The sequence below is a fragment of the Mugil cephalus genome, chromosome 6, assembly GCF_022458985.1.
Source record: "Mugil cephalus isolate CIBA_MC_2020 chromosome 6, CIBA_Mcephalus_1.1, whole genome shotgun sequence".
Lineage (NCBI taxonomy): Eukaryota > Metazoa > Chordata > Actinopteri > Mugiliformes > Mugilidae > Mugil > Mugil cephalus.
The window spans coordinates 26254401-26305363 of NC_061775.1; the positions used below are offsets into that span (position 1 = coordinate 26254401).

General features: G+C 43.3%; 5 protein-coding genes and 1 non-coding gene across 9 annotated transcripts; 2 read left to right on the forward strand and 4 right to left on the reverse strand.

Moving 5' to 3' along the window:
• Positions 1–496: 496 nt before the first annotated feature.
• Positions 497–8826, reverse strand: LOC125008924 (interferon regulatory factor 4-like). 3 transcript variants are annotated; one of them, XM_047586334.1, is made up of 9 exons: positions 8375–8826; positions 7957–8196; positions 7059–7245; positions 6659–6735; positions 5598–5736; positions 5356–5457; positions 3997–4371; positions 2693–2796; positions 497–1928 (listed from the first exon to the last, which is right to left on the reverse strand). In XM_047586334.1, the coding sequence occupies exons 2-9, from the start codon at positions 8152–8154 to the stop codon at positions 1767–1769; spliced, it is 1344 nt and encodes a 447-aa protein (XP_047442290.1). In that variant the 5' UTR covers positions 8155–8196; positions 8375–8826; the 3' UTR covers positions 497–1766. The 3 variants fall into 3 exon arrangements, with proteins under 3 accessions (XP_047442290.1, XP_047442288.1, XP_047442289.1); XM_047586332.1 differs by having other exon boundaries at positions 3997–4374; positions 8375–8825; XM_047586333.1 differs by having other exon boundaries at positions 3997–4374; positions 7957–8225; positions 8375–8825.
• A 1254-nt stretch (positions 8827–10080) lies between these two features.
• On the reverse strand, positions 10081–18359 carry LOC125008822 (dual specificity protein phosphatase 22-B-like). 2 transcript variants are annotated; one of them, XM_047586142.1, is made up of 7 exons: positions 18105–18359; positions 17944–18001; positions 15816–15898; positions 13587–13636; positions 13264–13338; positions 12618–12789; positions 10081–10838 (listed from the first exon to the last, which is right to left on the reverse strand). In XM_047586142.1, exons 1-7 carry the CDS (start codon positions 18123–18125, stop codon positions 10680–10682), a joined length of 618 nt encoding a protein of 205 aa, XP_047442098.1. In that variant the 5' UTR covers positions 18126–18359; the 3' UTR covers positions 10081–10679. The 2 variants fall into 2 exon arrangements, with proteins under 2 accessions (XP_047442098.1, XP_047442099.1); XM_047586143.1 differs by having other exon boundaries at positions 17968–18001; positions 18105–18357.
• Positions 18360–21646: 3287 nt separating this feature from the next.
• Positions 21647–24685, forward strand: bphl (biphenyl hydrolase like). Its single transcript, XM_047587004.1, has 7 exons — positions 21647–21917; positions 22696–22799; positions 22883–23049; positions 23700–23853; positions 23963–24094; positions 24177–24300; positions 24380–24685. The coding sequence occupies exons 1-7, from the start codon at positions 21841–21843 to the stop codon at positions 24477–24479; spliced, it is 858 nt and encodes a 285-aa protein (XP_047442960.1). The 5' UTR covers positions 21647–21840; the 3' UTR covers positions 24480–24685.
• A 238-nt stretch (positions 24686–24923) lies between these two features.
• Positions 24924–25086, reverse strand: LOC125010039. The gene has a single exon (XR_007113012.1). It is a non-coding gene; the product is annotated as a U1 spliceosomal RNA (small nuclear RNA).
• A 418-nt stretch (positions 25087–25504) lies between these two features.
• Positions 25505–27915, forward strand: psmg4 (proteasome (prosome, macropain) assembly chaperone 4). Its single transcript, XM_047587005.1, has 3 exons — positions 25505–25793; positions 26107–26182; positions 27524–27915. Exons 1-3 carry the CDS (start codon positions 25617–25619, stop codon positions 27643–27645), a joined length of 375 nt encoding a protein of 124 aa, XP_047442961.1. The 5' UTR covers positions 25505–25616; the 3' UTR covers positions 27646–27915.
• LOC125009249 (solute carrier family 22 member 23) lies at positions 27741–50576 on the reverse strand. The gene is made up of 10 exons (XM_047587003.1): positions 49454–50576; positions 47168–47271; positions 45729–45883; positions 33984–34170; positions 33557–33684; positions 32631–32733; positions 32191–32417; positions 30963–30995; positions 30715–30838; positions 27741–29740 (listed from the first exon to the last, which is right to left on the reverse strand). Exons 1-10 carry the CDS (start codon positions 49892–49894, stop codon positions 29320–29322), a joined length of 1923 nt encoding a protein of 640 aa, XP_047442959.1. The 5' UTR covers positions 49895–50576; the 3' UTR covers positions 27741–29319.
• Positions 50577–50963: the final 387 nt, after the last annotated feature.

The following is a 50963-nucleotide window of genomic DNA, read 5'->3' on the forward strand; positions in this document are numbered from 1 at the left end:
TTTTCTGAACAAAACCAACCGATGACATCTTCTCCCTCGTCTTCTAAGTGATTCTGCGGCCGTGACGATAATGTTTTCGTGGGGTTTTTTTTTTGTTGTTTTCTTTTTCTTTTCTAATTGTTTTCCATGGAAGTGGAAACAGACTCTAATCTATGAGCAGAAGCCAGGAAGGCTTTTTCTCCAGCGCAGCGCGGAAAGCGTGGCCAACCTCTTCCTCTCTCTCTCTGTCTGTTTTTTCTCCTCCCCTCCTGATGTCATCACATTGTTTTTTATCATGTAGTGTTTGATTAACCAGCCTCTCATCCTGCATCTCAACCACACTTCCTGTTCAGACATGCACCCATAGTACTGACGTTACCCGCGCAGCTCACACACTTATGAACAGAGCCTGTCGTTCTTAGTTTATTTATACATTTATATGTACACATGCATATTTATATGTAACAGAAACATTCTTTTTTTAAAGAAAAGACATTGCTTTTCTTTTTTCCTTTTCTCAGATGTTATGTTTCCAGTTGAAATGTAAAATATGTTGCTATTTTTACTATTGATACAAAATGATTTCGTACAGAATTCAGTTGAAAAAGCTTATCTAAAAATCAACGCCCTGAGTTTCCCACACATGCACAGCCGGTCACGAGATTTCATTCATAATTTATGACATGGGGTTGATAGTGTATGTACAAGTAAAAAAAAAAAAAGAAACTACTAAAAGTTGTGGCATTTTTAGAAACATGCTTCACTCTCTTGTAGATGAGGAGGCTGATACCACGAGCATGCTAGCTCAGCTTAGCTTAGCTTAGCTTAGCTTGGCAAAAAGACTGGAGAGAGAGGGAAAGAGCTAACCTCTAAAATACATTCATTCATTCAAATTTCTGAACTGAGGTGTAAAACTTCTGCACGTTCACAAAGGCCGTGCTCTCTTGGACCTGGGTGCAGATGCAGGGTGGCCACATGTGACTCCAGGAAGTCAATTCTTATGTTTACACTTCAGGCTATGTGAGATACAGTATGCTAATAAGGGAGCTGCAGATGCATAGGTGCAGCTCAGCCTCAGAAGGCAAAATAAACTTTAACAGATCATTTTTTGTTATTATTGTTTAAACTCCTCCATTGTGAACTGATTATGCTCCTGCAGACCTGCTTTAATTTAGGCCGAAATGGAGCATTGATGGACAGAGGTTTAACATCTAAACATCTGAGTTAAATCTGTTGCGGCTCTGATTGGTCGCAGGATTATTGATGCGAAGGTATTTCTTTCTCTGTATCGGCTAAAAAGACACAATGAAATCCAAAACCAGACTTCTAGAATTCTAACAAGAAACTACACCATGCATGGTTGCAGCTAGGGCGACAGAATCCCTGCTTCCAGTCATTAACGCTGAGCTTTGCAAAGCAAACTTAACAAGCTCCTGCTCGCGACCTCGTATTAAACAGACAGATATGAGAGTGGCATCAATCATCTTCTCTAAAAGCACATTTCTCTCAAAACAACACGTATTTAATTAAGGCTGTTTTCTACAGTACAATCACCTCAGCTGTCAGTTTTGTTTGCATAGTAAGTATGAAAAAAATATTGTTTTATGCCCTACGATAGCCTAAACAAAACACTGAAGCCACGCACACACGCGTACACACGCACGCACTCAACAATGCTAAAAGTCCATTATTTTATGTATAACTCCATCCGACTGCGTCTCCTGGTCTCGGAGCTCCCGTCATCCTGCTGCGCAAAAGTTTTCAACAGTCTCTCGGAGCCACACGGTTCACTCCTGCAGGCTGCTGCTGTGGTGATGTGTGATGGCCCTCTGGTAGTCCTCCGGGGTGTTTATGTGGTCCGCGACGCCCGGGGGCTCGTAGCTTCGGAAGTAGTGGCCGCCCGTGGGCTGGGCGTAGTACAAGAGCTGCCTGGCGAACAGGGGCTCCACCTGTGACATGGGGGGGGGGGGGGGACCACAGCAGTCAGCGAGAGCCTTCGATCTGACTTTATTTTACACTGGAAGCAGTGACTAAGGCGCCACACAGGACAAATAGCATTTAAGTGTCTGAATTTGACCTAAACCATCCTAACTACTCACACATCTCTTGCCTCTGGCTTCTCTTAAATTTCCGACAGAGCTTCTTCTTCAGAACGCTGTTTTGTTGTTCCCCAGCTAACCCTAACCCTGGAAGCTGCCGTTCAGCTTTTCTTACTCCAATTTCGGAAACCGTTTTCAGAAATCAACCAGATGCCACGTGGTGTGGTTGAGCCTCAGGCTGCGTGGTTAAGTTTGGGTTCACATCTTCCCAAGCTGAAACCGTGTCAAAAAATCCTGAAGCTGATGAATTCAGCCTTTTCTAGTTCTTTATTTTTGTTTTTGCAGAAGTCAAAGACGCGTGCAGACATTCTGGAGCCAGGCTCGTGCTTAATCTCAGGTCGATATGCCTAGAAAACTAAATTTAGTTTTGAAACATTATGACTGTCACAAAGTTCCAACAGACTTTCAAATCTTGAGCTTTAACTTTCAAATCCTATTTCTCGCTTTTCAAACTATACTTTAAAGTTTCGACGCTTCACTCCCAGCCTTTCATATCTTAGTTTTGATTTTGAGAATTCAAGTGGAAGTAAAATGACACAATGAAAGTGACGTGAATGTGCGTGGGACCACAGTGAGGGTTGGATTAGTTCATGTAACATGAGGGGAGTAGTCACCTGGACAGTGAGGGTCCGTCTTTGCCTCTGCGGGTCCAGACACTCGTCTCCAAAACTCAGCAGGACCTTGAAGTGAGACGGCGGCCGACCGTAGTTCTGGATCTCTGAATATCAGGAAATAAAAAGATTGGTTTGATTTCAAGGTTTGGGTTGGAGAAATATACCAGGAGTGGCATAATTAGCGAATTCAGTAGAAGACTAAGAAGAAGAGGTTTGCTGGAAGTGGCATGACATTTGAGGGAAAACAGAATGGAAAGTCCTGGTGACATCATGTATGCAAATACAATTAGCTGTCAGGGTTTGTCACAGCTGGGGCAGTCAGCGCATGTGGGTGGGGATGATATGTCAGCGTTGAGATCATGTGACTGTCAGCACAGCAGGAAGTGCACTTTCTAGCTAGATATTGTTGTTTTATTTTATTTTAGTCATGTAGAGATAGTTCCTCGGATTTCGATGCAAAATTAAGACCATTGCATTCAGATTAAGTTCCAGTTTGGCTGCTTTGGGTTTATTTTGTTCAGTAGATAAAAGGGGAAAACTAATCTAATTTAAAAAGAGAACAAACACATAAAGATTCTGGAGCACCGTGGGCTTCAGAGCATCAGAACCGACTCATGTGGCCCAACCTTTATGTTTTAGGTTTGTTGCAACTTGCTCTGCTCCTGTTTTGTCTGTCATGTACTGGTGGTGAAGGGTCAGTACACTTTATTTATGCTTATTAACCTTTCTAGTTTGATATGACATGCACAGTTTGCTATGCATTTTTAATGTATCCATTTCTTTTCATCTGGGATTAGTCAGACCTAAGAACTATAAAAACTAGTTCGTTTTTGGAAAAAACTGATGTCCTCATGTGTGGACACCGGGATTATTTCACCCAATATTATAATAAAGTCACCAATACGTAACAAAATATAAAACTGTTCATTCTCATGTCTGAACATGGCTGTGCAAAGGCAGAAATTGCAAATAATGAAGTCCCAGCGTCCTCAGTCGAGTACTTGCTAATTAGCGAAGTCATAGGTCGATGCTAGGATAAAAATTTAAATGAAGCATAATAAACTGCCTCAAACCTAAAACCTAACATCCACATATGAGGACACACGGTCTCAGGAGGTTAAGATAAACACTTTATGGTCAAATACAGTGACATAATCCCTGTGTCCACATATGAGGACAACTCCTTCCTGTTCAAAGATGATGCTTATTTTTTTATACTTGCCATTTGAACATGTTCTGTTTAGTAATTTCGGAAACTGAACTCATGAAGGGGACGCGGCTCTGCCGCCTGATGTCTCACTCACCGCTGAGGTAGTCCTGCGTGTGGAGCAGTTTACAGGAGACATCTTTCTCCAGCTTGTTGGGTTTGTCCCCGTACGGCGACAGGCCTCCCTGCCAGTACACCCTGCTCTGGCACAGCCTCTGAGCGTAGAGTCCGTCCGTGCCCATCCACAGCAACACGCCCCGCTCCAGCGTGGACGGCGGACTCGGGGGACACTCGTCCGCCCTCCTCAGGGCCGAGAAGGTGTCCATGGGCAGGGGCACCACCTCGGGGCTCCCGGGGGACACGTAGTGCTTCTCTGGGGAGCACGGCGCGATGTGGCAGCCCTCTGGACTGGATGTGGTCACTTCCCTCACCAGAGCGCCCCGCACGTACACGGACACATGCAGGCGGTAGTCTGCTGGAGTGAGGACACGGACAAACACACTTTAATTAGCACTTTGAGGGATTTTTGTAGATGTCATGCCCACACATTTAGGAATTAATCATACTGGCAGAAGCTAATCTGAGTTTTAAGTTCACTAGACTATGAAATATCAAAGGGACATGTTGTTATTTCAGGCTGTTTTCAGTTCTCACTTCCACATCAAGTTTACCAGCAGCCAAGGTTTCCCTTATTACTCTATTTATATCTCGACCGATGGATTACGCAGAGAATGGAATCAGAACCCTTCTTCATGTGACAGATTATTTTGATGTCCGACATACAGCCTCCCCCCTCTCGCCAAACCCGTCCCCCTGTACTTCTCTAAGCGGTGGCAGTGACCTGTGGGGAACCAGAGCGGCTGAACAAGGTGTCGGTCTGTTCGTACCGGAACACTTTGCTTTTGAGGAAACAGGATTTGTGTCAAACTTTAGAGGCATCATCGGCGTCGTCGACAGCTATGAAATGTGTCGGAAAATATGCCGAGGAACAAAAACGTGCAGCTTCCCGAAAAGTAATTAATTAAGACTTAAATCTGGAGCTGACCAGGCTCCGTCTGGGGTTTTGTGATCGGCCTCTGAGTTCGATGAAGCTGTGCCAACTGATTTAAGGCCGCTAACAGGGAAGTCAGTAATCAAAACTAGGAGACTGATACACGGCAACCACATACTGCATGTAGCAATCATCCAGCAGACTCTCAGCAACAATGGAATGAAATGTTTGATACTTCAGCTGCTACATTTTCCTTTTTCTCTACAAATTTGGTGCTAGGGTGCAGTGTAGCCCCCTCATTCTTTGTGCAAGTGTCCCTCCCTCCTCCCTGCAGGTTTTGCATTGATTTTTAAAGACGTCTGCATGGTTTTAAAAGTTCATCTTGATAAATATCTGCTTATTTAACTGTGTGTGTCCTCTCGCCTAATGCTCAGGAGAGGACCCGGGGAAGGTGTGTGTGCATACCTGTGAACGGCTCAGGTGATCTGATGCTGGCGTCCAGCGTGAAAGGCGGCGGCTGGCTGTCGGCGGCGGCGTACGAGTAAATGGAGGCTCTGAGCTGGTAGCCTGCACACACACACACACACAGCACAGACACACAAGAGGTCAGCAAAGCACACGACAAAGTGTAGTTTCTGATACTGCTGCTGCTTTTTCTTTCTTTCTTTTTCTTTTTTTTACTAAATCACGACTAGTGCGCGGCGTACCGTTCTCCACGGACGGGGCCTGCCACGACAGGCTGCGGGGGGGACAGGGGCACTGAGTGAAGGCCAGCTCGGGCAGAGAGGCCTGCTCCGGGCAGTAATCCCTCCAGCTGCACTCTGCACTCTGCATGTACTGTGGCATCTGAAGACAGAGACACGAACAGTTAGCGCAACGCAGTGACATTCGTTGACTCATTTGAAGAACTGGGTCAATATATAACTGAGGGACTTTTGAAGCCCATGGGATATACCTTGCATACATTTTTATTAAACGTAAAAAATCCTTATGATCACATCTTTACAAAACCCATAAATATTTATTATGGAAACAATCAAAAAAATGACTGGATATCACTAAAATATCAACTAAATCACATGACCTGCTCCAAAGTTTGTTCTTCATCCTCTTTCTTAGTTATTTAATATAAAGTAGTGTGTCTGAGTCAACTGGATTTATCACATGTCATTTGTTGTTATCATGTTATTATTTATAAATAACTTTCAATTAGAGTTTACTCAGTTGTATATAGAATATGCAGAAGAATCTTTCCCTAAAAATGCCATGTGGTGATTGCTTCTAGGCGGCCATGTTGATTTTAGGCCTGAAAACAGTCAACATGTGATCAAATATGACACCTGTCAACTATGATATATTCAAAAAGTCCCACAATTATATATTGATATATATATATATATATATGGTAGCAGCATGCAGATCAAACATGTTGCCATAGAAATAAACCTCAGAAAGGCTTTTTTTGGTTTTAAAATAAATAAATAAAATTATAAAAAACTGGCTTAGAGATGCAGGATTAAATCCTGATCGCGGTGCTGACATGCAGCGTTCATGGCTGCTGAAACGTTATTTTAATAACTTTATACAGTCATTTCCATGTGACGTCAGTCTGGATGCATATCATCAGCCTGCATCCTTAGCTTAGCATTTACTGTTTGAAAGCTCATCCATGCATGCACAATGTGCACCCTGCACATCCAACCCTCCCCTCTCACGGATCACTCGTAAGCCCCCCCCCCCCTCATTTCCATGCGTATATGAAAATCACCTGGCTCTGCATGCCACTGTAGGGGGGATGCATCTGGTAGCTCACCGGACTCAGAGGACTGTCCTCCTGCCTGGGTCCTAAACGTGACAGACGGACAGATTTTAAAAACTTCAGTTTGAACATAAAGTGAGGCAGCCAGACCCAGAGAGGTGGTGTGGCAGCTTTGGCTCTTCTTCAAAGTTTATCACAGTTCAGTGACCTTTATCAGTCACACCGAACTCAGAGAATTTCCAGTTGTATCTGATAAAAGTAAATGTTACCATATCAAAGACTAATAGTCATCACTCTCTAAATATGCATTTCAAAAAAAAAAAAAAAAAAAAAAAGTCTGGCTAACCGTACATGTGTGACTCAAATGTCAAACGTTTCACACGAAAGGTTTTAAGTGGGGGGGACTGACTTTTCTTTGCACCCTCCGGGATGATGCGGTAGACTTTGTACGGGTCCGAGATGTCCAGCTGGCTCCTCTCCACCAGCTCCTCGAAGTCGTTGCTCTTGTTGAGGGCGCAGCGGAGGCGCGTCTTCCAGGTCGGCGGGTCCGGCTTGTCGACCCCCTCCCGAAACTTGCCCTTGAAGAGCGCCCATGCCTGCAGACAGGACGCCGGTAAAACGTCAGGAACCACGGCACGGTTAGAGCCGCCGGAGAGGACCAGGTAACCTGACCTACCCTCCGCCGTGTCTCAACAGAAATGCGTTTTCTGGATGGAAGGCGTACTCAGTAGAATGGACATGTGCCCTGATGATTAGTCAAACGAATCCATAAAAGTGATTTTTTATGGCTCAAGAGAAAGATATTTGCAGATTCCAGCCTTTCAGATCCTTAGATTTTCTTTTAATTACTATTATTTTGTTCTTCTGTGGTAGTAAACTATCCTCAAATTTTGACTTTTGGATGCGTTTCCGGAATTTACAAATAATTTTTCTGACATTTTATAATTCAGGTTTAATTATTAACTAACAAATATTCAAAAAAAATGAGAAGAAGAATAGAAGTAATCGTTAATCGTGTCCTAATATGTGGTTCCAGCGAATTTTACAGAAAAATAGTGCAAGGAGTTTCAGTATATGAACCGTTAAACACATGAAATAGTTACAGATGATTAAAATAATCAATAATGATGAACCTGATTCAGTTGTTAATTATTTTTATGTGAAGAAATGAGCTACATAAAATGATTATACATGTGTTTTCTTTTTTTTCTTCTTTTTTAGTGGCACTACTTTTACGCATGAGGGCAGCTCTTATTCTGAAAATTCTTGTGCTCCTTCTTTGGCTGTGTAGTACTGGGGTCTCTTACCTTGAAAAGCGCGGCATCCTCATCCCGGTTGTAGTCCTGTTTCCCGGCGTGTTTCCACGGTATCCTGAAGATGCTCTTCTCGTCGTTCTCCCAGACCAGGCCGGGGTATTTGCCGCAGTCCACCTGCTCGATCAGCCACTGGCGCAGCTTTCCGTTGCCGCTGCTCCCGGAGCCTCCGTAATCCACTTCGGGGTTCATCTCTGACCAAAAAGACGCACGCAGCAACTCCACCGTTAAGTCCTGTAACGTAATACCACACGCTGATATCTCTGTGTGTGGTGTGTGAAAGCGGTGTACGTTTAGAATGATATAGCAGTCCAAGTTATAAAAGTAAAACCCACTGAAAGTTTAAACCTACTGGTCTCCCACGCAGAGCCAACGCGGCTTTACTTTAACATGCGCCCTGAAGTTAACTTACCTGTGAAACTCGAAACCCGTCAAGTTTTGAAATCTGTCAGTGTCAGAAAGCCCTCATCATTCCGGCGCGCCCGCTTAAATCCTCCCAGCCTATAGCGAGTTGAAGGAGGGCGGAGACACAGGGCCGGGATGCTGAGGAGGACGCACCTGCTGCTGCTGCTGCATCTCCGCCTCTCTCCCGCGAAGCTTATCAGTGCGCACACAGCGGCGCATCTCCAGTAAGACACCGGGGGAAACCCTGCCGGCGTCAGTCAGAAGTGTTACACACCCGCACACGTGGAAAATCATAGGACGGAGACGAAAACAATTCTTTGAAATGATAAAGCCTTACGAAAAATAACTCCAGGAGTGGTCCTGCAGCAGAAAAAAACAAAAAAAACAAAAAAAACAAATACACAACAACTTTGTTCCCTTTGGAAGATTATAGAGAAGAGCCGTGATAGTATCTAGGGCAGTAACAACAGGCAGATGAGATTATTATAAACTGTGTGTCATCTCATCTCTGAGAAACGCGACAAGAAATTAGTGGGAGTGTGTCTGAAATCACTGGCTATTCTGTTTAATATGTTTATATATATATGTATATGTATATATATATATTACTCAGATGATAAAACTACAAATAGAACATTTATATAAATGCTCCAGGAAAACTACAGAAGAGAAATGTGCTTTAAAAAAAATCCAAAATGAAAGAATTATGCATCAAAATGTCATGTAGTATTATATTAAATCTTACAGTCTCCATCTGTAGCTGTGAAATAATTTATTTACCTTAAACTTAAATACTCGGCAGAGAAGAAGAAGAACTTGAGTAACAATCAAAATATTCCACCTACATCTACTTGTTCTTTCACTATTTCAACTACTCATTTCACATTTTGTGCTTTTAACTTAACCACATTTATCAGACTATAAATTTATCTTGAATTATTTGACATAAAAGCATAAAATAAGCCAATAAAAAAGTTGTTTAGTTGGAGCTTTGTTATGTCTTGTTTTTGTAATTATTGGCTTATTTTATGTCTTTATGTGAAATAAGTCATAATAAACCCATCGTCTTATAAATGTGGGTCAGGTTAAAGCACAAAATCTGAACTGGGGAGTTGAAATACTCAAAGAGCAACTAGATGCAAGTGGGATACTGGTGCACACGCCTTCGCACTCAGTGATTTACTCTCGTCCTTTGCGTTCTCTGCCCCTCTACGATGTATTGTGAGTAGCGGTCACTTCTTACAAGAAGCCGTCTCCATGTCTGATTTTCCCCTCTGCAACTTCAAGATGGTTTCATGTAGATATCGCTAAGGGGGAAAGTGATTGTACGTGTCTCGTGTGCCCCGACTTAACCATAAATCACATCATGATCGCTCACACTTGTCTTTGTGAGCCCTTGAAAGGAAACCCCTGGAGTAAATGACCTGACTGTGCACAACAGGAATGAATCAAACCCAAGTTGATGTGAATATAAGTAATATATCAGGGACTTGTGTTGCATCGTGAAGTCTGGTTTTCCTACTTTATCTTATCTTAAATTTTGATAAAAAACTAAAATGGGTAGAATGAAATCATATATTACAGCGGAGAAGATAAAAGTAGGAACACGAATGTATTTTCCCTCCTGATCTTACTAATAATCTCCTCACATCAAACACTCACTGCTCTAAAACATGTAAAAATGTTTGCTTTATGAATGAAATCTCACATCGGTGGATGTTAAACAGAACAAAATTCATTTATTAGTCAACACAAAATTCAAACAGGCTGAGCACTCCTTAAATAAAACAAGAAGAACCAAATGTGCAACTGAAATCTGGGAATAATAGTGCAATGATTTAATAAGCAGCTTCCGGTGCTGTTTTACTGGAAGGATCCTCCAGCTTCGATGCCGTCGATAGAAACTCCTAGTCATATTTCAAGTACAAGACACAGCATAACATAACTGACAAGGGGAGTGTGCGCCACTAAATGTGGGCTCTCAGCGTGGACTGTATGTACATATTTCCTTGGTGTCGTGCTTGGCTGCCCTTGCATGTTTGACAGTTAGAGGCAAGGACATGACATGACCGAGGGAACTGACGACACCGGCATAAATCCCCCCCCCCCCGCCTGTCACATGGTCGCTTAAACAAACATGAGATTCGACCTATCATACCGATACAGAATGTGCTCCTGTTCCTGGATCAGTGTTCAAACACTTTTGTTTGTTTACTTGTATTTGTTTTTTTTTTAAATGGCTGCCTCTGGTCGTTTCTAGGTGTGACGGTCCAGGCTGAATCTCACAGTCGTCGGCTGATTGAGGCGTGATTTCAGGTGCGACTGGCGGCCAGTGCAGAGGTGATGCTGCTCGTTACGGCGTCGCTGCTGCTGCTGCTGTTGTTGTTAGATTTCTGGCTTAAAAGAGTCTGAATCTCTTCATCGTCGTTGAATGTGTTCTGCCCGTAACGCTCCTTCCACCAGGCACGGTACTGGGAAAGAGGAGAAGGAGAGTTAAAGGAGGAAAGTCTTCACTAACACCTGTAGTTATTCAAACATAATGCTCATCAGGTTGCAGTAGAATCCAAGACAAACCCTCAAATCCAACAATCGGGAAAGTTGACCTGATGTGTGGAGATTTAAAAGCTTAAAAATGAAAACATTACAACCTTTGAGCAGTGACTTGAAACACATTTGTGTGATGACTGCATCCGATTTGGACGAAATAGCATGAATATGTTCATTAAGAGCCTAGTGCAGCCTCTTAATGAACATATACTGCAGAATGAACAGTGACGATGACATAATGGACCTCATCCCATCATTGTTTTACTGCATCTGTGCTGGAAACAATGAATTCTGAATTCTACCAGTGAAAATGTCAGGACATGAGTCCATGAGCTGCATGCGAAGAGAAACAGCAGCAAGACGATGAGTCCAAGAACAAGAACAAGATGAATGTTTAGGGAGAGTCAAATCAGTCCTGACCTTGATCCGACAGAAAAGTTTTTTAACGTGAGGAAAACGTCCCAGGACTGAAGTGGTTCTGTCCCGAGCAAACGGCTTAAAAACCTCCGAAGCAGATCAGCGGTTCTCAAAAACCTTTAGTTGTTGTTATTGCTGTAAAGGGGGCTCGCAGCAGATACTGAAAACAAGGCTCCACATACTTTTATAGCCCACCGAGAGTTCTCTTTGTCTGCTTTCAGGACTTGTCAAAACTCACGATCTGAGTCATTTTATTCAAAAATGCTGCAAATTTACATCGAAAACTTCTTAGCGGCTCCGTATCCACGGAGCACGACGCCAAGTTTCAGCAGCGGAGCGATTTGAAAGCTACATTATTATTATTATTATTATATCCTTTATTTAACAGGTAAAAAAAAAAAAAACTCAGTTAGATTTAAAACCTCTTCTTCTAGACTGACCTGCCACAGAAAACACAACGGTTTCAGCAAAACGCCCAAAACACAAATAAAATACAGACGCACACTACAGAAAAACAAGAGTGGGATTAGATGCTCATAAAGCACAGTCACAAGGTCCAGCTCAACGTGTTTCTCTGTCTTTTATAAACTTATTCTGAGGCGTCTGACTTCCTGTCGGGTCTTTACACACATGCGTGAGATAAATGGTACAATTTATTCACACAACTCTTCTAGACTTGTTTCTGGATCAGATGCTTCTGTCCAAAATGACTTGATCCAATTAAAATAATTAAATTAAATTCATTTTTTTTGTATTTAACAATTTTCCAGTTCTCAGGATGCTTCACAGAAAACCCAAAGCCTGACGCCTGAAGAGCAGGAACTAATACAATGAGATGATTACAAAATTTGCGACTAATATACCAAGTGTGGCCAATACACCAAAATTGTCCCACCTGCTGCTATCCCTGGAGACTTAATTAGGTTTTTACCGAGGTCCCCAAAGAGCCACATTACTGATGAATGTAGGAGGACCAAACCACAAAGAGGCTTTTTTTGTATTTTGGCCGTTCATCTGTGGAGAAGCTTTGGCAACAGGACGGTACAACAAGTACACAATTGAGAAAAATTGAGAAGAGCCTTAAAATGCTCGTGGTACTACACGTCTGCATGTTCTGTGGACCCACAAAATGTGAAAATCCACGACACACACACCGTGAATATTTTTGGAGATATACAGTTTGTGTAGGAATTTGTGTTTTTGCATTTTGATCATTCATGCATCAACATCAAGTTTGAGAAATCCGGTCCACAAACACCGTGTTAAAGAGGAGTTAACTAACTAACCTCGGTCAGGTCCGTGTTTTCAAACTCCTCCAGCTGCCTCAGGAAGCCCAGGTTGGGCCCCGCGCACGGCCGCGCCGCCCTCACCGCGGCCAGGGCCTCCACCCAGCCGCGGCCGGTCACCGTCATGATGTAGGCCACCACCAGAGTCACGCTGCGGGACACGCCTGCCACACTGAGAGCACAGCAGACCTCCTCAGCCTGCAGCTACTGGTAGTTATCTGCTCATATTCAGAATCTCTGCTTTAGTGTAAAAAGAAGTGAAACCCCCTGTTTCCTAAAGCTGTGGTTAAATGCCCGATTTTGCTTGTTTGATATGAGAACAGATGAAAGGTGATGAGATTAATGATGAAAGCTTTAACCAAAATGCTCGGCGGACTGCTTCTGTTTGGTGACAGTGATGTGGTTGAAAATGAGAATCGGGTAACTAAAATCTTAGGACCTCCAGTCAGTAATCGCAGCGAGGCAAATATTAAGTAATAATGCGCATGCTGTAGTGTCATATTATGTACCCGATATGATTCTCAACTAAATTATACGTGTCTTGAAAAAAGTCCTAAAGCAAAGTCTTATTTCCGCATTGTGTTTTTTTTTAAAATATGCAAATGAATTCACATATTTGAAATAAATAAATAAATAAAAGGCTCACCAGTGAACGAGGCAGCCTTCCCCTTTCAGCCGGGACTCGTGGATGAACATGATGCTGTCTCTGAAGTACTGAACCCTGCAGAAAATCATCATAATAAACTCTTTTAATTCAACTATGAAACAAACAAAAGTCCTCTGAACTTATATTCAAGATTTATTGATGCGTATAAAGTTTCATTTGCAATACTACAAAGAATTTCACACAAAAATCGAATCTATAAACTGAACGTCGTCACTAGAGTCTCGTCATTTAACCTTTATAATAAGGATTCAATCCTTTATTTATACTTTAAGATCAATAATGATTAATGCTTCAGTACTCACAGGTTTTGCTTTGAGTGGTCAGCTGCCGATATACAGAGGTAGGTTAAGTCCTGCAGGGGAAGGAGGGAGCGGTTCAGATTTATCAAACGCATCGAATTAATGTTTTTTATTTGAATATGGAGAGAGTTTAACCGTTCGACGGGGGTCATTTGCTTGAGCACACTTCCTGTTTTTCTCTTTTTCGAGGGGCCCCCCGAAACCTCTGACCCTGCCGTTGTGGTAGGTCGACACGTACCGATGTTCTTGAGTGTGTGTGTGTGTGTGTTTTGTGTGTTTTGTGTGTTCTGTGCACCTGGCAGCTGATGGTACATGCAGTGGACAGAAACCACCCCGTCCTAGAATGACTGCACTGCTGCAAAACCCCCAGAGCCCTCTGGGACAGACTGAGCTCTGGAAGTGCGCGAGACAGGTCAGATCACACACAACACACGCACAACACCAGCCCCAGCGACATTTATTAACACAAATCATTTGGTTTAAATCAGATTTATGTCAGAGAAATGTTCTATCTTTGCACCGTTTCTCCCAAAACTCATTACGACTCAATGATGCCGTTTGTGAAGTGGATGCACACAAATCACAAATACACTATTTTGCTCAGTTGGAAGGTATAAAAAAAGGCATTAGGAGGCTCAGACCCTGCTGCCCTGTGGTTAAATCTGCAATATGTTAATTAGAACCACGTACTGTACAGCAAATATCACATCCGACCTTAGAGACTTAGTGGTTGCAAATTCTACCTTCCTCTCTCAGGAACTATCATGCGTTCTTCCAAGAAATCAATCACTCAGCAGTTTGACTGTTAGGTATGCAAATAACACCTTCCCATCTGGCCAGTGGGTTTACAGCAGACCTGAGTCATCATTACGCAACAGAACTCAAAAAAAGAAAAGAAAAAAAAAGGCAGAGTCACACCTATAACCCCGCTAGAAGACTCCTGAACAATCACGGTTTGTGTGTTTGGGGATCAGTTCAGAAAGCATGGGCCTCCTCCCAGCTTTAATTTCGAGCCCAAAACCTTTTTGTAAAAGTTTTGGTGGTTGACCAGTTTGGGTAGTGATACTGTAATACAAGTTGCTGTTTCTCTTCACTGTTCAATGAAACATGCTAGCATGGATGGAGAAAGTGTACAGAGGTCCCTGAGAACGTCTCATGCTCGCTTTCAGCAAGAAAAGATGAAAGTTATGAAAGCGGACACAGAAGATTCAAGATTTTCAAGGCCAAAGAGGAGCGAAGGTCTCCGCCGCGGCGCTAGTCAGTAAATCCAAACAAAGTCCAGTGATGCTATTCATGAATATAACCCGCAACATGTGTGTCTTTGGTGTAACGAGAAGAAAATCACAAAATTCAACTTAATTTATCCAGGAATGTGTGTTAAAAACAGATGATATTGTATAGTTCATCCTCTCACCAAACCAGTGAGAGCAGATTTCTGTCCTTTCCCGCCAATTCTAAATGTAGCACTGAAAAGTCATTTTTTTTTTTTTTTAAATGCAGTTCCACTTTCAAGACTTTCTGGACCTCAAGCTAAAAGCATCTCATGAAAAAAAAAAAAACCCAACATGCAGTAAAGTGGAGTCGCAGCTGCATCGGCAGCTTTTCATAACGTTCGGCGGGACCGTGCGCCATCACCTGCTCAATGAAACCTGGTGAATTCCAGTTCTTGTGACCGACGCAAAATTGAAATTAAGAAACATCTGACTTTCACACCGAGCTGAAGTGGCCTGTTTCAGCTGCCTTTGATCCAGATCTGACTCAAACTCGGAAAATATTGCATGTTTTTCTTCTTATTGATCCTTTAAAAACTGAAACATAACAAATAGATTGGTTAGGAACAGAAAGAGAGTCGAATGTAGACTAGAGCTGCAACGATTTATTGATAAACCTATTGGTTTATCAACTGAAAATCCTTATTTTAACATTCAGTGCATCGTTTAAGGACTTTCCGGACATCTGGTTCTACCAAATTTTGACAATAACTTTCCTTTGACTATTGTTAATTTACAGATAAACTCTGTTTAAAAATAAAGTCAACACCCATTAGATGTTCTGAGGACATAGGTGCACGTCTGAGCCAACATTTCACACTTTCACAATGAGTATAACTCAGCAGGGACGCCGAGAGGGGAAACGACATCGATGCGTTCAGAGGAGAGACCGTGTTCTCGAAGGGTGCGTACGTGTTGGGGGGTCAGGGGGTCGTGCGGGGCAAGACTGACGAAGCCTCACCTCCAGGATGGGTGCAGCTGTGTCGTGGATGGACAGGACGTGGGTGATGTTGTGCTTCGCCAGCAGCTCCCGGTCTCGGGCGTCTGTGGAATCGCAAAGAAAATCAGCAAATCCAAAATGTGCCACGCGCTCCAATCACCAATCATGCCGTGCAAGCTGCAACCTAAATTAAGACTTTTCTACCCAACAACAACCCCCCACCCCCCTCCACTTATGTGTTCCAAGCATATGTGGCTTTATGGCTTCAAAGTTTTGCTCTTGTTTTGAACTGAAAGAAAAACCGGAAAACCAGTGTTTCTAAAAGAGTGCAACAGCTTGGCCCAAAAGCAAGAAACAGTAATTGTTTTAATCAAATTCTGTTCTTTAAAAGGAAGCCAAATGTTTTCTACCTTGGACAGATGTGCCTTGAGCACTTTTTCTCATGCTTTGCAAGTTTGCAGGATGCTGATGAAGCCCCCTTTTACGTGACCGAGATGAGTCTGCAGCTAAGCCAAATGGAGTCCAAGCGGTGGGATTTAACATGACAAGAGCTCAAATAAACACTAAGACAGTAACACAATACAGAGTAGATGTGGTTTAAATACTGGTATTTAACACCTGCAATGGGAATACAACCTCGAGCCAGTGTCTTCCAGCAACGTCAAGGTCATAAAAGGCCGCAAGTGCTGGAGCGTGGCATGAAATAAATATTTTTATTTGGGCTGTCGGGACTCTGAAGCAAGGACACTGACAGAAATGTCAAATAAAGACATTAAAATGAAGTTAAAGTGGAGTAGTAGTGGAATCTGACTTTTGTTTCGTCAGACATGCAGAACTTCACTGAAAACCAAATTAAATCCAATAAATAAGTTGAGTTGATAACTATAAACTATCATAACTATCATCAGCTGAACCAAGGAGCTTTTCTTCCATCTGTAATTTCAAATATAACATATTTTCCATTTGTTACCACATTCAACTTTCACATTCAACTTAAGTGGAGGAGGGGAGCTGTGCATGAAGTGTCCTTGTGCACAGATGGGTCATTGTGACTGTAACAAGACCTTTTGGCAGCGCAGCAGTAAACAGAGATAAACTCTAGATTAAGTTTCTCTGTGTTTAAATCTAAACTTCGCATCCTAAATGACTGGAAAATATCCTGATTTGAATAGAAATATTAACAGTTGATGCAGAAATCCACTTAATTCCTATGACCTGTTCATGAGAAAAAAAGATGATTAAAGCTCAAATAATGAATTGGATGCTGTGTTTTATTAGTAAATTCAGCCAAATTCATTTAAATCTTGATAGCCTCAGTAACTATTCGACCCGAGACGCTTCACAGAACCACCATGAGTCGAAACCTCTGAAACAGCAAGAACTAAGGTGTTGGTTAAAAAGGAAAAACTCCCTTTTGACAGGAAGAAACCTTGAGCAGCTCATGTCTGCTTGAGGCCGGATAGAGGCAGAAAAAAGGGCAGCAAAGATCCAGAGTTATCTACACGTAGGTTCTGACCCGTGGGGGGGATTTATTTCGCACCCATCCGACCCTTTAAAACCTTCTCACCTCGGTTTCTCCTTCACTGCACAGACGATCGGCTCAGGACGCCTTTAAATGTGCCAAGTCACCAGCATAAAAATCACATCAAAGGCACAGTTGACATAAAAAAGACCCACATTTCCTATTCGACACCGGTCCCCTGAACACGTCATGTTTTTGAAAAAGTCTTCCATATTTTTTTTATATATCATTTCCTGTGTAAACACGATTCTTTTTTTATATATATATTTTTTTTTTTATTTTCGAGCCTGCGTTTGCCGCGTTGTGGAAACATGTGGAATGCAGTTCAGAGCGGGGACACCCCCGCGCCGTGGGACATCCCCTCCCACTCACAGCCGCCCTCAAAAATAAATGTTTCCCCACGCACACACACACACACACACACACACACACCACATACACACACACACACAAAAAAAAAACTCTGCAAACGTTGCTTTTCACATCAAATTAAAATGTTGTACAGTGACCTCCCCACTCTATAGAAACTGAGCTCAGTGTAGCATCTCACCACATGCCCCCCGCCGTATGAGGAACTGAAACACGCTCTACTACATTATCCTGAAAATAAATCAATTCTTCACTCACATGACAAGAGGCACGACAGCTCACCTTTGATGTTCCCCAAATACAGATCAGGCAGCACCTTAAAAAAAAAAAAAAAAAAGAAAGAAAGAGTTCAGAACCGAGAGAAATGAAAACACGTCGACGCGGAGACGAAGAGTTGAATCCTCACTTATGCACCGCACCCTGTTTATTCCGTTACCCATGTCTCAGGCCAAAGAGTCTCAGGACGCCAACTTTAACACAAATTTGAAATCATGTTTGAGATTTTTTGTTTTGCTTCAGGGTGACTCAGTCTGTGTCGCCGAAGGCTCCAGCAGCATCTCTCCCTCTCGAGCATCAAACCAACCCCTGAGGACTCCTCGGTTTGGCCCAAAGGGATCATAAAGCCTTCGACACGTCCGCAGCTCATTCCCCGAGAGTTACTTCATTGAGAATATGTCATGCTAAGGAGGAGGTGTGTGGAGGGGGGGGGGGTGACGTAACGTGACCTTAGCCTTGGAACACCCTGCCTGGAGGGTTGGGGGTTATATTTAGACCAGGAGCGGGTCATGGGACCGAGGATGGGCGCATACCAACAAGACAAAGATGGTTGAAAGCCAGAGGAGACTCTCACTATCTAGACACCGTACAAGGAGCAGGGCTGGATGTCGCCCAAAATACCTGCAGGAAACCTCATTTGAATCCACTTAAAACCCTCATTTAGATCAGATGAGTTCACCCAGACTCTCCTCCTGAAGCCACTCAACCAAATATTGTAAATTTAATGGTTTAGTGCAGCTAAATAATCCCCAGATATTCAGTTTAGTGAAATATACACGAGGGAAAAGGACGTCGACTCCAGTCTCCTTCAGTCTCCTTCAGTCACTGCATTTCCAGTAAACCTGGCTACATCTCTAGCTGTGAGCAGCGAAGTGATCGAGGTATTTTTAGCCCCGGCTTTGTCTTGTGTGTTCCTGTGTGTGGTGCAGTGTGTGGCAGACGCTAACAGAGGAGAGTGGAGGCGTTTACCAAAACCTGCCCGCCTGCCAGCCTCAGAGAACTGTCAACCTGAACAGCTCATCGGGACCGGGGAGACGAACCCATTGATAAACAGGCACATGACACATCACAATACGAAGCAGGGCCTTTCTGAAAAAAAAAAAAAAAAAAAACACACACACACACACACACAACACCTCAAGCGGAGCAACGCTGCCGAGTGTGTAGGTGGCTGCATGTGTGAGGAGTGGGTGGGGGCTGCTGTGTCATATGATTAAACTGTTTTGGGTTCTTTTAGAAGAAGAAGAAGAAAGAGAAAGGAATTCGGGAGGAAGTTTGATCAAAGTTCACTCGTTCCACACAGCAGATTATCGCTGGTTTCCTGCACAGCGACACAATCGTAAACAGTTGATTCAGAGCCTCGACTGACAAACACTTTCCTTGATTAATTGATTCATTTGTTTGTGTACTCACGGTGAGACTTTCCCACAAGTCCGAAACCTGACACCAGAGCCACGTTTTAATATCTAAGCCCTAGTTTCACAACATTTAATATCATTTACAGACGGAGAAGTTGAGCTTTCTTCCAGGAAACCATCTGCTGAAGACAACTCAAAACTGGACCCAGGACTCAGGTTTTCACACACAAAGACAAGAGTTTAATGAGCTAAAGTTAACAAAAGCAAAGAAGCCAAGAAGTCCACAGAAGCTGGCTGACGAGACGCTGCAGCACAGTAAGAACTGTACTTGAAAGTTGTGCAAAACCTGTTGAAAGTCCTTTAGTTGTGAGTTGTCAGGGCAGCAGCAGTTTCTTCTTGTATGTAAGTCTATAGTGGATAACAGCTTGCACAATACTGTGCATATAACTGTAAATTCTATAGTCATATTTATATTTTTATTCATATTTATATTACATGTCATTAAATTCAATTAAATTATGACTTAGATTTAGATTATATATTCTCTTTTTACCACTGTCTCCACTGAACATAAGGCAGAGCTGAAAACAAAATCTCATTGCACTGTACAACCTGTGTTCTGTAACGACAATAAAAGCTCTTCTATTCTATTCTATTCTATTCTATTCTATTCTATTCTATTCTATTCTAATCATTTGAAGATACAAATCTGACACCTTGAGGCTGTTTGCCGCTGTGCGTGGGTTGCATCCCAACATCCATTTTTTGTTCTACTCATGTTTTAAATCATAGGTCTTCAACAGGGGCTCCGCGACCCCTAGAGGGGCCGTGGAGGTACTGCAGGGGAGACGCAAAATCTTTGGTTGATTAGACATTATTATATATTTGCAATATCAGCAGAAGAGAAGCTGACAGCGCATCTCACTCCCATCAACACCCGTTCATTCAAGGTCAGATAAGTTGTAATTAATTCATTAATAAAGGCTTTTTATATTCTCTTGTTGTTTTTTTTCTCTATCAAATTTGTGATTTTACTTCACAACGCTCCAGTAAAACGTTCTGACAGCTACTTGATGGACATCCTGGTTTCCAGAGGTAGTTTCTAGAGTTTATTTTACATCTTCTGGTAACAATTCATTGATGTTTTTGCTTCTGATTGGAGATACTGGAATAGAAGCTCAGTGGTGAATTAAGACCAGAGTAGTGACTTTATCAGCTTATTGTCTACTAGAGTTTATCCCAGCTGGGCTTTGTAGAAAAGGTGGTGCAAACCTGAGTTCGATGCACAGAGACATCAAACTGTGGGACTGTGGGAAGAAGCCGAAGCACCTGGACAAAACCCATCCACACAGAAACGTCTTGAACCCAGAAGCTTCTCACTGCTGAGGTACAGGACGACCGCACACCACCGCTACACATAAGAGGTGGAGAGACCTCACACCATGGACCCCAGCCCCTTTCACCTGGTGCAGAAACCCAAACAGAGGCTTTTTTTTTTCTTCCTCAGGAAACTCAAAGAGGCCAGACTTCCGTCTCAGCTGCTGGTGAACTACATCCTGTGCCACGGTGTGGTCTGACAGCCACGCTGCAGAGAGGATGCTGGGAACTGTCCACGCACATCTGGACTCTGTGCACGCGGCCCACCCTCACACCAGAGAACGAAGCATCTCTCATATTTTTATTTTTTTTAATTTCTCAATACTTGAACTCGCAAAGCCATCTTTTATTACTCTGCCATCTGCTCTATAACGTGGCAATGCTGCCTCAGTTTCACTGACAGTAAACCTCGCCCTATGTTACTTTTATGTCACCTCTTCTCACTGTGCTGCTGTACCAAGACACATCATCTGTCCTTCCACCTCCACTGAAAATAGTTATGCTTCACGGTCATTTTTAGAATGTGTCGACTTCCATATAGAATATAAACCCAGTTTATGGCAAAGGGAAATGTTTTCTTTAAAAAAAAAAAAACTATTTCATAAGAACATATTAAATAAATTAAACAGATTAAATGAGAATCAGTATTTAGTTGGGTCTCAGTAGGCCGGCTCTTTCAAAGAAACACCTCTAGAAGACATCATTATTAAGGGTTTGGAGGGAAAAAAAAGTGCAAAATGAAGAAAATGTTGTTGAAAAAGCGTTAATTAATAATGGCTGCGTTCCGTTTAGTTCATATCTCGCTTTCCTGCTGCCTCACTGTCGCTACTTCATGGGACTCTTAATGGGATGAAACCATCATTAACACACACGGAAAAAAAGTCTAATTTGAATGTCTGTGGAACTGGGCTGTTTTGGGCAAATGCTGGTACTTTCTCTTTAAATTGCAGCGACGTGGAGAAGAGCAAAACCTGATTCCAGCTTCCTGGATTTCCTTCAAAACAAAGCTGCACTGGAGAGGCCGCATGGACTTCAGTCAGACACTCTGAAGAATCTTTAACCGCCTAAACAAACTCTGCAGACTCGGACTGTTGTGTGTCCGTATATGTGTGTGTCTGTGTGTGTGCGTCTGCGCCTCTGAGCCATGGCCTTGTTTCTACTCGGAAGACGTTTGTTCGTGTGCAGACGAGACTTCGGGAGAACAGGGACTCGAACAAACTGGTAACGGTTTCTATTTAGTTCTATCTGTGATAAGTTGACATGCACGATTCTTGAAATAACAAATTACCTCAGCGCCGCAGTGACACGGCAGGAAATGTACACCCATGCTTTCAGCTGCGTGCTCCTGCAGCTTTTTTTTTTTTTTTTTTTTTTTTTTTTTTTTTTGACGAGGCGTGTTTGGTGTCTGTCCAGTGGATGGCGCAATATCACCTGTCACTGCTACTTAAACAGCTGGCACGAAATATTATTGGTTAGATTTTAATAATCCTCGAGAAAACAACTAAATATCTTGTTGTGTTTAAGTTATGCGGGGAGGTCTGAGAATATGATGCATGTAGAACCATTTTTTTAAATTATATTTCTTTATTAATTAAGGGTTTAACCAATGAAAAGGCCCAAATGAGTGGATACATCTACAATAAAAGCACCTAAAAGTATGATAATTATACTTTTGTTTATTTTATATTATGTTATGTGGATTTTGTGTTGAGGTCTAAACATTTCCGAGTATTTAAATATACGTGCACCTGCATCTGTTGGAAATTTAGCCAGTTTAAGTACACACAGTCAAGGCAAGTGTTTATCATTCACTATGACCTGCAGGGGATTTAATTGAGTATACTTACTTTCAAGTGCTGCTAGAGTCTTTCTTTGGTTTCTTTTCCTTCTCCATACACCATGGTAGCAGGTAATCCCACCAGAAATACAAAAAAAAACCACTTTTTTCAATATGATGCAAATGATTCTGATCTGAATGTACCCGTGCGTCTCCCTGCAGCTCTTCAGTGACCTCAGGCAAACGGCCTGTTAACGGAGTGGATCTGTACTACGAGCAGACGGGCAGAGGGAAACACGCCGTGCTGCTGTTTCCTGGGGCTCTGGGTACAGTATCTGTGTCTTTTATGCAGCAAGATCAACTTGACGTCATGTCATGCCAGACAACATTCTTGCCTTTTCCACCTCAGGAAGCACAAAGACAGACTTTGGTCCTCAGCTGAAATCTCTGGATAAGGAGCGCTTCACCGTGGTCGGCTGGGACCCGAGAGGTTACGGACGTTCCCGTCCCCCAGACAGAGACTTCCCCCCGGACTTCTTTGAGAGGGACGCAAAGGATGCGGTGGATCTGATGAAGGTCTGTTGATCAGCTGATCTGAACAGCACAGTATACTAAGAAGAGGCCTGTTTGTTTCCTGTTGTAACGTGTTTCTGCATCAAACCCCAGGTTTGCACAATTTGAACGCATTCAAATGTGAATCAGTTCCTCTTCAACCAAATCTACGATGTATATCTTACATTTTTAAGGTTTAAAATAACTTACAACCTGTAATCTAAAAATATAATAGTCAGACATCGACCAGCTGTCTTGTAATTGGCATCTTCTCACCCTTATTCTATTTATTTCATCTGGTTATTTACAGAAACCAAGTGTAACTCAAACTCCTGGAACGTCTCCCTAACATCCTGAAAGTTGCTTCACTAGTGAACAAGTCATTTTGCAAATTTCATTTATAGAAGTGTGAAACTGTTTCATTTCATCAGTTACATTAATGATTTATTTTTGTAAGTTTAAAGGGGAAAGAACCTTTTTTTTTACTGTAGCCATAAAGCACGACTTTCATCCTGAAACAGACATAAAACATTGGCTAATGCGCTGTGGCTATGTCTATGTCTATGTTCATTATTTATTGTTCTTATAAGACAGTAGACAGCCATCTCATATTTAATGCCTGACCTCATTCATAACTTAATACTTAATGTTTTATTTCTCATTGTCTTTGTCAGGCTCTGGGCTTTGGGAGGTTTTCTCTGCTGGGCTGGAGCGACGGAGGAATCACAGCTCTGATCGCGGCAGCGAGGAACCCCGACACGATCCGCAAGATGGTCGTGTGGGGATCGAATGCGTTCGTTTCCCAGGAAGACCTAAAGCTTTACGACGGTACTTGAATTTTTCTTTGTCTTTCAAAGCTGCTGATTCTAAACTTTATAAAGTGTGCGCGATACGTTCCCTCTTATTCACGTTTTCTTTTTCGCGTGGGAACTCGCAGCGGTCCGTGACGTCTCCAGGTGGAGCCCACGGATGAGGCAGCCCATGGAGGAGGTGTACGGAGCGCACGTCTTCGCTAAAACGTGGGAGGCCTGGGTGGATGGAATTGCACAGTTTGCCGACAGACCAGAAGGTGAGGACTCCGTGCTCCAGTAGCTTCACGGGTCAAGCTGTACGCTGGTTAATCTCGTGTTCTTTTAATGTCCTCTGGTCAGGGAGCATCTGCATGGAGCTTCTGCCTCTCATTAAGTGTCAAACCCTCATTATCCACGGAGAGAAAGATCCCATGGTGCCCAGCTTCCACCCTCAGTACCTCCTCAAGCACATCAAAGACTCACGGTGAGAACACGGTAACCTCCACGTTATTAATTCCACTGCTGGAAATGAGCTGAAATAAGACTTTTATTCTTAAATCTAGATTACATCTAATGCCAGAGGGAAAACACAATCTCCATCTGAGGTACGCGGATGAATTCAACAAACTGGTGGAAGACTTTCTGGAAGAGTCGAATGGCTGATCTGATTTGATGTGGAAAATTAGGAGGAATATTACTTGAAATTGTCGACATCAACAGGAAATCACAGCTCAAAACAATTCAATATACACAGTACGTTAACTATATAATATTATAATCATTTTTTTAATTAGATTTATATGATGCAAGTAGGGAAATCTTTGCCCTTGATGTTAAATAAAAATGTACACCTATGGCAAACAGCAGTAGTCATGAGTTGAAGTTACTTTACTACTTTCAACTAAGAACATCTGGATTTCAGTGAAACTGCCTTTCACTCGCGTGAAGACCAGCAAAAATGTATGAACCTAACTGCGGACTGGATGCCTCGTTGTAAAGGGATGAAAGTGGCCAACATTTCTAACTGCAGTATAACAAAAATAACATAGAAATCTCAAATTTCAAAAAGAACCAGTCTACTGCTCCCTGACAAAACAAAATCAGATGAGAGTGAGGATGAAGCAGTCACTCACTTCCAGAAATGATGCAGTTCAGATTCCCACGTTTGGGGAATTCACAGGTTTCAGCACAAGCTAGAGTACAATGACTGACCCTTGCCCTGGGTGTGATAGATAGATTGATTGTTACTTTATTTATGCTGTGTAAATTCACTATCCAGTCGCATCATTACACATAGACAGGAGGTTTTAGTCAGCAAAAAATGGTCTATGATAAAATAAAAGTGAGTTACAATGTATAAAAGTAGGTATAAAATATACAAATGATACACATACTGTATGTAAAACATACAAAAGTATATGTAACAATATATAAACTCCTATAAAAGCAATGCACAAACTATAGATACAAAATACAAGTATATACAAGAAATTGTCCAAGAAATAAAACCAAATTACTAACGGATTAGGTATATATTTGCTAACAAAGAACCCTCCTTCATAACGGTGCCAAATTATAGCTGTAATAAAGTTAATTTACATGTTAAATTCTTCGTATTGAATGTGCAACTTACACGAGATCAATTGTGCGTGGTGCTGCGCGCCTAACATCGATGATCGATTACTCTGGTCTGCTGCCATTTTTTTCCCTCTTCGTCAATCCGGAAGTAGCCGACAGTGTTTACAGCTAACAGCACGAGTTTTGAATGTCCGCAACTAGGAAGAGGTGAAAGGAAACAAAATGACCGAAGTACCAAACGGGACCGAGACTGACGCCATCTCCGTGCACAATTTCTCGGAGAAGATTTTGGAGCAGCTCGTCCACTTCCACGTGATGAAGATGAGCGGCGGCTTTTTCCTGTGGGTCGGTTCGGCTCCGGTTCTGTCCAACCTGGCGGTGTCCATGAGCAGCAGATATGTGAGGACACTTCACTTCTATTTATCCACAGAGACATGATGTGTAACTGTTACAAACAAAAGAAATCAGCAACAACATTAAAGTCTTTTCATGTTTGGTTCTGTACTTCGGTATTTATCTTGTTTAGTTCTGGTACTTAGTTGCAGAAATTGAGTGACCTGAAAGCGTCATAATTTTTATTATATATCAATTGTACTTTATACACTATCTTGACAAGCCACATCTAAAGCTTCCCTCGGGGAACAGTAAAAATCTTATTTTTTATTTTGAAGGTTTACTAATAGCTTTGTCATTTACTTATTTTTTTTCCCAGGATTCAATGCCATTATCTACATTAGTCATGGGGGACCCATCCAACACTACTCCGAACTCATTGGCACAGAGATTAGGTAACGTACAACCCAAGTTTATGTCTGTTATAGCTGTAAAAAGTTGTTGAACATTTATTTTAATTTTTGAATATTTGGCTCAGATTGACTTTACTGACAACATTGCTTTGGATTTGTTTTTCAAGTTTCATAATGAAAGTCAGTCTTCAGACCTGAAACAGGAGTAGATTGAGTGGGGTCGTCATAACGTGGTTTCAAATAGACATGTTTCATCTGGTAATGGTTTGAGTGGATAGAAAATATAAGTTTGACTAAAGCAAAAGTGGTAGTGACGCTGTTTGTGATAAAGTGTTGGTTTCAACCAAGTTTCAAGTCTCTTCGTGTTGTTTATGTAGAAACAAGGAGAATATAGAAGACCACTCAGAATAGAATACACTTTATTGCCATTTCCACAGGTACAAGAAGGTACATTACAGTATTAAAAAAATAAATATAAATGTACAGAATAAGGTAATTGAAGATGTGTAGAACCACTGTATTTAATTAGTTATTTTTGTATTTATTTACTATTCACTTTCCCTTGTCTTGTGCACTGTCCTTAATGCTGTATGAAGGATTCTGGGTTCCTCTCACAGCCCAAAGACATAATTGTTAGGTTACTGATGATTTGAAATTGGCCCTGGGTGTGAATAGTTGTCTTTCTGTGATTGAACTATCAGCCTGTCCAAATTATGCTCTGCCTCTCGCCTAATGATGGCCAGTCCCCTCTGTGACCCTTCAATAGAATAAATGAACAAAACCAACAAATAAGCTGAGGGAGTGGAAGGAAAGAAAATAATTTGATTTATTGTGCTTTAAACCTAAATATCTATGTATATCATATGTATTTGGACGAACCTTACTCCACCCACACTTGGATTTTCCAAATATTGGACATTGAGCCTCACCCACCCAACTCTCTGCTGCTGGTTAGCTCAGGCTAACAAAACAAACGTACAGTTGTCATGAATAGTCCTAAATCGTTTTTTTGTACCAGGCTGTAAACATGTTTATTAATGCTGTAAAGTTGGGCCTTTTAACATTGAAGTCTATGGGGATTTGCTCCCCTTTGGAGCCTCAAGTGGCCACTTAATGAACTGCAATTTTTTGCACTTGTGCATAGACTTCATCGCTCAGATTGGGAGGTTGACGCATGGCCACCGGCCTTTTAAAACAAAATTCACATGCTAGAATTGGCCCCTGTTCACTAAAGGCCCTGGATGATTGTTGGCCAGTGTGGAGTTTGGATAAAACAAGTGAACTGAGGTGGAAATCTGTCTGCATTGCACACATTTGTATCAAATAACCAATATTTTTCCAAACTAAAAATAATGTAATTGTGTGTTTCTGTTTCCTTTGCAGCAAAGAAGACCAACAAGCAGGTATTTGTGAGTTACAGTCTTCCAATGACGGAGTCCAGTCTCAGCCTCTTGGTGGAGAACAGGATCAAAAAGGAGCTGGAGCTTCACCCTGAACACTTTTAACCAGATATGTCACCGTTTCGGACCTTCCTCCTCCTCCTCCTCCTCTTCTTCAGCGTCATCATACACCAACACAATAACCCAAACCATCAGCATAGTAACATCTAGTGTCCTTTTATTGACATAATAAATTAAGTGGTTTATTATCAAAACATGTAGACCTATGGCTTTTTGTACAAATGCATCATATTAAAAAAATAACACTTAGAAAACGGCATTAGTGGTTGAGATTTTTTTCCTCTTTTTTTTTTTTTTTTTTTCCTTAATGTGTTTGAAAACCTACAAACTAGCAAACCGTACAGGGGTGTTCAAAATACGTGCTAAATATGGTTTTTAAAAATGGAGGAGGTCTAGATCTGCTGGGCTCTGCTATAGTCGCACAGAGACGGATGGTTTATCTATCTGATGATGTGCTTCAAAGTCTATAAAAGTAAGGTCCTTACTTTATGGATGAACGAATGGCACACGTGTACGTACCTTACAGGTTTATACTTACATCCTATTAATGCACACTGATCACAACTAGACCTGGTCTGCGCAGGCCGTACTGCTCTAATCTAGTCGTCACAAAGGTTTATTTCAAAAAGAACTGGAAAGTATTGTGCTGTCTGGCTAAGGTCACACATCCTAGGAGCTGGATTTACAACATTACCACAGTACAGAGAACAAGGAGAAAGAGAGCTGGAGATATTTGCTAATGAAGGAGGTATTTTCAAAACCACAAACAAAATTTGCCCTTGGCAGCGTGACAAAATAAATACTGGTTTTCTTTCATTACTTTTTGTCTCCTCTGTTTTGTTAAAAGAACAGAGCCGTCAACGATAAAGCCATTTAAAGGCCGAGATGCGTCATAAGACGTCGGCGTCCGTTCGGCTCTCGGTTTTTGTTTTAGCGTTACGCGTTTAGGGAGCGGGGGGGTGGTGGTTCTATATGCTACACACACAGTCTGCACGGGGGTCTCCGGCTGCTCGTCACCTCCCACAACCATCATGCGCCCCTAACAGTAGTAATGCTTCCTTAGAAACCAAAAAAATAAGAATAAAAATCAGCGTCTACACTGACCTCACCTCTGAGGATAAAGTGCCACATTGGACTCGTAGAAGAAAGAAGAGGACGTGTAAAACCATTTGTGCCCTTTCATGCGAAAAGAGTGGTAGTGGTTTAAGCCAATCCCTGGATCTCCAATGTGTTGGCTGAAAATCACAAACACGTTGATTGTGTCTCTGACATTTAGTGCAAAATAACTTGTAAAGAATTATAAGATGCAGTGAAATCCCGTTTCAACAAGTCAAAACTACGAACAGAAACTTCACGGAGCACAAGTTATTCAAAGTTAATCTGCTGTTTCGTCTCTTCGCTCGTCTGCTCCCGTTATCCTTAAAATACAGAGCGGACGGCCGCGTCGAGATCATCACCAACACCGTCATATTATTTAACACACACACACTGACTTCAGGTAAACTCAGTCCAGTACAGAATTTTTGGCAACTCCTGAATGAATCATAGTCACTACAAATTACACAGATTTACTATCATCGTCATCATCAAACCTCACCAAGACAAGAGTTCATCTGGTTCATCCGAACAATTCATTTCCCTTAAAGGTTAGTTCACTGAACATCCGGTCGGGTGAATGCTGGAGAAAAACTAATTACAAACTGACTATTGCTCTGATGCTCACACCCCGTTGGCTATGGCACAGTTTCCGATCACCTCCCCGCCGGTTGCGAGAGCGTACGAGGCCGGCACCGCTGCCAGAGCGGTGGCCGCCGCCACCGTGGCGCTCCCGGTGGCTGAGAGGTGTAAGGGCGTGTCGTGGACGCGGGAGTAGTCCCTGTCGCTCTTGACGAGGAGGAGGTGCTGCTCCCCCGGGTGGAGCAGGGTCTGGCGGGTGAAGGTCTCGCCGTCGGCCAGGCTCTCCGGCAGGGGCTGACCCCGCGGCTCCGGCAGCAGCAGCAGGCAGATGATGCACAGCAGGGTGCAGCAGGCGAAGATCACGTGATGCAGGAAGTAGCCCTTCTGGTTGTGGAGCTCCATGATGGGCGCGGTTAGCATCCCGAAGCCGGCGCTGGCCAGGACCAGTCCCAGACCTCCACCCCTGCACAGACAGAGAGGAACCGCGGATCCATCACCAGGTATTCTAAATTTTAACTTAAACTAAAAGCTATAAAGGGATCCATATTTAACAGTGTGGCTGCAGGAAGGCTGCATCAAAATATATTTTATTACTTTATGCAACTAGGATCCACACAGCAGTTCTCCAGAAGTGCAAACAGGAGAAAATGACTCAGTGGCTTCCAGGAGAAACTGAAAGTTTAAACCATTATGTCTCAACCTGATCCACAGCCTCAGATCTTCATCTCAATAGTTCAGCCGTTCTGCTTTTAGAGCAATCAGCTCATTTGATGCATACTGAACTCTTCAAGGCCTCTACACTCAACTGCACCACAAGGTGGAGCCAGTAAGCAACATGAGAACAAAAGCCATGTCCAGAGATTCATACGGTGCAATAACATAACACTACCGGTCAAAAGTTTTATCCAAGCATCAGTTTTCTCTGGTCTAGTTGGTCAGAGCTTCATCCTACAGCAAGATAATGAAACTTTAGTCCAAGCTCTAGCAGAACTACCTCAGGATAAAAACAAGGTGGAAAGCTTGAAAACAGTGAGTGGACCATGGCCCAGTCTCTAGACTTTGACCCCATGGAGCAGGTTTGTGGACGGCACATTTAGGAGGCTTAAATTTCCAGTGTGAACCCACTCAGTGCAGTTAATGATTGGGGAAGGAAGGTGGATGCTCTTTTGCCACCATTAATCAGTTTAATAAGGATAATACATCAGTGTTTAGTTTAGTTCTACACTAAATTAATGTAATATGAACATAGGACACAAAGTAGGTGTGTGTTTAAAGTCACTACTCTACATGTACTATGTGTTTATAATAAGTAATATTTACATAGTTTAGTTCAACTTTGGATCAACTTTTGGAGGATTAACTCAACCTGGGCTCTGATATTTAGAAGGTGATGCAGTCGTAAGCTGCTGATTTGTGTTTCTGACCGCGCAGGCTCACCTGATGACAGTAGGAGTGATTTCAGCACAGAAGAAGATGCTGAGCGTGCTGACGGCGTGAGAGGAGAACATGCCGATGATGGAGAAGGCCACCGAGAATTTCCTGTTCAGAGTGTCTCGCAGAACTGTGCAGAAGACGAAACGAGGTAAGCACACAAATAACATCACCGCCGTCGTCGTAATAAGTCTCCTCAGATCAGCAGAACAGTTTACTATCTCCACACATAAAGACCCAAACTGCAGACGTACCCGTGTCATGGCGCAGGCTGTATTTTCCAATCACTGGATTCCATTAGTGAGCATTGGAGGACAGAAGAGAGCGGAACATGTCGTTAGTAAGCACAAAGGGCAGCACAGTGCTGACTCAAAACAATTAAAAAAAAAAAGGCTTCAGGAGAATTCGGAGCCGCTAACCACTGAAGCATGAAATAATGACTACATACTGCAGATGTAGGTCAAAAAGAGAGAACGAGGGCGGGCTCCTATTAGACGGAGGGTCTAACTGCAGTCTGTCTGTACGGTTTTAATGAGTTGGGGACGACATGCAAGGTGTGCAAAGGATTTCAGCTTTGAGTTCCAAGATGATTTTCCTTAACTCTCCAAACTGACTTTTTTTTCTGATTTCAAAGCATTTCTAAACCAAATAGGAACTCTGTGAAGCTTCAAAGTATTCTCGACACGTCAATTAACAGAAGTGCATGGCTCACAAGTAATGAGATAAAAAGAAAATCTACCATCCGGTCAGCAAATGTTTGTCAGCTCTAGTGTTGTGTTTTTTTTACCTACATTTCACATATTTTACATTATAGAAGGCAACTTTATGAGGTTAAATAATACGTTGTAATTATCAATAAGTTATTGTACAAGAGTTATGAATTTGCTTTTTCTTTGTCTTTGGCGACACCTTTGGTGAGAGACGGTAACTACAGGTGTGTGGTTAAACTTCACTTCCCAGAGTTCTAAATGCTGTCCCCTGTCTCCAAAGATGTTTTGTTGTTCACAGTCTCATCAATTCAAATATTGACATAAGAGACATTTATTAAAATAAAATGAGCTTGAAATTGCTCCTTAAAAGCTCGATTTATGCTTCTCTGTTATATGTATGAAGAGCGTATTTGCATATGCAAAGGTACTGTATAAATCTATAATAGTTTTGGTATCTGGGTAAATTTTGTCACCTGTCCATGTTTGCACACAGACTACGACTTTACTAGGAAGAACTTAGACTTTATTCAGCATCTTTGGTGTTTAGGAACCAATACTAGTGTGTGCATCTGTGGAACATGTCCGCCTACTTATACTTATGATGGCAGGTGCGTGTTTGCACGTCTGGAGCTGTGCACGTTGCTCTTACTCAATGGTATCTTTGAATCCCACAAAGATTTTTAGGTGGAAGTCTGATTTTTACCAGAGGAAACAAACAGTAGCTACGAGCAGCACGACTTCCCTAAGAGTCTCTTTTTCAGTGAGTACTCACGGTTAAGCAAACCCAGCTGCAGGAGTGACGCCAGGGCTGTTATGATCATGAAGGTGAGCAGCCCCCCGCGCCGACCCATCAGCCCCACGGCGGGGCAAAGCGCCAGGCAGGTTGCCAGGGCGATGCCGGCCATGGTGTAATAGTCCGCGTGGCACAAAGCGGTGGGCTGGGCCTCGGGGTCCATCATGCTGCGGGCGAAGCAGTGGTGAATCCCGTAACCTGTCAGGCTGCACCAACAACACAAAGGGGGAGGGGGGAGGCGATCAGGAAAGCAGCCAGGGAGGTCGTACCTCAGACATGCGTCTGCCACGGGGCATGCATGTCTTCGTCACGTCTCTGGGGACGAGCTCATGTGTAATTCATGCTCCCAACACAACGGATGTTGGCTTTGATTAGCAAAGGAACTGTAAAAAGCCCAGCCACAAACGCCACACACTTACGAGTTGACACACAGCACCACAATGTTTTTCCACAGGTTCCTGGTGCTCATCATCTTGACAATGCAGGTCCTCTGGGGTTTCTTGTGCAGCTCCTGCTCCAGCTCTGGTAGGAAACATGAAACGTACACCTTGAGACCTTTTCCCTTCAGAAGGTAATGAGAGGCCGGCCGCTAAGGGACCCTTATCGCGGGGAAGCTAATGTGCCGCGGGGCCTTTAGATAGATACAGGACATCACCGGGCCCACTCTCATCATCTATCTGTCTGCATGGCCGATGAGAGAGGCAGGCAATGGATCAGACACCAACACAGGCGGGAGAAATGTACTGGGAGAGGTGACGCTAGTATAGAATACTGCAGTTGCTATGCAATTAATCACTGGCTATTAACTGATCTATAATAAGTGCGTTCAATGGTAAGAATTTACTGCATAAAATCTTGCGCTTTTAAGTTGTTGATCAGACAAAACGAGTGATTCAAAGCGTCACATTTCACTGTTTCTGACGTGTTATTTTGAAATATGAAATCATCAAAGTGATGTGCTAACCCATAGTGGAAGTAATTGTTCTCGCGGTCCTATTCAGACGTCTGGCTTCACTGATCGTCCAGTGGGAAGCGACCTGAAGGTGGACGCCTTGGATTGCGGCTGCGTTTCGTCATGTGATCGGTCTGTGAGCGGTGCTCGAAAAACCTGGCCACTCTTGAAAAGGGGAGCATCTCTGCGTCTTTTTTGAAATGTCGGCGTCTTTGCATTCTGTTGCATGTTCATTTCATCACACAGCACGGAGCAGTTGCGACATACCGACGGCGATTTAAAAAAAAAAGAAATAACTCGCGTAATGGAGTGGGGCAAAGCAACAGAAAGGGTTCGGGTTTCGCAGCAGAATGGATTTTGGGAGCTTGCGTTTTTTGTGAATTTCGCCCTCACCTGCGAGAACTCCGCTGGGCTCGGTTGTCATGTCAACCTGATTCTTCCTAGCGATGCACAGCATCATGGCTTTGGACCGCCTGTAGTGCTGGGTGGCCAGCAACCAGCGCAGCGATTCGGGAAAAATCCTGCAGAGCAAGGAGAAATTGTGGGGGGATAGGAAGGAAATAGAGAGTAGAGAAAGGAGGAGGAGCAGAATATTTTACAAGAGCGAGAAAGAAAGAAACAGAGGAGAGAAGAAAAACAACAGAAGAAAGAGAGTATTGTTTGTCAGTCGAAGCAGAGTGTGCTTCGTACTGTGTAGTGTTGTGTGTACTGTACAAGCCATCGCCTGGCTCAGTGCGAGCGGGAAGAATCTACCTCCTCCTCCTCCTCCTCCCACTCCACCCAACCCCTGCTGTGGATTTCCTCAGAGGGTGGGACTCACCAGACGTAGGGCAGCATCAGAACGAAGGGGCTGATGATGACGATCTGCAGGACCTGCCAGTCATCCCGGTTCGGCCAATAGCGGCACAGGACGGCCACCCCTGGCATCAGGAGCTGCCCGCCCACCATCAGAAAACTGGCCACCATGGTCATGGAGAAACGCCAGCCTGGCAAACAAAGCTCGATCCCTGAAATAAAGACACAGAGAGACACGGAGAGGAAGGTTTAGTTTCAGGGGGAAAGATACGGATCCTCGTTGCGTCGGAGTAAAATATGTACGAGCTGCGTTTGTTTGGATGTAATCACCGTCGTGAGCTAAATATTAAGCCTCAGCGTTCTTATCGGAGGAGTGTGATGTGGTATGTGTCTGTTTAATGCTGAGGCAAGTGTTGAGGTTTCCTCTCTGAATTACTGATGACTCCTATTACTGATCCCTCCCCAGAGAGGACACTGGTTTAACACCAGGCCTCTTGATGAACTCTTGATGGAGCTTAGAGAGGGTTCAGCTGTTCTCTGAGCCTTTTCACTGTCCCTTGATTTCCCCCCCACACTCACCCACCCACCCCCCCTCCCTCCATCGCTGCCTGTAACATGGTACAGTCCAGATGGTCTGGCCCATATGGCAAGGTCTTTCTGAAGGTGACCATTGTGGTTGAGGAGGAGGAGGGAGGGATGCTCGCTAACCTGTACTGTCACTTCTTATTGTGCAGATGAAGAGAAAGAGGTTGAGGAGGGAGTGGGAAGACTAGGAGCAGAATACAAATTACTTTTCCCTCCAAAGGATAGAAAAAGTCCCTCCATTCATCAGAGAAATCACCGGAGGAATGACAATAAAGACGAGCAAGGAGAAAGAAAGAGAGGCCCTAATGAGAAAAGGAGGAGGGAAAGAAAGGAGAGATGAAAGAAAGATTTTTTTGAGATAAAAGAAAGAAAGAAAGGGAAAATGATTCAGTGGGAGAACAAGGCAGAGAGGTATTACCGGAAAACTCTCGACCTCTTCTTTCTCCTCTGCCCCGCTGGTAGCGGAGCAGATGAAGGAAATTAGACTGACCCGTAATCCTTAACCTGCCTGTCAGCTTCTTTCTCTTCAGCCAGGACGACGCTGTGACTCTCTCACAGCGATGGAAGTATTGAAAGCTGTTAAAGCTAAAGGACGGAGCCTAATATTCATAATTAGGCTCTCGTTATTGAATTATCACCTCTAAATTCAAAGGCGTTTTCGTTTAATTTGTACCTTTAGAGTGAGCTGGTCCTTTTTCCACAGAGGCCGCCATGTTCCTACTGTGCAGATACACTTCTTTAAGCTGAGGAGGCAGCCACTAGTTTTTCTTATGCGCTCATGAAGGTGGGTGGTGAGTGTAAGGCACGTGTGGCCACACTTTTCTGGCTGATGTATCCAGCACTCCTACTCATTTTTATGCCCTGTCTTTAGTTGATATAAATTGGAAGACTCACTCTTTGCAGCATCTTTGGGGAGATCTCACACCGGCTGCCTCTCAATCCGTCATTGTACCGGTTCACACCGAATACCGAATTATGAATTATGATACGAAAGTGTAATACACTAGTATACTAGTGAATTTGATGACACAGTGTTTGGAACAAGAGACCGTTTCAGATTGGACCATTTTCAATGTAGCGCTTCGAAACACACATGGTGTGACCGCGTCACTGTGAGACGAGGTGAAGATGGAAAAGTTCGAAAAATTAAGCAACAGAACAAGACAACTTGTGACTGTGTTGGGTTGTTTGGGTTTTTTTAAGGGTGACCAGACGTCCCCCATATCTGGGGACAATCCCCGTTTTGGACGACTTGTCCCCTGGCTAAAGCTGTCCACGAAAATGTCCCCAATTTTAGCTTTTTACGAATGAGAAAAAAATATAGCAGTAGGATGACAGTTATTACGGTAGCCGACAGACATAGCAGATTAAATATGAATATGTCAAAAATAAATTAAACCGTAAATGTCGAGGTTTCTTCCTTTAATTTTGATAACATTTAACTATTATTATATTTATTTTTTCTATCTCCGAGCTATAAATGTCCTCAGATTTCCACATCAGCAGTCAGTGCTAACACACGGCATCATGCAAGTGTGGGATTATTCTACAATATTTACTCATCATCACAGTAAAATAGTCCATCCTTAGTCAATCTACTGCATTAATTCCTCTCTCAACCAGTAGAAAATGTTGTGAAAATCTAAAATACTAGATTTAGTGGATATATGAACAGCAGAGAAACACTTATTACAATAACATCCCACACAGCTACAATAAATGTTAAAAACTTTATATTATATTTTTAAAACCTCTGGATCAGATGCTCAGAGAAGCGTGCACTGCAACAGTGCATCTCACTAAGTGAACAGCCCAACCCTGCATCATTGTCCTGTATTGATCAGCGTACTGGGAACTGCTGGTGTGGGTGATATTTAGTTGGCTGCAAACTTCAACCTCACCAGTAGATGTCACTAAATCCACCACATTGGCCCTTTAACACTTTATCAATCACCGTAACTCACACTTGGAAATTTGCTTTGTGATATCTCAAGTAACAAATTCCTCCAAACATCTCTTTTCCTGGGGCTCCCTGGTCTTGTATCGCTCCCCAACCTGCAGCCGACAGCAGCGGTGCGGTGAGTTACGGTAATTCAAATAAGAAGCCAGATGTTCAGGTCTCAAAGGGTTAAGTGAAAGTAACAACACCACAGTCTAAACTATTAACATCAAGAAGCGAAACCCCAGATTTTAACCTAAGGGCTAGGGTTAGTTTTTCAGTGTTGGGCATTAGTTTTACGGCCCAGTACTCCTGTGAAGTATTAATATGAAACATTTACATTAAACACATAAGTTTATTTATCCTGCGTATGGGAAATGACCTTGTCACAGTAGCTCAGAATTATGCAAGAAATATATAAGAAATTTGAAAGAACACAGAAAATATACAAGAATATAATGGCACTCTGACAGCCAATATATACGGTGTGGGCCAGGAGTTAATTAAATGCTAAAAAAAAAATCAGATTATTGCTTTAAAGTTTGCATAAAGTTCTTGTTTGCATGCACTTAGTTATTTTCCACTGGGACAGTGACACCACAGCAGTAAATAGTCCAGGATCAGACAGAGGCGGACGCACACAAGGACAGACAGGCTGGAGAAATCAACTGTACCTTGGCAAAGGCAACGTATCCCTAAAGCCTAAAGCAACCTCGCACAACAAAAAAAAAAAAAACCTCTCCCGATCTCTCCGGGGAGGTGTCTGATCCTGCTGACTCCACTGGGATATCGATGCACACACGCAGACACACAAATGCACCAACCACACACACAGATACACAACAAACACACACATGTTGGCAGGGACCTTTTGTTCCAGCTGAGTAGGAGAATGGTTCTCCTTGTGCTGATTATCTCACTGCCCCCCCTGTGCGCTGATTCCTCCCCCTCCCTCCCTCCCTCCCTCTCCTTCCTCCCCACTCGCCATCCTCCTCATTCCTCCCTTTAGCCTATCAAGACTGAAGTGGCTCTCTTTCACCCCTTGTGAAACCACCATCCCCCACCTCTACCCCTACCTCCCTACCTCACCCCTCCTCGTTTCACCGAGCAGCTCCTCTGACTTTACATCAGGAAGAAAAAGGGACACTAAAAAACAAAAGGACGAGGAGGAGGAGGCGACCAGAAGCAGCTGATCTAAGAGTCAAACTGATCTTTGATGACAAATGGATGACAGCACCGCCACCACACACAAACACACAAACACACACACACACACACACACACACACACACACACACACTGTCTATTGTCTGCTGCTCCCTTGCTAACCTTGCCTGGGGCATCAGTGGAGAGACAATTGGCTTTCTAACAGCATGAGTGAGAAGCACAGTGTGTGTTTGGCTGTATGATGGAGATGTACAGTATGTATATATGTGCAGCTAGCTACGGGAAGACATTAATCAGTGACACAATATCAAAAACTAACTGCCATAAACTTTCATTATCTGTTAATTAATCAATTCGCTCTACAGCTAAAGTTGAAAATGACAGTTTTTTTAGTTTGTGCATTAAGTTTTGTATTTGGTAAGCTATGGCTGCACGCCAGTCATGATGACGTTTTCCCACATTAATGTACTAAGCCAGTCAGAGGTTCCAGTCCTCTTTGCACTAGTGCATGTTCGATTCCGGCCCTTTGCTGCACGTCACACGATCTCTGTCACCCCAGGATTTCCTGCCTCTGTTTGCTGCCATTATCAAAATAAAGGCATAAAAGAAAGGAGCCAAAAAATACATTTAATGGTCGTCCATCAGATGGAGGCCAAAACATTTCACTCAAAAAACCACAGATCTGAATATACGGCCGCACCAAAGAGGAAAAGCCAAAGGTTCACAGAAACATGAACACTGCAACTTTACAAAATGCTGAGATCAGAACCGAAAACATCAGCTGATCGTCTAGAAACTTAGTTTGCTTAATTATTGACTTGTTTAACCTCCTGAGACCTGAGATTATGTTTGCTGTGCATTTTTAATTTCTCCACGGTATCCGGGGATCAGTAGGACCTACGACGTATAAAATATAAGCATCATCTTTAAACAGGAAGTGGTAGTTTTTGAAAAAGAACATTGTCCTCATATGTGGACACTGGTATTATTTCATTATTTATATTGTAATGTGTGACAAATTTATTTTAATACCTGAACATGACTGAGTAAAACCGTAATTGCGAACAATGAAGTCCCAACATCCTCAAACGAGTTCTTGCTAATTAGCGACGTTGTAGCTTGTCGCTATTGATAAAATTTGTTAAATTTGCGGATCATATCAAACTAAAAATGTTAATAAGAATAAATAAATACATTTTAACCGTAGAATTTGACCACTTTTGTCCTGTGATCATCTGCAGAATGAATCTAATGAAATTAAATGTTATTGTATTGACCCGTTGCTACCACTAGATGGCAGACTAAAGTGTTTAAATGAAGCAGAAACAAGCTGCGATAAAACCTAAAACTTAATGTCCCCATATGCTAAACTGCAGCATGTGACAATTCTTAATCAAGTTTAAATGACCTATGAAGAAAAAAGCTATATAACTATTAGACCAGTAATATGAACATCGTTACAAGCTGTGGAAACTTGTGATTAGCATTTTAGCATTGCCATTTTTCTGCACTAAACGCAACTGATCAACGACGTTAGAAATGGCCTGCTGCAGTGTTAGGGGACACCTTTATTCAAGAGGGAGGGACGGGAAACGGTTGGACGGCTCAACAAGGGCACGGCATGACAGCATCATTTACACTGAGTCAGCAGAAGCCATCCGCCTCAGCTCATAACAACACGCCCACGCCCGCACATACAGTATATACTGCTTGTCTTTGTCATTACCTTGAGGTCTCTGAGGAGCCAGAAGCGCAGTGAGGAAGGGGAAGAGACATTAACCTTGTTTTCGCTGCTGTAAAAGCAGCTGCAGCCCGTTTCCTCTGGGCCCGTCATGCAAATACTCTCTTTGCAGAAAAATCTCCCAAAAACTAATCCCCTGAAAATTTAGTGGCTTTCTAGAGACGCTCTGGGAAAGTCCGCAGGGATTCACACCGTCTACAGTGAATTCAAATGTTGACCCATTTTATAGGAAAAACACACCACAGTGTCTGTGTTAACTTCTCAAATGAAAGAATAATCCTATTTCTTCACGCAGTTTGACGGAAACCAAATATCACAGTGAGGAAATGGCAAGTAAAATGGATATTACCTCAACCGGAACTCAAATTTGGTCTGAAGTTTGGTCAAGATTGGTTTGTTTTCACCAAACTAAACCTGAAGTTTCTCAGTTCATGTCCTTTTGGAAGTTGCGTCTCTAAGCTGTCGTGAATTTTGGCCACTTCAAAGCAGCTAAACTAATTCTGAATACGGATATATTGTATCATCACTTGCTTGTTAGCAGTTATTCACACATCCAGCAAACGCATTACAGGGATTGTGTTCAAACTCCTTCAGGAATCATCTGGATCGTGTAGCTGCTAAATGCTCCACTTTGTTGACAGATAGCGCACCACGCTTTTCCCCGAAAACAGCTGTGGCCAGATTTTGTCCTTCGAGAGAAGCGGGACTGAGCCAAAAGAATAAATGAAATCCAAACATCAAATTAAAATGATGTATCACGCATTGTGGATTCAGCCCTTTGGACCTTTTCTCTCTCGCACAAATCTCCAGCTCGGTAAATGTTTCCCCATTTCTGAGGAAGCAGTGGTTCAAGTCTGTGCATCATCTAAAATGAAGCTCTCCAGGCCACTGACGATGAGTGTTTACTGCTCTTGAGCAATATTTTTTGACATATCTTGATATAACTTTCTCACAATGTACAACGATCAGGCATAACATTATGACCACCTTCATAATATTGTGTAGATCTGGTCCAGCTGGGTGCTACATGTCTAAGTAACACCCACATGAACGAATGTCGGGTCCAAACGTTTCCCAGCAGAACGCTGAATTATCACAAGATGGTTTAAATGTTATTTACTTCTCCTGTCAGTGGTTTTAATGTTAAGCCTGATCGGTGTATCTGCTGCTAATCGTGGTAAAAATGGTGGCCAAGTTTCCAAGATGGGTTCACATGCCACAATCTGTCGCAATATGGAACAAAAAAACGAGGAAGAAGGACACAGAGAAGGACGCTCTATCCCTAACACCTCCTCCTAAAGCGCCGCATAACAGACTAATAGAGTCTGTGCAGAAATGGTGCGACTACCAAATATGTACACAAAACGCACACACAAACACATTTACAGTAGCAAACTAAAGCTTCTTCTGGCAGCTCCAGTGGAGTTTATTACGAGCCGTGTGCCGCGGAAAGATAAGCAGACGATGAGAGATTTTAAATGGGCCTCAAGAAAATGAGCGAATGCTGGTGGTAATAAATGGTGGTGTGAGGAGGAGGAGGAGGGGATGAATGGGGCTGAGGACGTACGAGGGAAGCGTGGATGGAAAAAGGCTAGAGAGCTGCTGGATATAGAAACAGAATTTCGGTGCTGCGTTTTCAGCGGCTGAGGGTGAAAGGAGGGGAAGATTAAACGGGCATCTCTGAGGGGAGAGAGACACGGTGATACAGACGGAGCAGCGCAGCAAACACAGCACGTACACATGCATACGGTAAAATCATCCATAATACGCTATATGCATGCTTCATGCTTAATTTCGCATTTGTCTTTGCAATCTCCTTCCTGCAGCTGCATCTTTACGCAGCGGTCGGACACTTATGTGCCCGTACATGGGATTGCTTGACGTGTTTTGTCCACGAATGTAAAGGAAAAACTGTTTAGGACAGAGACACGTTGGCTCTGTTCTGCAGCTCACGAAATGGAACTCTACTTTTTGGATTAAAATGCAGCCCTTCAGCTTTAATTTGGGGGCTGTTTACATCCATAATGGGTGCAAACATCTGGTCCTTTTATCCTCCTTTTATTCCCTTATTTTGGCACGGTGCAGCGAGATAATGATATATTCAGACAAGGCAACCAATCAATTCATTTCACGATCAAAGACGAGTCTTTTTGAGCGGTTGGTCGAGTCACGTGACCTCGATCCTGGTCTCACCTGCTGAGGACGGCGAAATGAAAACCATGACGCCACAGAGGGATCCCAGTTCTTATTTAACACGCTTAACACCAACTAATGATAATATTGTAATTGCTGCGATAAGCATGAGATGAAATTGTATTTGCTAGAACATAAAATTAAAAGTGAGTGCAACACAAACCGCGCCACAAAATAAAAAAAAAGTGTTTGATTTATTGCAGTCAGGGGTGAAACGGGAGGTGGGTGGATGTTTTCAACAGAAACACTTTTGTCTTCTTCCAAATAAGATCAAATCTTTACAGATTTACAGCCTGTGTCATCGTATGACTGCTTGTTTCTTGTCTGAACACGCCTGATCTCAGGAGCTGAGGTGGTGCCAGCCTCTGGTAGAGCAAGTATTCAGATGTTAAACTACGCTCGTAACAAAACAAAACAAAACAAAACATACTTTCATTACTGTTAGGAGCGAGTCCAAGACTTATATTAACAACCACCTTGTTGCAATAAAGCAGGAGTTCCCTTTAAAATGAAAACCTCAGTTTAATCACTTGTCATTACTTTCACTTTTGGCCTCTAATAGGTCGGTTCATTCTCTCGAAAGAGATCTATGCAGAGCCAACGCCGTAGCTTGTTTCACTGGTGTAAGCATATGTACTTGTTCTGTAATTAGGCCTTTTGAAATGGTAGTCAGCAGCTACTCAGCTGTGTGATGAGCTGAACAACAGTTAAATTTACTGAGATCAATGCAACACGGAAAAAAAGACAGAAGAGATGGTGTTCAGGAGGTTTGTTTTGTGCTGAGAGACGTGGACGAGGGAATGCATTTCAGACCAGTTACAGCTGTTGTGGTCTGCGTGGCCGTGGCGTGTGATTACATTCCTGTGAAAGTTGCACATCAGGGTGCGGTATAGGTTTTAATGCAGGCGAATAAATCTGCCTGGAAACTGAGAATCAATGTCCTGGTCATAAAAGAGCAACAGTACAGGTCACTCAGTATGGATGTGGAAGGACAGCCATTCAGTCATTCATTTATTATCTATAACAGTTCTTTTCAAATCCAACGCACTAGATTCCAGAGTCCACACAACCACACAATATGTCACAGCAAAAACCTGATCAACTCCACAGTTTCTGTCCTGCAGAGATCACTAGGGCCGGGTACTGGAAAGGGCTTCACGATACGATACGTATCACGATACTTGATATTGCGAATGTATGATATTGCGATATATCGCAATATTCTACAAAGTTCACTGAGAATTTTTAAATGTAGCTTGCCACTTAAATGTCAAAACACAGTTTGCAGACTGCGTACTCTTTGTCCAGCTTATTAGTTCCTCCTTCCACCTGAAAGCTGCTAAATGTCAGCCTTACATTTTGATGGCATGTCAAGTTTTGCTCACTTCTGCTACAGTACTTGCTCGTCCACTTCTTCGGCCGCCTCGCTCGCCACTGCAGGAAACACCAGGCAGCAAGGTGGCGCTACAGCGACAACTTGCAGAGAGGAGGTGCGGAAGTTCAGCTAATTGTGTCCCAAAATGACTTTTTCTGTTAGAATCAATTTTAAGACCTTCAAAATGGATATTGTATCAGAGCAATTGCGATATATATTGTCATATCAGTATTTTTTCCCACCCCTAGAAATCACTGAACCTCAGTGACAGCAAAAGAAGATGACCTCAGACTGACTCCTCACTCTGCAAGTGTTTGTTTTTAGTTCATAATAATGAAATGGGTTGCAGTTTCTTCTCATGTGTCAGTACAGTATGTGCTTATTCTTTGAAGATGTCTTCATTTTCCCTTAGCGCTACGTATATATATATATATATTTTACCATTAATGGGACGGCTGTGCGTGTTATCTGCCGTCACGGCGCGAGTTCACTTCAAAGAGCCAGTCTGGGGCTGAGAGTCGACCGTTCCTCTTCTAATCTGCAGCTACATCTCAAACAACACCTTTTTTTTTTTTTTATGTGTGGGCGTCGCACTTCAAAATGCATGTAGACAATCTGTTGTCTCGCAAAAGCCGCAAATACACTCGCGGTGACTTATCCGATCATTAGCTTTTGTCTTTTTGCAACAAGACGGTAAGAACAAGAGGAAAATGACACGAATGAGTGAGATAGAAGAGAAAATGTACAAAAAAACAACAAACGAGAACGAGATAAACTCATAAGACCCCGAACATGCCTTTGGTTTTCTCCCCAATTACGAAGAAAACCTATTTTTGTTTCCAACATGGCTCTTATAAAATATTTATATGTATTACAACTAAAACTCTAGTTGCCTGTAGACAACAAACATCTGTGTTATTTCATCTTAATCTACTCTTGTAAAACTGTCTTAATGACGCACTAATGCATTCCTAAAGTTCACATTTATCGAAGTAATTGCTTAGATTAAATAAAAGCAAAAATGAATGGCAGTACCTTGATTCTTTGAGTCATTTCAAGTGATGCAAATGCCAATTTAATGCAGACACTGCTGTGCTAGATGTTGAAATTACATATAATTGTAGCTATTAATTATTCACAAAGATGTAAATTTGGGTTGTCTCCCTTTGCAGCACCTGAGGCTACAGCGGCTGTTAAAGACACTGAGGCATTAGCAACCTGCACAATTAAAAAGGCAAACACAGAGAGAGCTTTTAAAAGTCTGATTCAAGTAAGTTTATCATGTTAATTCATGGATATTTGCATATTTTTTAACATAAATGTTGGCAGTCATGTGGTCAGGCCATCACACCGTAGCTCCTTTACAGCCCACTCCTACATTCACAGCTCCCCGAGACGTTATTGGTGCTTTTCTCTCCTTCGTATACATCACAGATTAAGTCCAAATCTCAAAAAATCTCTCTCGGCAGACGGCTGGGAGGCGTCCATTTTGTTTGTTTGTTTTCACAATCAGTTCAGCGGAGGTTTATCAGGGACCCCCGCCGAGAGGGACAAAACCGGGCCCCGCTGGCCGGGCTCAAAGTCTGCCCTCGCTTCACACATAATGTATGACTAATCCCGCCATGGCCTGAAAGCGAGAAGAGGCCAGCGGAGGGTGAGAACAGTCAGGAGAGGGGGCAGTGGAGAAAGCAGAGGAGGGAGAGGACATTCTCTGGAAAAATGAATCAGCCAGACTGGTCTAAGTTTGACCAAAGTGGCTAGAAACTCTTCTGCGGTGGCTTTAAAGGGACATGTAGGTCAATTATAGCAACTCAGGGACCTGTTACAACAACTTAGAGATGCATTTGCAGTAAATGCTTCTCTGAGCATCTGATCCAGAGGTTTTATGAATATAATATAAAGGTTTTTAACATTTATTGTGGCTATGTGGGATATTATTGTAATGAATGTGTTTCTCCCTTCTTTATATATCCACTAAAACTCTATTTTATTTCATCGTTCCAGATGTTATATGGGATGTCTTGAGAGAGGAATTAATGCAGTAGATTGACTATGGATGGACTATTTTACTGTGATGATGAGTAAATATCGTAGAATAATTAAACACTAGTAGTAAAACAGGTTTTATGGCCTCGTGGAAATTTGGGGACATTTATAGCTCAGAGATTAATAAAAAAAAAAAATGAAATGGAGAAACAATTACAGTTTTGTTTATTTACTCATATTTAAACATGTTTAAACTGTCTGTAATGTCAATAGCAGTGCGACTGCCTACCGTAATAACTGTAGTCTGCGTGCAACATTTTTTTTTCTCATTCTTAAAGCTAAAACTGGGGACACTTTCAGGGACAAATTTAGATCCAAAACGGGGACTGTCCCCAGAAATCAAGGACGTCTGGTCATCCCTAAAAAACCCCAAACAACCAACATGGCACCTTTTGTTTGGCACATTTTTCGAACCTCTCCATCTTGCAGCGCAATACACCATTCACCCCTAGTAACCAGTGTTCGAAGAACAAAAAGTATACTAAAACATGCTCCAAAGTAAAATCCAAGACATAAACAAACTAATAAATAAATACTAAAACCTAATCACCAAAAAATGGAAAACTGGATGAAATATTCTCCTAGCGAATGCACACGTGGTCCCATTCATCTTAAATGATACAACTGTTACTAAACGGCAGAAAAGCCGGAGCCAGGAATGAGGCGATACAGGGAAAAGCAGCAGAAAGCAGACGAGCACGAGGAGGTGAAAGCTTGTACTTACTGAGCACGTAGAGGGAGAGAGCGAGGCCCGCCAAGCAGAAACCCTCAAAGAAGCGCAAGGTGCTGAACATGGTGACATTTACAGAGAAGGCAACACTCAGACCAAACACCAGCATGAAAAGCACCGAGAGAATCAACACCGGGTGTCGACCAAACCTTAGAAACGGAGAAAAAAGAAAGAGAAGGATGAAGGTCCTGATGTGTAGTCGGGTGAAAGAGATCATGCAGCTCATTGTGTCCCTTTGAGGACTTCCTAGTCTGAGGGACGGAGGGTCAGTGGGTCAGTGGGTCGGGTCAGAGCCGAGGCCTCGGTGGCCCGCGTGTTTCTTTACACCGTTTCCATGGTTACTGATCCCAAAACACAATGCAGGGACTTTTTTTCCCACGATGCAGCTCAGGTGGCAGCAGACGTGACCACAATGGCTTCAGCAGACAATAAAAGACGCATTCTCACTTTTATAGTTCCTCCACTACAGAATTTATTCAGCAGGTCTTTCTCTGAACACTTTTCACTGGAGCAGCTACAGCTGAAGAAAGTGTCACTACTCAAACTGTTGTCAGTAAATGAATCACTCTACAGAGGGACAGATGTATTAATGAAAAGACGTCTGGAGTTACTGGACGTCTGGTCGATCTCGTCTGGACTGAAATCTCTCATCAAATGTCAGATGGATTACAGTGAACTTTGGTGCAGCCATTTCTTGTCCCGAGAGGATAAAATCCGAGAGACTTTGTTGATTCCTTGACTTTTAATCTATTGGAACCAGCACGTCAAAGCTCTGTTACCAAGGAAAATATCTAATAAAATATTGATCTTCTTGTTGAAAGGATTAGCATGACATTTCATCTCAAAGCTTAATTTGCCAATACTTTCAGCTTATGATCAAACATTTGCTGATGACATTCAGCCTCTGCTTTATTTCTAAAGCTAATGAGCACTTGTTAGCGTTTAGCTCAAGCCAGTGCTGTGCATAAGATCAGCCTCAAAGAGCAGCTGGCGTGACAGTAAATCCTTGTTTAAATGTAATTTATTCCACATTTTTGACAAGCATAAGCATTAATTTGATAACTGGGATTAAGATCTAGATGCCCAAAACTATCCGTTTATCCATTCGCTAAAGATTTAGAGATTTTTTCATTGGTTATAAAAGTAAACTGAATGGACGTGGAGGCACGAAGAAATCGAAGATCTAGTGGGGAAGGTTTGAAACAAGGTGCAACTTAATTTGAAGGTAAAACTGAAACTGGGTGCAACAAATGTCAGTAATAATCCTGTGCAAGCTGCATTCTGAAATAGCAAGTGAAGTCTTTGCAGAAATGTGGCCTTACTCCCAGAACTCTGCAGTTCATCTGGTGAGTACGATACAATCATAAAGTGTAAAGATTCTCTGAAACAACAGAATTAAGATATGAGCTTTGTGACAGGAGGAGGGAGCGTACCAGTCAGCCATGACACCCATCACCAGGTATCCAAATATGGAGCCCACAAGCAAAGAGAACTTGGCGATGTGAACCTTCCAGGCCGAGTCGCACACCAGGTTCCACTGAAACAGAGACAAAGAGAACGATGGAGCAACGTTAGTCAACTTCCTCAGAGAAAAACACCCACAGCAACATGAAGTGAGGATGGAAGGCTGCACAGAAACAAAAGGAAACGTGGGCTTCCCTCGTCCGTCAAACTCTTTTCACTCTCTGACTCACTGAGTTGATAATTCATGGATGATGAGTGCAAATGCTTTTATAATATATTCAAAATGAAAAGGAAAAGACATGAAAAGTATGTGCATGTGTGAGCGAAAAGGCAGCATGTGTGAGAATGTGGGCCTCGTGTCTATAATAACAGAAATCAATAGTGTTCCGCTCTTTCCTCTCGGCCTCATGGGTCAGTGCGCACACCGCTGCAGCTCTCAGCATCTGAAACTCAGCCAAGGACACATGTGGAAGCACGCCGCGTACTCGTGTGTTTGTGCACGGCCCTGAGAGTGTGTCCCGGAGCCCGGTGAACCGACGCATCCGTGTGTGAAAGTGGTGTTGGTGTTTAACAGTAATTTACAGAAGTCCCCGCGGAGGATGGCAGCGAGAGTGGAGGGAGGCGATTACCGATTACGCTGAAGTCTGGTTGCGGAAGGGCCACTGGTGCTGTGGAGGAACTCAGTCAGAATGAGTTCATTATGCATGAACTATTAGCGCCATCGTTATCGGAGAAAACAGATTATTGTTTATGCCGGAGCTCGGCCATAACTCGACATCACTGTTTATTTATTGAGCAGTACACAGATTAGCCAGAACATTAAAACCACCTTCCTAATGCTGTGCCTCCAGTTCACTTGTGACTCATCAGAGAATGGACTCGGGCCTTCTGAGGGTCTGGCTACAGAATATTGTTAGTGGGGGGCCTGTGAGGGGAGGGACCAGTTTGGGATCTAGTGAATTTGGAGGCTGGGTCAAAACCTTGTGCTGTTGTTTATGTTTTTTTGAGTTGTTCCTAAGCCGTTTTTGTCTCTGTGTCAGGATGCATCCTGCTGGGGATAGATGCTGCCATGAAGGAGTGTCATTTCTATTTCTATGGGATGGGGGGGCAGTGCTCTAGGCTAGAAGGGGGCTACGTGTCTAAGTAACATCCACATGAACGAATACCAGGTCCAAAAGTTTCCCATGAGAACAATGAATTGTCACAAGATGGTTTAAATGTTTTTTACTTCTCTTGTCGGTGGTCATAATTTTGTGGCTGATCAGTGTAGCATGAATACAGTAGAATTACAGCAGATTTCTGTTGCTTAATCCCCCACCCAAAAAAAAAAGAAAAAAAATGATTAGGGGCGCATACCAGCCTTTCTGGTTTCTTCCCCTCTTTATGTAATGTGGACAGTCTTTCTGCGCTTACATAACTACCTGCTCCCTCCTTCTGCTAGTCAGTATGCTAATGAGATCGTTCTGCACTGTGTGCAAACACCTGAGACAATCAAGATGTAAACACTGTGGCACAAAGACCGTCCTGAAGAGATTATCTTATAAAGCGCGTGAAGGTTGTTATAATGTCTGCAAACACCGGTGCTCTGGTTTTTTACAAACGAGGAATAAAAGTGTTCTTCCCTGACACACGTTTCCCGAACAGACTCTGAGCTTTGTCAACACGTCATAAATCAGCCAGATATGACTGATCAGCTGTCACAGTGCAACATAGTGTCGGCTTTGTGTTACTTTCTATAAACAATCCATTTGATTTCCACACAATGAGGTGTTTAAAATGATGGAAGAGGTACCAGCGTGATACGCAGCATAAACACAGTGTTGTGACATATTTCAATACATAAAAATCCCCCTTAAAAAGTAAAACTGCGAGCCCACACCATACGCCACGGCTCCAGTCGCTGGCTGACCGTTTTTCTAAGATCAACACACATGTTTCTATCCCTAAAAGGACTTTCTGTTGACGTGATTTACTACCTAAACATTTCAACTGAGAGCCTAATCCTAAAACTTGTGCAGCCCAGTAAAACAGCCGCACATCTTCAGTATTTCATAACCCCCAACACAATAAAGACAACACACACACACACACACACACACACAGAACCCTCTCCTATTGAGGTCAGTAGGTAACTTGTCAGCCAGTTGTGTGCATTCTTGTGTCAGACTGTTGTGACACTGGTTGTAACGATGAGGTTGAGGATGAGGATGGTGATGGGGAACAGAGTGTGGATCTTTCTGGTGCTCACTCGTTACCTTGGTAACCACATTCTGACTAAGTCCCGTCTGCAGCTCCAGCCTCCACTCCTTGCAGGCGCACAGCATACCGCTGCCGTCGCCGACCGCCTCCCCGGTGCCGTTGCCGTTGCCGTTGCCGCTGAGCTGCAGCGAGGGCGCGCCGCTGGTGACGGACACCGGGGGGGATTCCACGGTCCAGTTACTGTCGTTGCCCAGGGGTTGCACGCACGTGCCATTGGGCTGCGCCAGGAGGAAATAATCCGAAAACTGGCTAAAGCCGATGAACAATGCCGGTATCCAGGTCAGGACCACGAGCTGCTTCTGGTGTTTCCCGAACCCCCCCAGAGACGGCAGAACGGAGCGGTCGATGTGCGGCAGCAGCCGGGGCGCTGGGTGCTCTAGCGGGGTGAAGCCGTTCTCAGGCGGGTGGTCCTGCGCCTCCGACCGGCCGCCTGCCATCACGACCCGGCCACAAAGAGAGCAGCTGTGCGCAACAGCGGGTGAAACAAAACCCCCGCTCTGTTGCCCTCTGCGCACTCTGCGTTAAGCCCTTTGACACAAAGGAAGCACACAGTGCAGATAAATCCGGTGTGTAGCCAACAAAAGCCCGAAACCAACAAGAAAAAAAAAAGAAAAGAAAAAAAAGAACAGAAGAGGGGCGTACAGATGCACCGAATCACCGAGCAGTCGCCCTCATGGCCAGGGGACGCGGGGCGACCAGGGGATGTCCGAGTGGAGAGGCTGTGTCAGGAGGAGGAGGCTGTGGTGAGGCTCCCGGAGAGGAGGAGTGGACGCGGACAGGAGGGCATGCTCACCAGCACGGGCTTTGTATTCCATGAGTACAGCTCCTACAGCGGGACCCATCCATGTGGGGCTCAAGTGTGCCAGGCCTGGTGGTTGTATGGAAGAGGAGCTACATCCAGATCCTCCTTAAACGCCCGCTGCTGGTCCTTGCTGATCCACCGGCGCCACAGGTCTCATACCTGTCCAAACCGTGACCTCCCGCAGGTGCGCATCCTTCAGCTGCTCAACTCCAAAAAAAAACACCCGAGCTCTCAGACACCCCCGGTCCGCGCTGAGGCTGCTGAGTTCAGAGGCGCCATGAAATATGGTGCTCGACTTGTCGCCGTCTACTCAATGGGACGCGGTGCCAAAGCGGGGCTTGGAGCAGGGATGAAGGCGGGGGGGGGCACACCAAACCCCGCCCTCCGTCGGTCGCGCTATGCGCTGCGATTGGAGAACCTTCAAAGAGCGACTGCACCACTGACGGGCATCTGCAGGCAACAATGATCGCCTTTGTGCAGCCTGTGCCCTCTCGGCTGAATATAAAGCACGTTACTCAACCATTCATGTTTCCCACCGATTCCAGATGATTCGCGGGGAAGAGGTGAAGTGGATCTTCACTGCTCCCGGTTTTCTGAAGGGTGGGGTGGTTTGCGCTGATGGGTCCTTGTCGAGCATCCCGCGGAGGCAGTTTTGGGTCACATGATCCTTTTTTCATAACCGTCATATAAATAGGCAGTATTAG

Excerpts from the sequence above, each read along its gene's own strand:
- LOC125009249 (XM_047587003.1), bottom strand. The coding sequence starts at position 49,894 with ATGGCAGGCGGCCGGTCGGAGGCGCAGGACCACCCGCCTGAGAACGGC. Across the intron at positions 34,171-45,728 it reads TCTCTCCCTCTACGTGCTCA|GGATCGAGCTTTGTTTGCCA; the intron begins GTAAGTACAAGC and ends TCTTTATTTCAG. Across the intron at positions 29,741-30,714 it reads ATCACTCCTACTGTCATCAG|GGGTGGAGGTCTGGGACTGG; the intron begins GTGAGCCTGCGC and ends CTGTCTGTGCAG.
- bphl (XM_047587004.1), top strand. The coding sequence starts at position 21,841 with ATGGCCTTGTTTCTACTCGGAAGACGTTTGTTCGTGTGCAGACGAGAC. Across the intron at positions 21,918-22,695 it reads ACAGGGACTCGAACAAACTG|CTCTTCAGTGACCTCAGGCA; the intron begins GTAACGGTTTCT and ends GTCTCCCTGCAG. Across the intron at positions 24,301-24,379 it reads AAGCACATCAAAGACTCACG|ATTACATCTAATGCCAGAGG; the intron begins GTGAGAACACGG and ends TCTTAAATCTAG.
- psmg4 (XM_047587005.1), top strand. The coding sequence starts at position 25,617 with ATGACCGAAGTACCAAACGGGACCGAGACTGACGCCATCTCCGTGCAC. Across the intron at positions 25,794-26,106 it reads TGTCCATGAGCAGCAGATAT|GATTCAATGCCATTATCTAC; the intron begins GTGAGGACACTT and ends TTTTTTTCCCAG. Across the intron at positions 26,183-27,523 it reads CTCATTGGCACAGAGATTAG|CAAAGAAGACCAACAAGCAG; the intron begins GTAACGTACAAC and ends TTTCCTTTGCAG.
- LOC125008924 (XM_047586332.1), bottom strand. The coding sequence starts at position 8,154 with ATGAACCCCGAAGTGGATTACGGAGGCTCCGGGAGCAGCGGCAACGGA. Across the intron at positions 5,737-6,658 it reads ACAGTGGCATGCAGAGCCAG|ATGCCACAGTACATGCAGAG; the intron begins GTGATTTTCATA and ends CTCTGTCTTCAG. Across the intron at positions 2,797-3,996 it reads CACGCAGGACTACCTCAGCG|AGATCCAGAACTACGGTCGG; the intron begins GTGAGTGAGACA and ends CCTGATATTCAG.
- LOC125008822 (XM_047586142.1), bottom strand. The coding sequence starts at position 18,125 with ATGGGTAACGGAATAAACAGG. Across the intron at positions 15,899-17,943 it reads GCTGTCGTGCCTCTTGTCAT|ACGCCCGAGACCGGGAGCTG; the intron begins GTGAGTGAAGAA and ends GCGATTCCACAG. Across the intron at positions 13,339-13,586 it reads GACCACTCAAAGCAAAACCT|GGTTCAGTACTTCAGAGACA; the intron begins GTGAGTACTGAA and ends GATTTTCTGCAG.